We start from the raw sequence: 72,089 nt of genomic DNA on the forward strand, positions 1-72,089 counted from the left end.
TGAATAAATAAATATTTGTTCCAGAAGTTTTTGTAATTTTCTGACATGAAACAAGCCACTTATAGGCCTTAGATAGTTTTTGTTTTTAAAGCCAGCACATTTTTCAGTCTGTTTTAAATTAAATATTCAGAGACTTCTCAGTCTTGCCCCACCACCCATATCAAAGCCCTATGGCAAGCAGATCCCTATATACGGGGGTAACCACAAAAAGGAATTCACAGCCTACCTAGCAAAAGCTGTGCTGGATGGTCTGGTCTGCTGCAGGGAGGGTCTGCTGCAGGGACCTCTGGAGCCTCCTTCCTGGCTTGCTGAGGCCTGCCGAGTTCAGGCTTCAGGGAGGCCTACTGGGAGGCCTCTCTGGAAGCCCCGCCCACCTGCCGATCAGCTGAGAGGCGGGGAGAGAAGAGCTCTGCATTTTGCAGGCTGCTCCGATCCTAGGCCTTGCTGAACCTAGGCCGGAGCTGGAGGCAAGTGGCTGAGGGGCCCTGGGGCTGGGCAGGTGGGAAATGGGGTGGGGGTGGGGGCGGGGGCGGGGGTGGCAGGAACTGGCGTGGCGCCCCCACCTCAGTGGCGCCTAGGGCACGTGCCCTGCCTGCCCCCCCAGTTCCGCCTATGCTTGGGACTATTGGAATAGTGCCATTTTAGCCACATTGCCTGAAGCTGTTTAGAGAGTTAAACAATGAACAAAAATGAAATGCTTTGGTAACCACTGGTTTAAATGGAGGATTCTCTTACAATAAAAATGCATGTAACCTAGTTTCTCTGGGTAGATGTAAATGCCTTTCATGCCTCTGTCACATGGTAATATGCTTATCATAGAACAACATTCATCTCATGATTACAAAACCAGCATCTCTTCCAAATAGTTTTATGTGGGAAAAGTGAGAAATGGTAGAAATTTCAGATTGTTAGGCCATGATAATCACAATGTGCACATAAAAACCATTATCTGTGGTATTTTATTTGTGTAACTTTAGATAGTATCTTTTCAGCTTATGTATGTTTAAAAGTATTTTGAGCTTTCATGCTTTATTTTGAAAGCTAGATATCATGATAGGCATGTACAGTCAAGCTTCTACTCCAAAAGTTTCAGAGTTGATTAAAGACACATTATTCCAACACTTTGCTATTATGATAAAACCACAGAAAAGAATGTGGGCAGAATGATTGCTAGGAAGTATTTATGGAGTTTGGAATCCAAAACAAAACCAACAGTGGCTGAACTCTTAAACAGAACATTGACTCAGTTGTTAGGATTTGCTACTATTCAGTCAAAATTGCTTCTGGGTCATAACAAAATAAATTATCTTTTTAACAATTGCAATGATACTTCAGGGCAAATTCTTTTCAAATAATACTCGCCTTTCAAGGCAAAATTTAGATTCCTTTGCTTTACGGTAAAGGATCTCTGAAATAAACAAAACCGATGTTACAAAAGCAGATTTGCAATCCAAGAATTGTATGGAGTTCAGCAAGACTATAAAATATTACATTTGACAAAATTAATGCTGCTGAAAATACATGCTGCCGGAGGCTCAGATAATTACAAGGGAAGGCAGTTAGTAATGAATTATTTTACACAGAATTCAAATCTCGGACTGAATGTTGCCCATTATTGCAGTTCAAAGGCAACTATCTCTGGAATTGCTCTTTTAATGTTTGTTCAATGGTTTCAGTTGTTCTTTTCTTGTCAGCACACAATTGTTGTCTTGATCATTGCGATAAAAAGAGCTACGCTGCAGCTTTGTAGTGAATCCAGTTGGCTTGGTAATGTATTCTTTGAAGAATTCCAATGTAGGGAAACAAAGACTAAGGAAATGGAGGGCCCAGAGCTGTTTGTTCAGTGCTGTGGGAATCTAACAGACCTAATGAAACCAAGATACATCCACATTCATACGTGATTCCATGCCCTTTTGTGTTTTCCAAACCAGAATTTTATGTGTGCTTAAAAGACAATATTGCTTATTCTGTAAATTTGTCTTCGGTAATTCCAAGGACCTCCATCATTTTTTTCCACTTTAAGTCTCTTGAGAAACAAATTCAAAGTTACAATTAGTCCCTTAGCTATGCATGTGTGAGAGTGGTTTTTCCTAATGGAAAAAACCATTATATATGGTTATTCAATGAAAGCTTAATAATAAAATTTTGTCTTAGATTAATTGGAAGAGCTGATAACAAGCAACTGGGATCTTTGATCCTTAGAGGATCTATCATCTCCTTGCAATAAATTTGATTTTAAAAAGAAGCTTTGTTATGACTTTTTCTTCCAGTTTTAGTTCAAAATTAGGGTGGAACTACTGTGGTCTTACTTAAAACCATATTGGTTGGGAATAGTTTTTGTCGGGCTATTGGCACAAATTTGCCAGTTCAAGTTTATTGTGGTTTTCAACACTGTACATTCCTTTGGAAATGCAGGACCTACATCATTCAAACAACTCAATAGGCACCATTCGTCTATGTGAGAAACTTCAGGGAGACTATTACTAGCACCCTGGAAATTAGCAAATACAAAACCTGAAGAAAGAAGACAACTCTAGAGCTCAAATGTTCTTTCCATCTCATCAGGGGTGTAAGTTACCATGGAACATGCTGGGACATTTGTCCTGTAACCAAACAAGAGAGGCTGGCTCCTGCCCCTTCCCCTGCTCCACTGCCAAAGCTATGGTGGATGCTTGGCCTCTAAGCATTGCCCACTCTGGCAGCTTTGGTGACTGTCTTTCAAGTGCCCTCTCTTCATCTGGCTGTGCTCTGCCTCTGCAAATGTGTATGCAGCAATCTGCCCTGACATCTTGAACAGAATGAGAAAAGAGAGAGCTACTGCAGGGACATACTTCCATGCCCCTCTATGACACAAGATGAGCTGGGCCACCCACTGTCCTGCGGTGCTGGGGGGAAACACTGGTGGGGCTGAGAGGGAGCTGCCACTGCCACAGAGAGTAAGGTACCCTCCTCCCGCTCAGGCCTCAATCCCGTTTTAGTAAGGGAGTCCCCCCGCCCTTTGCTTGTAAAGGGGAATCCTTACTGGATCCTCCCTTTAAAAGTAAAGCATTCAAACTGGTTGAACTGGGCCGAACCGGTTTGATCTGAACCAGTCCCAGCTTGATTCAAACTTGGACTGGCCCCTCTTTTTGGAGTCCAGTCCAGTCCAGTTTGAGTTCAAACCACTCGAACTGTTTCCACACACCCTGAATTGTAGGAATCTTTGCAGAACTGAAAACGTGGAGGAGGCCATTCCATGAAACTTTGCTGTGCCATAGTTGGAGTAGGTGCAGTTTAAAGTTAATTTCAATGGATATTTTGTGTTTATCTATGTCCTTAAAGTTCTTCTATAGTAAATACAAGGGAGTGGGGGGGGGAGGGAGGAAAGGAAGGTGGGAGCCTATCTTCACTTACTGTCCTATGGCTCTCTCCACCATTTTTATGCCTTTGCGGACCATCTAGTTAGCGGATTTTGCTAATACCTATTTATTGCTGAGCTATTGGGAGCATTGGAGCCATCCTTTTTTAAAAAAATCCCCTTTAAATTTATGTTATTGGACCTCCAATATACATCGAAATTCTTTAAAATGTATGAAAAATGTGTTGTTGGCCAAGACATTTGAAGAGATGTGAAATATTTTAAGGTCTGAAATAGCTCTTATTTTGATGATGCCATCTCTAACACACTGATCATTCACAAACCAAACAGAGGGGAAAGGGGCAGTGGGGGGATAGGTAGGAAGCTCCTTAATTTTCCACAGACAATGGGAGGCTTATTTTGCCTCTGCCAGTTGCACGCTCAGATGACTGGAGCAGTGGCAATCGTCAAATCTGTGATCAGGAGGAAGAAGTCCTCCATTATCCCAGAATGCAGTGCACAGGAAGCAGAGAGACAGCCCATGCTAATGCATGAGGGCTCCTTCTTCTGGCCTCACAAGCCACAGCACTCTATGGTCGCTGGCCCCAGGAGCTGCAGAAGCCATTGTAGGCACCCACACAACTGAAAACAAAGGTAGGACAGTGGATGTTTCTGTCCTATCTAGGTTAAGGGCAGGGTAGAAAAACTGGGTAACCCAACTTGACAGGCAGTGTGGAGAAGAGGGTTCTGAGGCTCCACACCAGCCTCTGTACCCTGATTAACCCACTCCTATCCAGAAAAGACTGGTTGTGTGAATGACCTCATTGCATCTTAAAATAAACCTAGGAAGCATATATTTTGCTATGTAAATATTACAGTTAGTTTTTATAGTTACACCTTGTGAACTTGAACAGCAAAAATATTAATATATCTCATTATCACAAGTTAACAGGAAGCAGATTTTGCTCATACAATTATTGTTCATAAGTATTTATTCAAAATAGGAACAAAATATAAGAGCTAGTAAGTCATGTTTGCTGTGGTAGCTTCTCCTGTCTACAGGTGCTAATAAACAAAATGCTCATTACCCTGGGGTATGAACTCTTCTTCCAAGCCACTGAACAACCCATCCTCACTGCTTGCAAATGTGGGGCTGTTCAGTGCCTCATAAGGAATATGACATTGCTGCTGTGTCAGTGCCTCTTAAACCCTGATAAACAAGCAAAGAGGCACATTTAAAATGCTGATACTCTTTTATTTAGCATGGGGAGAGCAATGGTTCCTATCCAGCCGCAGCACAACATTCCTCCAAAATCCATCTTTTTAGATTACGAGCCTTTGGGGAACAGGGAAGCTTCTTTATTTATCATTTATTTTTCAATATAAACTGCTTTAAGAACTTTTGTTAAAAAGCAGTATGCAAATACTGGTCATTGTAGTGTTGCTACTTCCTTTAGCAATAATGAAAGTAGCAATGCAGCAGTGATCGCGAACTGCTAAGGAGGCATTGACATTTGGAAGAAATGAGGATGGGCTGTTCATTGGCTCACAATTAGCGTGTGCGACCTGCTCTTGGATCTGTGCTGGAAGTCATGGACATTCAACATTATGGATGTTACGCTGTGGCTAAATCCTGACAACATCCATGAATCATACAGAGAGCCAATTCTCATGATTAAGTGAGAAGGCTTGAGGGTGGGCAGCAGGGAAGGCAGCAGATGTTTGCCTTCCCACCAGATGATCCCTGGAGAGTTACTGGGTGTGCAAATAGTGTGTCAAGATGGTCCATGGCTGCCACAGGCAGTATGGCGATGAGGGGGTCGAGACACATTTTCCTGGCCCCTGGAAATCCCACAATGCACCACATGAGTGCATGGTGCATTGTGGGAATCCCCCGAGTGACGGCCGGGAGCCTGCACCTGTGCCAGTGATGGCTGCAAAGAGCTGGTGCTTGCACATGAACACTTAGCCCGAATTAAGGGCATGCTTGTGCCTTTAACCTGAGCTAACTGGCGGGCTTCTTTGGTGGGTTTGCTGCCAAGGTGTCGCCAGGATCTGCTCAGATCCTGATGGTTCTCATGGGCAGCCAAGTCAGGCTTTGGCTGTCTTAGCCTGGACTTGGTTGCTCATGAGAGCAGCCTCAGAGTTTGCTTCCTGAATGCAGAAGTAGGAATGATGATCAAATGTGCAAAAATCAGCTCCAGCATAACCACATTATAATTAAAGTTTAGGTTGAAGTTAAGTCAATGTCCTTGCAATGAAAATTTCTAATTTTGTTTCTGCAGTTGTAATTGGGATCATGATATCATAAGCTGTTTGCTGAGGGAAAACATAATAATATTAATTATTTGGAAAGATATTTGTATTAGATTAGCCTCTGAAAATGCCTTGAAGCTATCCTTTCTAAATATAAAATGAGAATTAGCTATTCAAATAAGATAAATGTCAGTCTTTGGCTGATTCAGAGGTGTGTGAACCACTTGATACCATTTGATGATTCACAGGCAAGCATATGATTTGCTTCCCCTGAAAAATTATAGGCTCAATCCAAACTTTAACATTTAGAGTCACATTGATTTTGAAAGGAGAGAGTTAAGCTCCTGCTTAATATCTCCAGTGACATCAATTGGAAATAAATGGTCTTAATTTTGCCTGGAATATATCCATTTTACCCAACATGATGTGATTTCTGTTTCTTACATATGAGTCACCACAGGGGGAAGTCTTTTAATGAGGCAAGTTGAGGCAGTTGACTCAGGTGGCAGATTATGGGTTAACAGCAGGGCAGCAAGATTCTCAGCACAATCTCAGCAAAATTCCTCCATGAATTTGCCTAAGTCTTTAAATGGGACTTAGACAAATTCATAGAGGACAGATCTATCAATGGCTACTAGTTTGGTGGCTATAGGCCACCTCCAGCCTCAGAGGCCTCTAAATACCAGCTGCAGAGAGCCACAGCAGGAGAGAGGGCATGCCCTCACCTCTTGCCTGTGGGCTTCACAGATGCATCTGGTGGGCCACTGTGTGAAACAAAATGCTGGATTAGATAGGCTTTGGCCTGAGTCTGACCCAGCAGGTGGTTCTTATGTTCTTATGCATCCCACTGCCACTATTGGAGCAGGTCTTTGGGACTGATCGAACCCTTGCAGAGGCTGCAAGGGATGTGCAGAACAGAGAAAAGGCTGCCTCTCTCTCCTCAAACTACTTGCAAAGCTTTTCTTCTGAGAAGAAAAGAGGAGACTGCTGGCAACCTTCTCTCCTCTCTGCTACGTCACTGCTTGCATGGATCAGTTTTGAAAGAGTGCTGGCACCTGCCGGAAACATAAAGCAAGGTGCCTTTCCTCAGGTACCACAATACCTTGGACTGCCCCTGAGTTGATACCCCAATTACTGAGCTTCTGTTCATATGACCTGGAGCCTTTCTGTGATGGAAGAGCAGCACACCCCTTCACCACACAGATGACATCACACATAAGCAGGAGCTTCCATGTGAATCTTGACTCTGTAATGTTCACATACATGAGGGAGGAGATCTGGTCTTTTGGTAGCAAGAATGAATTGCTCCCTTGACTAAGCAGGGTTTGCCCTGATTTGCATTTGAATGGGAGATTCCATGTGTGAGCACTGTAAGATATTCTCTTCAGGGGATGGGGCTGCTCTGGGAAGAGCTCCTGCATGCTTGCATGCAGAAGGTTCCAAGTTCCCTCCTTGGCATCTCCAAGATAGGGCTGAGAGACACTCCTGCCTGCAACCTTGGAGAAGCCACTGCCAGTCTGTATAGATGACTGTATAGATGAGAGATGGACCAATGGTCTTGCTCAGTAGGAGGCAGGTTCCTAGGCTCCTATGAGGACTGCACTTAATTGCTAGTTATGAGTCCAAATGAGATGAGTCAGTTTTTCTTCTTGGATACAGAATAGCTCTTTATAATACTTGGGTTGGCCTGAGCTGAGCAGCATGATTCTCTTTCATTGATTCTCTGTTGGCTGCAGACTTTAGGGTCAACCTTGCAAATCAATGGTCACCATCGAACATAATGCAAAACCAGAGGCAAGAGATGCAGAGGTTCAATTTCGTGGTCATCCAAATGCGTGAAACCACAGTTTTGTCACAAAAGCAACCCCAGGTTTCACTCCCCAAACCATGAATTGATCCTTCTGTTTATAGTGAGTTTCACTGCTTGTACCTCAGTTTTGGAGTCACCATGGGGTTGTCCAAATTCTGCTGCCACCGCAACCTGGATTTTGTGTTGTGGCTGATCCTAAAACCATAGAGAGGGTAGCTCAGACCAGCCCAGAAATGTGTCCACTCCATGCCTGCCATTTTTCTTGCTGGCTGCCTCTCGGAGCCTGTGCCCCACTCCCTGCCTTCTCCTTTCTCCTCCCACTGCTGCCTGGCAACAGGGACACTGTGTCCCTCCAGACACCACATTAAAGGGACATAAGCACATTAGCGATGCCCGCTGTAAGCTGCATGCTTCCTCAATGTGGCATGAAAGGAATGCCATAGAGGATGATTACATGATGATAGGTTCTCCTGAGACCCATTAAACATGGTGTCTCATGGAGAACAGACATGGGGGCCTTGCTGCAGAAGTCATGGAACATGCCCTATGTCAATAAAGTCTCTTTTGCCCCCCACCCCACTAAGTCTCCACCTTTATTGCGGGGCCATGTCAGATGATTTTCTCAATTGTGCTCCCCCACCAACACCGACATCCCTCATGCCATAAACTGTCCTCCTGCTATGCACCCCATGACTATGGCACACCAGACCTGTCAAGTGTGCAGCTGACACTTGGCCTCAATATATGATGCTTCATTGACACGGGGGACCGGAATTATGTGCCCCTGCACCTGGGTGCAACACACTTCCCACAGGCTGCTCCATGGCACATTTTTCAGGGAGCACATTGGAGTGGGCAACTCGGGGATGCTTTCTGCAGTTCCCAGTGAGTGAGCAAATTGGAATTTGGGAAAGGGCAACAGACTGCCTGCTCTTTTAATACTGCCACTAATGCTGCAGATGCTCTGAGAATGGGTGTCCACATACGAGGGCAGATTTTGGAGGACGGGATGTTCAGGCTGTGGTGGGGGTGAGGGATCCGTTTGCCCTGAGGCATCCTGCAAGTAACCCTTCCTTATCATCACCCTCACAATGGCTAAAAGGTTAGTTATTAACACCTATAACTGCTGATAGTATTGGATGAGGCGGTTAGTGCGGGCCAACAACCAGGCTCTGGTTCAGATACAACAGGACATCTATGTACCGCCCATGTGCCTCTTTGTGTTCTCCTAGGATGCTTGCCTAGCCAGAATAGTCATCTTCACAAAGACCCTCCATGGATCTGTCATCACTGTCCATATTGGGTGTCCTTGGTGCTATCTCCTGCCCTGCAGCTGCCTATATGAACAAAGTTTTCAAGAAGGCTTTCCCAGGTTTCCAGTTGATATTTCTAGAAAGGCCATGAGGACCAAAATGATCTGCTTCCATTCTGCTTTTATCCCTACAGACCCTATTGCTATCTGGAAGTACCCCTTGCCATTATTGAGTTTAAATGATTGTGCTTCTGCATGATAGTGTGGCCTTGAAGTGACTGCAAGGGCATTGCTGCCTGTGCAGTGAGGAAGAGGTTAAAATGTCTTTGTCCTACTGAAGGTGGCCATCAAGGCTGAAAAGGCACATTCGTGCTGGGGACACCCCCTTGGAGATTGGGGCCAGTGACAGCCACCCTAATGACATCCTGATGCCCTGCCAGCAGTTTGGCAACACGAGCGGCCTGCAGCTTGTTGAGATTCGGCCTTGATGGACCAGGAAGAGGGATGGGCTCCTCTGCCCAGAAGCCAGAGGTTCCTGATTGTCCCAGCTGGATGATCATCTGCAGTGCAATTCTCAGTTCCGGTAGTTAACTTCGGATTCATCAACCCATGGTTTCACACTATGTCTGAAGGCAGCCACCGTTTACAAAAGCTGCATCCCCACCCCCTCCCTACACAGCACTGGGCGTTCAGTGTTGTTATGCTATGGAAACAAAAAATGTGATTGAAGCATAGCAAAACTGCAGGTGCTGCTTTAATTTTGGCACATCATTAAAAACTCTATCCTTATTCCTCTCCCTGCAGAAAGTGCTGACAATGTTAGGAAGACAGTTTGTGATGAAAAGCATGATACGCTTTGGAGCAACAAGACACCTCTGCCTAGTCTGCAGTTTACACTGCATGTCTTGCTGCTTGCAAGCAACTCAATGCTAATCAAAGTAGAAAATCAAATTGTAGTTTGCAAATCAAATTGCAAGCAAATACTTCTTTAAAGCAGTATTTAAACTGTAAGGTTGTTCTCATGACCAAAGATGGGAAGGGGAAAACTCACACTGGATCCTCCAGGATCCCACAATGCAATGTGAGAGCAGTAGGATTGCTGCCCTCATTGTTGCAGCAGGTCTGCTCTGCTTGGCCTCTCTTTCCCCAGCTCTCTGAACACCATGGCCGCCAGTAGCCCAGGAGCAGTACTGGAAGCACAGACAACCAGAAAGTGAGGTAGGAAGGGATTTCTCTAAATACCAATTGCAGGGGAGCAACAGTAGGAGAGAGGGCATGCTCTTAGCTCTTGCCTGTGGGTTTTCCGGAGGTAACTAGTGAGCCACTGTGTGAAACACGATGCTGGACTAGATAGGCCTTGAGCCAGATCCAGTAAGGCTGTTCTTATGTTCTCCTCCTACCTCATTTTTAATCTGGGTAGCCGATCATGGTCAGGAGGACTCCTGCTGTCACATAGCTACCTGGGTGGAAGAGGGTTAACCCAGGTAGCTCTGCTGATGAGAATGACCTTTGTGCATGATGGTGCTGTTCAAGAGAGCCACATACCACCTTATGCAATTAAACAAAGATGTGGGGCATGTGTGCTCATGGTGAACTCACATCCCTAATCGTGTGGAAGTTGGGTTGGTTAGATGGACTTGTCTATCTGGGACCTATATTGGCAAACACATGTTTCCTAAAGGCATGTATGTTGCTTAAGAGAAAAGAAAACTGCCTTGAGCCATTTTTGGAAGAGTGGTATAGAAATCAAATAAATAAATAAATAATAGATGGGTGTATCTGAAGGGAAGACTTGCCTGTTCACTGTGTATGCCGTGTGTTTGTGTGTATATGCTTAATATTCTCATGTCTGATGATTAATATCCCCCTATGAATGATTTTCAGTTCATTTCACCCACAGCCAAGATTCTTTTGGTCTTGATGATAAACAACAAGGCAGCAGCCAGGCTTGGTGGTAGTGTGGAATACGTAAGGGAGACTCAGTGAGTATGGAGCCAGCTAAGCACTTCATCGCACCCATTGCTTCTGTTTCGCAAAACCCTTCCGCCTACACAACACACATGCATTGTAAGGAAATGTTTCTCTCATAACATGAGGTCCTAGCTCACTGTCACCTTGAATGACTTAGTCAATGTACTTACAAAAAAAATGTAATTGTGACTCAGTCTTGGATTGGAATTATCTGCATTCTAGAATGGCTCCCCTGCTGAAATAGTTCTGAAATCAATTAACAAAACAAAACAAATGCAAGCAAAGCAACAGTGGGGTGGAAATGTTATTCTGGGAAGGATTCAGACAAACAAAATGTGCCACAGTCAACACTCCCAAAAGGCTATTCCCCTTTTCAGGGCTGCCAATTTTTGTTTTCCTTCCAAATGCTCATATCAAAGTAAAGCTTTTTGTCCGTTGCTTACAGTCTATTTGAATTTAAGATGCCCGTCAGTAATTCCTTAGTTTGAATCAGGGCTGCTTGACTTTGGCCTTCCTGCAGATGTTGGCCCACAACTCCCATAATCCCTGACTTTGGGCCACTGTGGCTGGGATTGGGAATTATGGGAATTGCAGTCCAAAAAGAGCTACAGGGCCAAAGTTGGGCAGCCCTGGTTTAAATGAAAGCTTTGTAACCTTCTAAGTGGATGGTCAGATAATTCAGTTATAGGTACTGTAGTTGCAATTATAGTCACACATTTTTAAAGCTTAGGATGTAACATTTAAGAGCCCCATTTTGGTATTATTTTCTCCCACTTTATCATATTATATCTATCTATCTATCTATCTATCTAGAACACATTCCAGAGTCCTGAGCAATCTTGGAGAAGGCTTCAAGTTTTGGGTCTCCACCAAACAAGCCAGTGATAACCACAACTGGACGTCCCCTGATTATATTAAAAGCTGGTGGGGTGAAGAAGAAGAATACTAACAACATTCTGTGTTTGCTGCCAGTGCTGATACAAATCTGGATACATACTGTAGCTGATCAACACCGGATGCTCATACAGATCCTTTTGAACTGACTAAAAAAAATCTTTTGATATAAATAGAGATGTGGCTCTGGAACCACCAGTAGCATGGGGCTAGTTATCCATGCCTGCAGCTGGGGCCATTGTTTCCAGCAAGTGGCCCATACTGTGGAGAAGGTTAGTTACATTGCTGATTAAAAATCAATAATATTTGTCCTGATAAAAGTGCTTTATTTGTTGTATTTCTATATTTCAAGTATGAAAATAAGTGCACACCTACCTTTCTTACATCTCTAAAGGTAAAGTGTGCCACCAAGTCGATTTTGACTCCTGGAGCCCACAGAGCCCTGTGGTTTTCTTTGGTAGAATACTGGAGGGGTTTACCATCACCTCCTCCCACACAGTATGAGATGATGCCTTTCAGCATCTTCCTATATCACTGCTGCACCAGCGGGGATTCAAACTGGCAACCTTCTGCTTGTTAGTCAAGCATTTCCCCACTGTGCCACTTAAGGCGACTTCTTACATTGCTACAGAATTGCAATTCATGCTTGGTTTTTCTGCTTAAATGCATTTTCCCCCTGCAGAATACTAAACAAATACCTCTTTTAATGACATCTGTCTTTCCCCAAAATCTCTGAACTAATCCATGCCACTTGACACTAATCACATAAACAGATCAACAAAGACTTGCTTCCATGTTAAAAACTCATTTAGAACATATTTCTAAATTAGTGCTTGTTATTTCAAGTCAATTTAATTATCTAGTTAATTGTAATATCAGTTTGTAATTGAAGCAGTAAAAAAATTCCAGGTTCAGTAATTAGACCATATATTCCTTAATAATTCCAGAAAATTTTATGGCAAAGAAAGAGTGGAGCTTTTAGTTAATTTGCTTGGTATATATTTCTGTGTTTAGTGTCAGAAGTTCCTTGCCATTGAAACAATATGGTTAGAATTTTCTACCCTCTTTGTAATACGTTTCCATTTTCATTATTGTTTTAGAGAGGAGCATATTTGGTTTCAACATTTGAATCTGACCTTTTTATAGCATACTATGGCGAATAATTGTCAATAAAAATAATAAAGTAAAGCAATAATCCACATTAAAATTAATCTGAAAACAAAAAATAAAAGAGGCTACATTTGCACAGCAAACCACGGGTAAATGAACCTGAGGTTAATTTTTGTAATACTGAATCACAACACAGACGTGGGTAGGGGAGAAACTCTCTCTTCCCGGTCCTCCGACGATGCATCCCAGAAAGCTCCACAGTGATCGCATTGCCAGACTGTGGGCAAAGCATCAGAACATCTGCAGGCTGGCAGCCTTTGGCTGTGGTCTTCAAGGGGGCATGCCGAGTGCAATTGTGCCTTTTCGGAATGGACTGCCTGCCCTTGGCAGGGAAAAGGTGGCAATTAAAGGGAAAATCTCTTTAAATGGCATTGAAGCCCTTCCATGGACAGCAATTGCACTGCCACCTTTGTAAGAGCCCCACACTTAAACAGTCTTGCACAAGCACAATTACTAGCAACTGGAGAGGGGCACAATTTTTCTGGGAAGGAATATGTATATGAGGGACGGCAGAGGATCCTGGGGTCTGGTCCACTGTGACCAAGGATGTTCTTGCGATGGCAGACCTAGGCAAAGCAGCCCAGGAACACACAAGCACACTCTTGTCCCTGTGATTAGCCCTCTCATGAGAGGGCCAGTCAACTATGGAGGACCAGAGGCTCAGTGAGCTTTGGGCGTTCTTCAGACTGCACTCTCATGAGGTAGGCCATCCAAATCAAGGAGGCCTCACTTGTGTGGGCCCCCCATATTCTCTGGTGAATAATAGAACTTGCACACCGTGACTCCCTCCTCTCCAGGCAACCCTTTCAGAGACTGCATGCTTTTACACAAGCTAAAAAACCCAATAATCCCCCCCCACAACTTGATTGTAAACAAAATAGAGCAGAGGTATTCAAGAATTTCTGGTCATGACCTGGCCATGCAAATGGCCAGGGTGCATGCGAGGCGGCCTCCAAAATGACCACTGCCATGTCAGAAAGGGCCCCCAAACAGGCTGAAACAGCCCTTCAGAGAGTGGGGGGAGGCCAGCTGTGGGGAGTGGGGACCATTAGAGACTTTCCATGGTTGTGGTAGCACCCCCCGGAGGTGGTGAATTTTTTGTTTTTTGTTTAAATTTAACTGTAGAACCCCCGGACCAGCTCGAATTTGAGCTGAGCCAGTGGGGGTATGTTTGGTGGGGGGGGGGGAACCAAACATGGCCTGTTTGGTTCGAGTCTGGTTCAGATTCGAACCAAACTGGGCAAACTGTTTTTGTGCACACCCCTATCAAACTGAGAGGTTCTCCCTCTCTCTGCATAAGAGACTGTTCACCTGTTTGTTGTTTCCTTAGCCTATGCTTTCTGTTAGTAATAAATACCAAACTCTTGTTTCTCAGTTAAAATTGGCTTCCTGCTCAATTACTTTGATAAGTAGTTTCTCTGTAACAGACATGGAGTTGGTCTCAGGGATCCTTCTGAGGGCCTGGACCCTTGATAGATGTCCAATAATGCTGACTCCTGATTCCGGCCCTGTACCCCCCTGCTGCATGCTGATGGCAAGAGATAGATTTGGAGTGTGTCATCAACAGTGTATTGCAGTGCTTAGATAGTATTTGAGTTAGAGTGAATTGCAGCCCTTAAGCAGTACTTATTCACATAATAGCAGTAGAATTTGCAATGATAAAGTGATAGCGTGCATCCAACTAACATATACATTAGCACAAATCTTAATAAAGTCGTGCTCTTCTGTGATCATATCCTGAGAGCAGACAAGATTGGTATTAATAATGGTCTGCTCTTCAGGTTAAGACATAAGAATTAGAATAAGACCTAGAACCTTGCAAAGGCACATGTACATTTTTACAAATGTAACAATTGGATTGGAAGTGTGAGTAACTTGACAATATGAGTTTTGTATTGGCATTAAGTAATGCAAGCATTGTAGTTTACAATCCTAAGTTTGGGTTCATACATTATCCAAGGATGTACTACTCTTGGCTTTTTGAAGGAGCCAGCATGTTCCCTTCTTTCCCAGATTAGGACAAACTGAACATTCCCCACTGATGCCTAATCATACAATTGGACTCTATCCAAGGTCTCATCCTGTATTTTTTGAGTAGGCATCTCATTAGTGGATATTAAGAGTAGCAGCTCATATTTTACATCTTCTGCATGATGGTCTGACTTGGCATAAGGCAGCTTCCTTTGTTCCTAATTAAAACAAATAATGCTGAAATCGAAAGCAACACATGCAAAGGCTAGAACTGATTAAAACTGAAAAAACAGGTTAAAACCAGATATGAAACTTCCCAGAAGAGGTGGTTTTCAAGCTCTTTTTGAAATGCCCTAGGGAGAGAGATGGGCCTCCTTCTGGGGTGGCATTCCAAAGAAAGGCCACTACAGAATAGACCCTGACCCTGACAACCAGATCTGTGTTACTGGTGGAGCCAAGTGTAGGGCCTGTGAGGAAGAGCAAAGGACTCTGGCAGATGTACATGAGCAAATGCAGTCTGACAGATTTCCCATCCCCAAACTAAGTAGGGCTTTAAAGTTCAAAACCAGCACTTTGAATCTGCTAGTCCAGCTAATCAATGAAGTTGCTGCTGCAGGATCGTTGTCATGCTTGTGTAGTGAGTAGTGACCATGGTAACACCAAGTGGTGTACCAGATGAAGTTGATGAAAGGCTTTCCTAGACACTGCTCAGCCTGCAGGGCCAGTGTCAGGTCCAGGAGAACCCCCAAGAAGCTATACACTTGGTCTTTCAGGGGGAGTGTGATCACATCCAAGATCAGATTTACCTTGTTATTTGCGTTACTGGTTTTACTGACCCAGAGCACCTGCATCTTACCTGGATCAACTGATATGCAGGAGATCTGATATGAGGACACTCTGCACACAGAATTAAATTGTGCATATAACATATATTACTGGTTGAACCAATGTGTGCAAATCCAGCAATCTCTTCTGAGTAGAAGAACCACAAGGAATGTTCTTTCTCAATTCATTTCATTGGAGAGAGCCAGTCTATATGCCAGGATGGAGCATATGGGACACACACACACACACACACACACACACACACACACACACACACACCCCTGGATAAGGATGATATTCTTCATACCACCGCTCATGTATGACATTTATATGTATTCTTATATTTATCCTCTAGGATAAAATACCCTTCAAAATAAGAATCATAATCTGATAATTATAATAGCTGTATCATTACAGCATACCAAAGGAAACAATAAGTGACCTTATTAGCAACATTGATCTTGTAAATAATGTGAGAAGCAAAGCATATTTTATTGTCTGAAATCTGTGTGTTTCTTTAAAAAAGCAAACTAAACAAAGATAGTGTCACAAATCCAAACTGACACTTATCGTAACCCATGGCTATGAGAAAGGCTTTTCAAAAAAGCATTAGAATAAGCTAATTTCATCTCTCCCAGCTGCCTCTCTTTCACTTCTTTATCCTTGCTATCAGGTTAGAATAAATTTCATCTCTCACACTAGAAGTAATGAGCAGGCAATGACTTATGAAGCAAAGAGACCAAGCTGAGGCAGAATTAGAATACAATTTTAATGAGACGGAACTGAGAAAGTGGAAGTGTTACTCATTTGACAGACTTGGCAAAATACCCAACATTATTTCAAATGCTCTTTCCTCTCTCTAGAGGAACTGTCAAATACTTTTTTTTTTAAAGGCAATGCTCTAGAGGATCTTAGAAGTATATTGTGTTAATGTGATGTAACTCAGGAACAAGTTATTTAAGCAGTTGCTTTATGGTAAGGCCAAATATTATGTTGATTAAATTGTGCTCTGTGTAGCACCGGATGGTTTTTTAATGAAGGTGTGCATTCTTTTGTTACCCACAATCCCTCTCTGAGATTTGCATGTTCTTTCTTGGGAGATTGCATTAGGATCATAGCCAAAAGCTCCACAACACCATGATGTTAGTATGCAACTGTGTGTTTGCAGGAGCTGCCCTGTTCTTTCAGTCACTTTCTACGTGCATATTTTAAAATTGTATTTAGTGTTACATTTCTATACCTCTTTTCATTAAAATAATATAATATAATATAATAATATAATTTTTAAATGCACAATTAAAATACAAATTAAAAGCAAAGTATTAAAAGTACAATTAAATTAAATTAAAAGTACAGGAAAGCTAGTCTACTAAGTGGGATCGGTGGGTAGACCAACCCTCTGGTCCCCGCCATTCCCAGCAAAACGACCTTCAAATGGTGTCCAAATTGATTCAGGTAGAATTGGGTGTGATTATTCTACCCTGAATCTGCCCCCTTTTTTTCCAGAGTAGAATAATCTAATCACCCCCAATTCGACCTGAATTTGTGGTCAAATGAGTTTGCTCAAGTTATGCAAACACTAAAATTTGTGCACATTGCATTTCACAAGAGAAAGTCCATTATTTCCAGCAGGCTTACTCATGTAACACAATTTGCACAAGTTTTGTGTTTGCACAACTTACACAAATTGTGCAGCCACAACATCACTAGGTTGATGTGCTCTTGCACAATATGTCAGCCACTCTTTTGGCCAAGGAATGATAGAAAGTGGGAGTAAGTAAACATGCATGCAAACATTTGGGAATTAATCCTCCTTGATTGAATCCCAAAGCACTGGCCAACTTGTCTGACTTATTGGAACAGACCAACAGTCCAGGATCCTGTTCCCAGAATCAACTGGACATTTGTTGGAAAGCTCTGGAAGCTTACAGCCAGTGCATGAAAGTGTCCACCTTCCCCTGTGATTTGAACAATGTGGACTTTCACAAAAAGCTCTCCTAACTGTCCAGCATCTATTACACTACTAGCATTAAAATATAACGAGGAACTATGTTTATCTCTTTGTTCTCCCCAGCTTTCTCCAGTTCAGCTCTTCCATTGATGATTTATTTCTGTCAGTTGTTTCCATCCTGTAACACATCTGTGATTTGCTAAAGCAGTCTGTATTTATATTGAGATGCTCACAGCAGGTGCCACTTAAAAAAGAAGAAGCATAAATCCTTAAGTGTTATCCCAGACCCTTGAGGGTTATGTTACTTGTTACTGCACAGTGCTGATGGAAAGCAGGACACTTAGGACAGGTCTGAATCTATCCGGCAAGCAGTATTTGACATAATTTTTCTTTTGGTTCTTTATAACATCAACTCTCTTTATTAAGGAAACTGAATTAAAAAATAATAATTTAGACTTAGATATCCTGTGACTATGCGTCTAGTCATTTCAAACTTAATATATGCTTCAAGGGAAACACATTTGCTGCTTAAAGGTGCTTTAAATGGCTGCTTTCCCCAGCAGCCATGGTGCTAAACAAGAAGTGGGGAAGACGTATCTCATGAAAGAAGACCAGCTGGCACAGGAGTTTGGCTACTGTTAATGGTTTTGCATTATCATTGCTGATCTATTTGCATAGATCTGGCTCGTCTGTTTAGAATAGCAAACATCCACACCGTGGGTCTGCACTGTATCTCTGTGGATTACATGTCAGGCATACTGATTCAACAATGCTCCCCATAAAAGCCTCCATTATGTAGCTTTCGTTTACACTAATGAAAGAGGATGGTGTGGTGTTTTTGGTTAATCCATTCCTTGATCCAGGCCAGCTTTTGAATGGGGCTTTAGTTACTTGTATTCCAGTCCTGGAGTAGAGGCGGGGCTAACAAACAGTCAGCAGCAAGAGCATGGAAAAGCAGTCTGCACTTGCCTCTCTGTAAATACTATCTATTTCAATAAACCTTTAATATTCCGGATTCTACTCCCACGCCTTGTCCTTGCATACCACAACCTTTCCTGCTGGATTCTACAGGTGGTGCAGACATAACATGCCGCATCTCTTACCTTGGTTAAATGATTGGAGTGGAGAGTGCGAATAAACTGCTAGCATGGATCTCCAGACCATGAATGGTTGCATTCATGTGCTCTGTTATACATAGTCGGCTCAAACTATGCCCTCAAGCTTGGTTCCAACCTTGGGTTGCCAGATGTTGTTAGACTACAACTTCCATAATCCTTAGGCACAGCAGCCAAAAGCCAACATCTGGGGACCCAAGGCTGGGAAGTACATCTATTTAGATGTGGAAAAGATGCTTTGGATGGAAGCAATCAGATGCTTAGCCCATACCCACCCACTCAGTATTTCCAGCTTTCCTCTCAAGTGGCTTTTCCCTCTATGACATTTTAAATGTAGATCATAGGATCATAGGAAACTGCCATATACCAAATCAGACCATTGGTCTATCTAGCTCAGTATTGTCTACCAGACTGGCAGCAGCTTCTCCAAGGTTGCAGGCAGGAATCTCTCTCAGCCCTATCTTGGAGATGCCAGGGAAGGAACTTGGAGCCTAGATGCCCTTCCCAGAGCAGCTCCATCCCTTCAGGGGAATATTTTACAGTGCTCACACTTCTAGTCTCCCTTTTGTATGCAACCAGGGCGGATCCTGCTTAGCTTAAGGGGACAAGTCATGCCTGCTACATAAAGACCAGCTCTCTTCCCATAGACCAGCTCTCTTCCCATAATGTACATCTTACCAAATTTAACACGGCATAGGAAAGCAGGATTAAGCATCGCTCGTCTGCTGCTCCTCTGCTCCCAATTGCTCCCACCACCACCACCATCACCACTGACTTTTTTCTTCTTCTAGTGACTTTTTCTCTTCTAACATATCAGCTGGACTTAGGTTACCATTGCAAGTAATGTTTAGTTTGAGTCTTTTCTTGTATAAAGATTGAAGTCCTTATTTGGAATTCTGATAAGGAAAAGCATTGTATCTAGTTTATCAGCTTCCTTTTAACTTAATTTTCCCTCTGAGACATATTTATCAGTGTTGTTAAATGAAGTGTCTTAAGAAACTTCTTCTTAATTTTATTTAAAGAGCTGTTTATAAAGCTCTTTCAGGTCTGCCCTTTCACATTCCCTGAGGTAATTTTTACTACATTTCATTGTGCAAACTTGTGCTATGAAGCATGAAAGACTGTGTTCTGAGACAATACCACAGTTTAAGCCACTAGGATGAATCCTAATTGCCCTTCCAACTGGCTAATTTTGGACCACCAAATATAGCCCCCTTAGATAACCTTAAACTCTTATCAAGCTTTTAAAGTCTAAGATGTCCTTTTTAGAACTTGTTGTGGAGAGAAAAACTAGCAATATGTATTACTTCACCATGAATAGGCATATTGTAGATCTGTGTCAGGAAGTGGGGGCATCAGGGATAAACTTAAGCTACCCTTCTCCTTCCTCCCTTTTTCTTTTCTTCCAAAGCACCCAGTTGCATAGAAGACTTCAGTCCTATTCATAAGCCCTATTAATACATTATCTTAAATACACATATAATCTGTGTACAATGTATGCAGGTACATTCAGGTCTGTATGAATGTACAGTTTTCACGCACTATGTTCAATGCATATGAAGTAGGTACTTCCTGTCTGTACCATGCATTGAGGGACCTGAACTAAGGTTCACTGTTAAAGTGAACCCATATTCAGTCATTCACACAAAACCATGTACATGCATGCAGACACTTGTACGCATGCAAAGCATAATGCCTGAAAAGGGCTACACTATGGGCTGGTTTGGAAATACCTTACCAGCCCACATGATGGCTTTAAGAGGGGTTTGGATGACTTCATGGAGGAGAGGTCTATCAATGGCTACTAGTCAGAGGGCTGTGGGCCATCTCCAGCTTCAAGGGTGTGCCTCTGAGTACCAGTTGCAGGGGAGCAATGGCAGGAGAGAGGGCACGCCCTCAACTCCTGCCTGTGGCTTCCAGCGGCATCTGGTGGGCCACTGTGCGAAACAGGATGCTGGACTAGATGGGCCTTGAGCCTGATCCAGCAGGGCTGTTCTTATGTTCTTATGTTAATTGCTTTTACTTTCAGCTAGGTTTGCATAAGGATAGCAATCAAGACCTATTTACATCTTAAATGCATGTAAAATCTATGTACAGTGTACACACATACAAATCTGCACACATGTACAGCCATTTAGATCTTATGTTCAAAACACACAAAGTAGTATACGTCCTTTCTGAACATGCATTTGGGCAAACCTTTAAAATGAATGCATGTGTAGTCATTTACACAGGTGTATATACATGTGTGTACAGGTACCTGTACAAACCTACAATATAATGGGGTTGTTCACATGACCAGCCCTACCCAGATGTGCAGAGCCCTACCCAGGGTGGGGCTGGTTGTGTGGAGCACCAGGATCAGGACCGATCCTAGTGTTCCCCTGCTGGATTTTAAGGATGTGCATGGAACCACAGTTGCGGTCTGGCACTGGGGTGGGGATTCCTTTAAGGGTGGGGGGAGGGTTACTTACCCCTCTCACTGCTTTCCCCCCACCGGCGTGCATTGTTTTGCAAGGATTGGGGGCGGCAGGATACCTCCCTGCGGCCCCTTCCCCCTCTCGGCAGCAAAAGGCTTCAGAAAGCCTTTTGCGCATGTGCGCATGCCATGTCTCCACGCAGGGGCGTAGCTAGAGGAGAGGGGGCCCATGTTCATCCCTCTCTCTGGTGGCCCCCCAGATTGAGGGAGACAATGAAGAAAATAGGGAGGGAGGGAGCTGGAGGGCCCTCAGGAACTGGAGGCCCATGTTCTTTCAACCCTTTCGCTCAATTATAGCTATGCCCCTCTCTCCGCGTCACTTTGCGGAGTCGTGACGCACGCGCGACGTTCACACGCGCAAAAGGCTTTCTGAAGCCACTCAAATCCCACGTGTTATGTGAACATCCCTCATGTCTTAATAGGGCTTTAGTGTAAAATAAATTAGTCATCAATGTATCTAGGCGGAATTATTTTTGCAAGGCTACTATTGATGTGGATAGGATTTGTTTGAGCAGGACTAGGGCTAAAGTTTCAGTTTCATAATAAGCTTTTAAGCATGTAGGCACTCACTCTGCATATGATGACATGTGAATCAGCTCTAAGGCCACAAACCAGAGAACTTCACAACTAGCTCCATATGACAGCTGGTTTTTGGATTTATGTTTCTAAAACAGCAGCCTCTGCCTGCTGCGTGGCAAACCACATATAAAATAAAATGGGCTTTCAAAAGCATGTTGTGAATGTGATATTACATGAGGGAGTCTGCTGCTAAAATGAAAAATGTAAGAATTCCAGTCAATCCAGCTAAAATAGACCTCTGCATTGTTCCCAATCTCAATTACTTTGATGCTATGTTTGCCCTGTATGCTTTAGATATTCCAGAGAAATGAAGATAGTGTAAGGTGATGGGAAGAGTGTGGCATGATGTGGGAAAGAGTGCAGTAGTTACTGAAAAATGTCAGCTGCTTTTCTTCTGCTTTTCTATCACTTGATAGAGATACTTATCTTAAAGTACCAGTCCATAGGCAGCTGAAGAAGGTGTGAGTCATCGGAGGATTGGGAATTGAGACAGGGACTGGGATAGGGTACCACAACAGGTGGCTAGGCAGAGCCTCATAAACAGTTCCACATCCGAGCAACATACAAGGTCAACTTAGGCAGAACTGATTGCAGGCAAGATTTCAAACTAAGAAAGCACAACTGAAGACTGAGGAGCCCAGCAAAGAAGTCACCCTGAAGTAGGCCAGAATGATGTAGTCAGGAGGGTATACAGCACTCACTCCTCATATGACGACATATGAATCACCTCTAAGATCACAAACCTGTTTCACTATGGGCCAGTATGGACGATACCATTCTTGCACACGTGATCCCAAACCTCTCAAATGTAGAGTACAGAGTGGAAGTGTACTAGTGTACTGTACTTGGTTGAACTTAACATGGGAATACCTACGTGTGCACACCGAACCCGTACATGTATTGAACATAACATGTGAAGAGGGCTATGGAGGCTGACAGACTGGTAGGATAATAGGTAGAGAGGCCAATGATAGGAGGGATCTGCCCCCCCCCTGCCCAAAGGTTTCCTTTTAAGCATTATTTTCGTTCTTTTAAAGTCAGGTTTGTTTTTCTTGTGTTTAATCGATTTTTGTTTCATTTCTTTTCCCTTGTCAAATCCTTTTTCATTTTCAGGTGAAAAAACAACAACCAAGAAAGAAACTGTATTCTTTCTTTAACTCAGAACTCCAGACTGGAGGTCCCAGGCACAGCTGACATCTCTTAATGACTATTTATCTCATTATATAACTCATTATATGGCCACTATTTTGTTTAACAACACTGCATCATAACAATGATATGTTGTTACCTTTGATTAAACAAAATGAGCACTGAGAGGAGATGGCTTCCCCTCCAGTTCCAGTTTGGCACCTGTGCAGGCCTCCCACACAGTTGCTTGTCTCTCCTCCAGCCTAGCTTTTGACTCGCACATGACTAGGGATTGCGGGTGCACACAGGCCCTGGAGCTGGGTGCGTCACTTCCAGTCGATTGTGAGCCCTGTTGTGTGTTCTTTTAATGGTGTATGCTTACTTTATATTTAGTCTCGTTCAGCATAAGTTCATTTATAGATTAAGTTCAAGCAATGTGAGCTGTCACTGTTTTCCTGCTACAGGGGGCTAGCCTGGAAGTACTGCAGGCTTCTGTACTGCGGGCCCACTTCTCTCTCACATGTGAGAGCATGTGAGAGCTTCTGCTTTGGGTTGGAGGCAGGCTGCAGCTCTGTGCTACGAATGAATCACAGCTGTGGTTTAGTTCAAAGCACAGGTTAATCAAGCCATGGCTCCATATCTGGGTTGTTACCTAACTGAGGTTTGAATATAAACCACAGTTCCTCAGATTTTTAGGTAGCAGAGAGTTGTGGTCTATTTTGAACCAAAATCAAAAGGGCTCTCATGCTTGAAAGAGGAGGGGGGTGAGTGGGAGGAGCGCACGGGCCTGAGGCCTGGGGTTCATTCTTGTAATGGGATACCACAGACATTTGATACATATGAACCCAGCCATAGTGTCCAGCTGGCCCAAGTGAAATGCCAAGGGGGAAAAAAGGTTGTTCTTCCAGTTAAGGTGTTTTGTGAATTTGTTGTATTGCATTGTATTGTAATGACATAGTTGGTTTAATAAACACTGTTTCTTAATTTTGGGGTGGGGGGGGATCACCCCTGCTAACTGAGCAAAGAGGCACCTCTTAAAGTGGTGGTTCTCTTATATTTAGCAGGGGGAGAGAAACGGACCCTATCCAACCCCAGCACAGCATCCCTCCTGTGGCTGTTGCTGGTGTCTACTGTCTATTTCTTTTTAGACTGTGAGCCCTTTGGGGACAGGGAACGATCTGATTTATTTATTATTTATTATTTCTACGTAAACTGCTTTTGAAACCTTTGTTGAAAAGCGGTATATCAATACTACTACTAATAGAAGTAGTAGCAGCAGCATTTGTCATAAGACTAAGCAGTATCCAGACTAGGTTGGTCATGACTATGTCCATTGGAAATGAATGGGAATTAAGTAAGTTATGCCCCCATGGTGATTGCCATTTATTAACTACAGTGCTCAAGAACTATGATATGTCACAGATCGTCTGCTGCTGGGGGCTCGTTCCCTTCCAGAACTGACCCTCGCAAGCTTTGACAGTGGTGCAGCGGGTAGGGGCAATGGAACGTTGCCAGCAGCCTCTTTTTCTCTCTTTGTGCTTCTTGCAAGTTTTGCAAGGAGTATGAAGAGAGGCACGCCTTGCCAAGTTGCAAGGGTCAGATCAGGCTTGAAGAGTTGCTCCGGTGGCAGCATGGGCATCGGGCTGCTCTGCTGGCATCCCAATAGCCTGTCATCTGAGGTGGCTGCCTTACTTTGCCTCAGGAAAGGGCTGCCCCTGGATAATGCTTAACAAGGACGCTTCATCAAGTAGAACAGAAAGAGCAAGGCATCTGCATAAAAAGGGCAAGGCTCTGTTCTTATTTGTGCTCTTGTTTATCAGGTTTTATAACGTTTAGTATCAACATTGTACTCTCAGCATTCCCTAGCTTTAAAATGCCCTCAGATACGAGACCACATGAGATCTTAAAAGCAAATCACAGGGGGGAGAAAAGCTCTATTTCTGGATTTCGTAAAGTCATATAAGTCTGACAAGCTAAGGTCATTGAAGTTCAGTTCTGAAATGTTCTCATCCCTTAGGAGAATGGGACATTATTAATATTTTTGTAGAGAAGAGCTCATGAGTGAAGCAGTCTCTCTCAATGATGAAATGAAAAGGGTATTCCACTGTGTACTGTGAAATATATAATATATCTTCCACATAGTTGGTTGGGGATCAACTGCCAGTTTCTTCACGGTTTGAGCTCCTGATTGAAGTGCCAGCTGTGTTCCAGGGACTGAAAGAGACCTTGAAAATGGCAAAGCAAGGCCCAGCATATCGAGCTGACAAAACAAAACTGACAAGAGCAGCAATAGCTATTCTTTCCAAGTACTCATCATAGGAAATGTCACTGAAAAAGAAATAATGAAAGAGAAGAAAGGTGGAAAAAATGGGATTTAAAAAACAAAACAAAACAAAACCCAAATAGTTTTTTTATTTGGAATTGGAAATGGTTTGTTTACCTTTTACATGTACTTAACGAAGAACAATACCTAAAACAGTGACTTGAAATTAAGATGAAATTTTTAAAAACCTCTTTCTCCTTCAGAGATACTGCAAGGAATTTTCCTCTCTTTGGTGGAAATAATTATTATCTCCATTGAGCTAAACAGAGGGAGTATCATGTAATATTTATACACATCTATTCATATCTATTTCTATATATAATGTGTGATCATATTCACACATTATATTCATATAATGATCATATTCATATCTATGCATTCATATCTATTTATACATATTGTGTAGACGTATAAAATATTACCTTTTTCAGTACCCCCCCTCTCTTTATGGCCACAATCCTCTACAGAATCAGAGTTCTACAGAACCCTTAAACCCTTGATTTTAATCTGGGACTCCCTTTGATTTAATCTGGGACTCCTTGATTTTAATCTGGGAGGTTTATATTGGTAGGTCTCTAAAGACATTTAGGAAGGATTTTGGACCGTGTTATGGCTGTTGATGAGATTTATGGAAATTTCTGGGTTTGCTCAACTCCTTTTGTTTTTCCGATCAATGTTTGAAGATACTTATGATAATATGTGTGTTTATATGTATGGATGTTAGTTATCATGAGAATCTATGCTTAGCTAATAGGATTTTGCAAATCTTTGGAGGTCTATTTGGGCTTGGTCCATTTTGGTCCATTTCAACCTGGTGAAGTGCCATCTGGGGAGGCAAAATGGAGTTAAAGTGAAGCAATCTGGGCTGAACCTTTTGCCCCCTCAAAGCGAGCGGTTACCCACCCACAAAACCTGCATCTGATGTCAGATGCAGGGGGCGTGTCTGGGGCATGAGGCACAGCCCCTGAGGGGTGGCAACCCAGGTTCTTTGAACCCATTTGCTCAATAATGGCTCTGCCCCTGGTTACTCACTCTCTTGCAGGAGATAGCAAAGAGCAAGACTAGTGCCCCTGCCAGTCCTGGTAAGTAGTTCCCTAGCATTCGAGGGGTGGAGAGTAAGGGGGTGGGTTGAGTTGTGGGGGCTGAAGCCTTGAGAGGCTGAAGCCTTGACCTTGAGCCATTGAAGGGTTTTACTTGAAGCGAAGCAGGCCTCCTTGAAGCAGGACTGAAGGAGGCTAAGACAAATTGGAGACCCTTTGTAAGCTCTGGTGAAGTGAAGCAGCCCCATTTTGCACAGACCTTATTTATTTACTTACTTACTTACTTACTTACTTACTTACTTACTTACAGCATTTATGTACTGCTCTATATAAAATCTCAGGGCACTTTGCAATTTAAACAAATTGTTTACATTTGTTTAAACCTATTGGCTGGTCTAGTGAAATATATGTTTCATAGTGAAATGATTAAATTTAAACTTGCTTATCAACCAATTGCATGTACCCCAATATGAACACATTAAGGTCATTCACACAACCAGTCCTTTCTGGGTAGGAGAGGATTAACTTGGGTACAGAGGCTCATCCAGAGCCATGGAAACCTCTCCTATCCAGCTCCTTCCCAAGTGGGTTGCCCAGCTTTTGAGCCAAGGTTAAAAGTAAGGTAGGAGAGAAATACCTCCTCTCCTACCTTTGCATTTGGCTGTATGTGCCACCACCACTGTTTTTAGTGTTCCCAGGGCTGGTGACCATAGAGTCCTATGGAAAACATGGCCAGGGAGAGGAGCCCTGTTGCATTGGCGAGGGCTGCCTTTTCGCTGCCCACACAGTACATTGTGGGATGCAGGAAGACCTCCTCCTCCCAATCCCACTTCAAGAGTCTGCCGCTGTGTTGGTTGTGTGGGCGTGTGAGCGGTGGAGCCCCGAAGAGGCTCCAATTGTCTGGAGGAAGGTAGGGAGGATTCTGCCTTCCCACCCGCCCACCCCACTTTGGTTGTGTGAAGGACATTTTTGTCAGCTTGATTGCTTTAGTATTGGGTCACAAGTATCAGGCAGAACATTCTGCTCACATAGTATGAAAACATAGTATGGTTGCAACTGCACAAATACCATCATATGCTTCATCAAATACCATGTTTCTAATTAATTTCCTGCCAGCAAACTAGCATTGGAATTACAGAAATGTCCCTTAGTTTCAGCTTAACCAGAGGACCAGCTCTGATTACACTTTTCTGGCCCACATAATTAATATGCTGGGAGTGTGACAGTCATGGCCTCTTTCGTAGATGTACTAATCAGTGCTCCCTGTAAGAGAGATTCCCAGATGTTGTTGACTACAACTCCCATAATCCCCAGCCAAAGGCCATTGCAGCTGCTAACTGGGCAAAGAGGCACCTTTTACCATGGTGATTCTCTTTATTTAGCAGGGGGAGAGTAACTGGCCCTATCCACCTGCAGCTCAGTACCTCCAGTGACTGTTGCTGGTTAGGAGTGTGCACGGAACCGCAGAGCTGCGGTCCGGCACTGTTGGGTGGGTTCCTTTAAGAGCAGGAGAGGGTTTACTTACCCCTCCCACCGCTTTGCCCCCTCCAGCGCTCGTATTTATTGTAAAAATTGGGGCGGGAGGATACCTCCCTGCCGCCCCTTCTTGCTCTTCAATGCAAAAGGCTCCGATAAGCCTTTTGCGCACGCGCATGCCGCGTGGAGCTTCACGTCTCCCCGACGTGCGTTTTTTACAATAAATACGAGCGCTGGAGGGGGCAAAGCAGCGGGAGGGGTAAGTAAATCCTCCCCTGCTCTTAAATGAACCCCCTCGACCCGAACCGAACTGGCCAGGTCCGGACTGGTCTGGACGATCCAGAGGCCTTTACAATGGCCTCCGGACCGGTCCGGACCCATCCCTATTGCTGGTGTGTATCTTGTGTTTTTTAGAATGTGAACCCTTTGGGGACAGGGAGCCATCTTATTTATTTATTATTTCTCTGTGTAAACCGCCCTGAGACATTTTTGGAAGGGTGGTATAGAAATCAAATTAACAACAACAACAACAACAACAACAACAACAACAATAACAACAACATCTGGGAATCCCTCTTATGGGGAGTACTGGTCCTGATGTCCTCCTGGCACTTTCCTTTGATTGGTATTTGGATTGCATGTGTTAGCAAGCATTAATTGTCCCCTTTGCAAAGCAGAGTCTGTTTTGGTTTATATTAGAATGAGAGATTACATGTGTAAGCACTGTAAGATATACTCCTTAGGAGATGGGGTAGTTAGGGTTAGGGTTAGTTAGGGTATCTCCCTGCCTCCCCATTGCCGTCCTCAGCCAGAAGTGGCTGGAAGTACCGGACGTGTGTGCACCCATCGCTTCTCACTCTTTTTTATTTGGTAGAAAAAGTACTGAATTGTCTATCTCCTGGAGACTCCTCATCATCATCATCATCTATATACTACTTTAAAGTTCCCAGATGGCTAACAAAGCTCAAGGAGTTGGCCCCATGTCCCAAATGGGCCAATGCCTTTCAAATATTAGTGATAAAATGTGGGATTTGAAGACAGGCCTTCATCAGGACCAGAACACCTGGGAAAGGGAAAGGTGGAGTCCTGAGCCTGATGCCTTTAGACCAGGCCTGCTCAACTTAGGCCCTCCAGCTATTTTTGGACTACAATTCCCACAATCCCCAGCCACAGTGGCCAATAGCCAGGGATTATGGGAGTTGTAGGCCAACATCTGCAGGAGGGCCGAAGTTGAGCAGCCCTGCTCTAGACCATCATCCAGCCACTGATAACACGTTCCAAATTCTATTGGCTTCAGATTGACTAGACTTTGGGAACAACCTGACCTATGGGACTTATGGAGAGGCTGGTGTCATTTCTTGCCAGAGTAGCTTCTTTCTTTTCCCTACTTTCTTTGCTTGAAAAACTTCTACCATCATTCAGCAGACGGAATCAAGCTTCCAGCTTTGTGTCAGGTTTCTCTTAGATTATGAACAAAAGCATCCCAGGGTAGAGGGGTAGAATGGAAATGGAGCTGGGCTGGCTTCTTCAGGCAAGTTTTAAGTCAACCACCCCTTGAGGCAATCTTAATAATTCTCCCTCATCCTTAGCAAAGGTGATTTCTTCAAAATGGCTCTCCTAATAAATCCCAGCTGGTTTTAATGGCAGTATTTATAGGATACTTCCAGGCAAATGTGGATTGTATATCCATTGTGCCTCAGCAGAAATTGTATCCTGCATCATGAGGTTGTTTTCACCAAAGGGCACAAGTTAGCCACTGTTATATGATCCATGGCTATTTCCCCCCTGCCCCAAACATCAAAAGTATCCTTAAAACCTACCATTCTTTTCATTCCCCAGCACTCTCCTTGTCTTATAAGGCCACTTCATAAATTACAGGGCACAGAAGTTGCCTTTCATTAACTAGAAAGGGCTTTCCCCCTTTTATTACTCAAAATGTAGGAGGTTTTGAATTTATTTATTGAGAGGAGAGGACTGACACCCCTGTTTTAAACACATATACTTGGCAGCATACTTCATTGCTTCCAACAGAAGTGATTTCCAAGCACACTTACTTTGGGTTGCTTAAATATGAAATGCTTGTCTGCTTAGGTCATCATGCAGACCTTTCCCTGCACATGGAAGTACAGTATACAGAGCAAGCTCTGCATTCATGCAGACAGGAGAATTGGATAGTGGGGAAGAAGGGACCAATGGGGGACGGAGCACACAATCGAAAAAGAAGAATAAAAATAAAATGATTCTTTCTCAAAGTGCCACTTTTTATTGTATTCAATACTTTTTGTTTTTAGGCCTTCATCAGGGGCATCCTAAATAGCTCATGCATTCTACAGGGATCTTATATATGGCTCCATTTGCACATAACACAAAGCAGTTAAATGGGGCAGAGACTGGAATTTATGAATGTCCAAATGCATGAAACTGCGGTTTTGCAGAGAAAACGACCTGCGGTTTTCCTCGCCAAAACTCCATAAGAACAGCCCTGCTGGATCAGACCCAGGGCCTATCTAGTCCAGCATCCTGTTTCACACAGTGGCCCACCAGATGCCTCTAGGGAGCCCTCAGGCAAGAGGTGAGGTCATGCCACCTTTCCGGTTGTTGCACCCTAGCAACTGGTATCAAGAGGCATAGTGCCTCTGAGGCTGGAGGTGGCCCACAGCCACCAGACTAGTAGCCATTGATAGACCTGTCCTCCATGAATTTCTCTAAGCCCCTTTTAATGCTATCCAAGCTGGTGGCCATCACCACATCCCATGGCACGGAATTCCATAGATTAATTATGCACTGTGTGAAAAACTACTTCTTCTTGTCTGTCCTACATTTCCCAACATTCAGTTTCATTGGATAACCCCTGGATCTAGTATTGTGAGAGAGGGAGAAAATTTTCTCTCTGTCCACCCTCTCCACTCCATGCATAATTTTATACACCTCGGACATGTCTCCCCTTAGTTGCCCCTTTTTCAAAATAAAGAGCCCCAGCTGCTATAGTCTAGCTTCATAAGGAAAGTGCTCAGGCCCCTGATCATTTTGGTTGCCCTCTTCTGTACCTTTTCCAGTTCTACAATATCCTTCTTGAGATGTGGTGACCAAAACTCTATGCAGTACTCCAGATGTGGCTGCACCATACATTATAATATTAGCATATTATTTTTAATCCCCTTCCTAATGATCCCAGCATGGAATTGGCCCCTTTCGCAGCTGCCTCACACTGAGTTGGCACTTTCAATGAGCTATCTACCACAGCCCCAAGATCTCTCTCGTGGTCAGTTGCCCACAGCTCAGATCCCAGCAGCATATATGTAAAGTTGGGGTTATTTGTCCCAATATGCATCATTTTTACACTTGCTTACACTGAACCTCATTTTCTATTTTGTCGCCCACTCACCCAGTTTGGAGAGATCTTTTTGGAGCTCCTCACAATCCGTTGTGGATTTCACTACCCTAAATAGTTTAGTGTCATCTGCAAATTTAGCTGCTTTGCTGCTCACCCCAGCTTCTAGATGATTTATGAACAAGTTTGTTGTGATCAGTCAGGAACAGCTTTTCCTTTTCCCCTAAAGAGTGAACTGGAAGGGAACCCTGCCCTGTCTGTCAGGAAGTGAACTCTAAGGATCAGCCATTCAGCACACAGTGACCAGGACTTAGAGGGCCTGGCAGCAGGAAGTGAAGGCATTCTTTGTTCTGAGTTGAAGCTAGCCAGGGGAAGCAACAGGTTGGCTGGCCAAGCCATGGCAGCAACCAGGAACTCTGCAGGGGCCTGAAGTCTCTACCTTGGTTTTGGTGAGTTCAGGAAAGAAGCCAGGGCTTGGCTTTGGAGAAGGGTTAACCAGGGAACCGTGGGTTAGCTAGCGTCAGATTTCTTAATTTTAGTACTTTGCAGATCCTTACAACTGGTCTATTGTGTTTTATCTGTAATGTAAGAATGTTGTACCTGTGCCCTGTTTATCCATCCAGGACACTGCAAAAGTCTCTGTAAGCTTTAAAGGTGCTTTTAAAGGTTCCTTACAACTGGGGGTGATTTTTGAATTATCTTTGCAACTGGGTAACCAAGATTTTAAAGTGTACCACTCCAGCTATCAACTGGAGTGCTCTTTTTGAATTATTCTTGAAAGTATTGAGTGTTTCTTTTCTTTTTAATCTGTAACTGAAGCTGCTAGAGCCTCAGACCAAAGCAGTCTGTAGTCTTTTGAATAAAGTTTTCTCTTTTTATGCTTTGTAATTTCATTTGCTTCTGAGTGGATTTTTAACTAAGGAAAAAGGGGTTTTACTCTGATGCAGACATGCCTCAAGGTTAATTGTTCAGCAACCTACCAAGTTTTTCTCCTCACGTGTAGTCTGCACATGGGAGGTTTTTGTATTTTTCCATTTGGTAAAAGAAAGAGGGTTTTCCTGGAATTTCACCCACACCAGAGAGGTATTAAACCCTGTTAAAAAGTGGGTGTGGTGGCAGCGATAACAGAGGGACAGTCTTTGTTTAGTGAACATGGAGGGAATGAATCAGCAATTTTCTTTCCCCCATGTGGACTTGCTCTGAGACAAAGGCTGGGCTTAAATCCGACATTCGCCAGTCCCCATTTGTTAAGAAGTTAAAGAGCACTGGTTCCAGTACCGATTCCTGGGGGATCCCACTTCCACTTCCCTCCATTGTGAAAACTGTCAATTTATTCCTACCTTCTATTTCCTGTCCTTCAACCAGTTACTGATCCACACATGTACCTGTCCCCTTATCCCATGACTGTTAAGTTTACTCAAGAGCCTTTGGTGGGGAACTTTGTCAAAAGCTTTTTGGAAATCCAAGTACTCTGTGTCAACCAGATCACCTTTATCCACATGCCTGTTGACATTCTCAAAGAACTCCAAATGGTTAGAGAGGCAAGACCTACCATTGCAGAGGCCATGCTGGTTCTCCTTCAGCAAGGCTTTTTCTTCCATATGTTTGACAGTTTTATCCTTAAGTATGCTTTCCATCAATTTACCTGGCACCAAAGTTAAGCTGACTGGCCTGTAATTTCACAGATCCCCCCAGATCCCTTTTTGAAAATTAGAGTCACATTGGCTACTTTCCAGTCTTCTGAGACAGAGCCTGATTGCAGTGACCAGTTACATATTTTTGCTAGGAATTTGGCAATTTCACATTTGAGTTCCTTCAGAACTCTTGGGTGGATGCCATTTGGCCCTGGCGATTTGTTAATTTTTAGTTTTTCAAGACAGTTTAGAACATCTTCCCTTGTCACCTCGAATTGGCCCAGTTCTTTAGCCTCCAATTCTGAGAAGCTCAATTCCGGAGAGGGTATATGGTCAGTATCCTCCGCTGAGAAGACAGATGCAAAGAACTCATTCAGCTTCTCTGCAATGTCCTTATAATCCTTAATAATCCCTTTCACGCCCTCATCATCTAAAGGGCCAACCACCTCTCTGGCGGGTTTTCTCTTCTGATATATTTAAAGAAGGTTTTGTTATTCCGTTATTTTGTTATCCGCCTTGATACTTCTAGCTATATGCTCCCCAAACTCTCTTTTTGCATCCTTTATTGTCTCCTTGCATGAACCTTCAGTTTGTAGTAAGTTTAACCACTCCAACCTTAGGTTTTGGGGCAACAGCATTATGTCCAAACATGGACATTGCCATAACCACAGTTTTGTGCAGTTTCTGGAACAGTAATGATAGAGAGGGCGGCCCAGACCCTCCCAGGATCGTGCCTGCCTCATTCTCCTGGCTGCCTCTCTGAGCACTTGCCCACCTCTTGTATCTGATCTAATAAAGCAATTGCTTGGCAGCAGGGACACCACCATATCCCATCCCAAGCTTTTGAGCCTGTCAAATGGGAAAGCCACATTGGAGCCCTCTTCCCATTCTGTCCTTTGTTCCCTCCTCCTGGCTATTAAGAGAGAAAGGGGATGGGATGGCAAGACGGGCGCTATGTGCTTTGATCTCCCAAAATGAAGCGATAAAGATGTTCACAAGCACATGCTGTCATGGTTGCACCATAAACTGGGCAACCTGATTAGATCACTGTGAAGGTAACATATAGCAGGGTGGCAATACCGGGGGCCAGGTTTAAAAGCCAACCCCACCCAGGAATTCTTGAATAGCTTAGGTCTATTTTTTGTACAATGATGTTGGGGAGGGGGGACCCAGCCTCTTTCCCTTGGATGAACGCATGTGGTCCCTAGGCTTACTCATGAGAAGAGCTTATCCAGCAGGAACAGCAGTGCCTCCAGTGAAAGAAGTGATTCTACATGTGTAATGATGATGGATGCTGCTCTGGAGTGGACCACTCTCTTATGAGAGTGGAAGGCCATGGGGATACCCATTCACAACTCATAAGAAGAACCATCCAGGTGGACTGGGGAATCAGGCTGAATCGCTAATAATGTGTGATGGAAGTCCTTCTCCCATGGACCATTCTCTAATGAGTATGCTAGGTCATGGAGACATCCATGTGGGCCAGAGGGCAGATGCTGCCCAGTCTGGCTGCTCCACACAAGCAAGCCTCAGGGATGGGTACCCTGCAACACCACTCCCAGACTTGATGTCTGCTGTGAGGAAGCAGTCCAAGCAGGCCCCCTGCCAGTCTGATCACCCATTGGGACATATACATTATTATTTTTACCCGGATCAGCGACCCCACTCTCCTGGGGTCGCTGGAAACCTGGGCTCCCCTCTCCCACAATTTCCCATGGCAGCTGATCTGCATATGTTGCAATGCTGGTCTGAGACCAGAACATTTGAATGCAAGTTAAGAACTGTCCCCAGTCCCAGTGTTTCTGCAGTCTGCCCATCTGGCAATACCTGGACACATGGAGCATCAAATTCTCCTTTGGGTGCGTCATAGGCTTTCCTGGAGAGGAGGGGGTCACTATGCAAAGTTCTATCATTAGCAAGAGAGAACGGGGGCCCCTACACAAGTGGGGTCCCCCTTTTCTGGATGGCATAACTCATGAATGTGCAGTCTGATGGAAGACCAAAGGTTTTCAAACCTAAGATCCTCCCCAGTGGGCTGGCCCTCTCATGAGAGGGCTAATCCCCAGGCAGCAAGCCGTCACGGGGGCAGGAGTGTGGTTTGGTCACTGCTTTGCCAGGGTGAGTTATCTTAAAGGTGTCCTTGGTCACAGCGGGCCAGCTCCACGATCCTTTGCCCTTCCTCATAAACATATCCTCTCCTAGGAAGGCATCATGTTCCCTTCCTGGAGTTACAGAAAAATAGTGCCCTGCAGCATTCCCCTGCTGCCAGAAATTGTGCTTGTGTGAGACTGTTTTGTTGCAGGGCTTTTACGGAGGCAGTGGTGCAATCGCTGTCAAATGAATGGCTTGCATGGCATTTCAAGGAATTTAAATGCCCTTTCCCTGCCGTGGGCAGGCAGACCATTCTGAACAGACACAATCATACTTGGCATACCCCCTTGAAGATTGTGGCTAATGGCTGCCACCCTGGAGACATTCTGACACATTGCCCCACAGTCTGGTGACATAAGTGCTATGAAAGCTGCTGGGCTGCAGACTCGGTGGACCAGGAAGTGGGAAGGGCTCCTCTGCCCAGAAAATGGAGGTTGCTGGGCTGCAGTTGGACGTATGTCTGTGGTGTGATTCACAGTTAGAAATATTAACCGTGGGTTCGGTAAACTCCAGTTTCGTGTTAAGTGTGAATGCGGCCAATATCTTTAACAGGTGGGGAATGGGTAGGTTTTAAAAGATTTTTTTCTGTCTGTGTATGATTAATTCAGACGACCCCTGATAAAGGATTTTTCTTAAACATGCTGAGCATAAAACAGTGGCATTTTGAGAAAGCATCGTCTAAGTTTTATTTTTCTGTAGTGAAGGAGAGAGGCCCTCACTATATGGGTGTCCCCTTATAGGCGGCTCTGCATATGTAAGGCACAGCTACAGAGAAGAACTAAATTCCATTATTCTTCATTTTAAAAACATTTTATTGATTTTTTGTACACTTTTATGAAAAACAACCAAACACAAAAGAAAGTCAAACAAAGAGGTGGGCATTGGGGATGGTTATCTGAGGTTAGGGAGGTGGATGACTGTGGGAAGGACTCCACAGGTGGCTCCTTGGTCTGGTGTGCCTGCCTATTGCTGTAGTAATGAGTAGTTACCTGACATGTATGGGCATGTCACCCTCCCAGCAAATCATTTCCCTTCTCCCAGTCTTGTTGCCAAACTGTCCACCTCACATGCAACTAGAAGAAGGGGAACTCACACAGGGAGGAATGATGAGAGAGTGAAATAGAATGCTACGAACTAGTATATACCAAGTGGTATTCAGTACAAAAAATGTTCAGTGTCTCCTCAGCACAATGTACTGGGATATCTTCTGTCTGCTGGGACACTCCTTCCTGCGGCCTCTATGATTAATATGGCTTCCAGCAGCCCACTCATCCACATGCCTAGGCAGCGAGGTAGAAGTCCTACTTCACATTTAGCCCAGGTTTCAAACCCGAGCTACCTGGGGTGGAGTGCTGGGGTTGGGAGCGATCCTGATGCTTCTTATGACCAGCCATACCAGGCTACCACTGCCCTAACCAGGTTGGGCTGGTAGTGAGAATGACGTCATTATGTTGTTATGTACATATTGTTGTGTGAATGTATGTGTATTCACTTTAAAAGTGATCCCGAGTATAAACACCCACAAATGCAGGTTGCAGATAGAATATGCATTGAACGTAATGGGGCTATTCTCACGATCAACAAAAATCAGGCTAGAAGAGCTTAGCCTGATTTTTGTTGATCGTGTAAACCACCGGGCTCACAGGCGAGCCTGGTGGTTTATGAGTGGGTAACCCACTCAAGTAGCCATCCCTAAAGCCCGGGTTTGCGGAGCAAGTGCTCCTCAAACCCGGGCTTTCTGATCGTGAGTAGCCATGGCGCGGCTCCGCACCACAGCTACTCACAAGGAGACCCCCAGAGGGGAGGCGAAAAGTCGCCTCCCGGCTCCGGGGGTCTCGCCAGCATGCCCTGCACGCTCGTGCAGGGCATGCTGGAGCTTGCGGGGGCCAATCGGCAATCATGGAGCTGGCAATCGTGTGGGTGGCCGATACAGCTGCCCAGGGCTCCTGCAGCAATCGTTTGCAGGGAGAGCGGGCTCTCCCTGCAGTATCGGCAAAAGCGGGTCTCACTGATTGTGAGACCCGCCTCAATGTGTGAATAACTCTGTGTGCTTTCAGATCTAACGTGCACACATTGTACACAGACTGTATGTGCATTGAGTATAATCTGAATAGGGCTGTTTTGTTTTGTTTTGTTCTTTCTAAATTCACATACTGAGCTGGGTCTTATGATCCATAGACCCAGGTTGGGATGGTGAGTGGAAACGGAGCCCTGGGAGGCCGGATTGGCCACCCATACGATTGCTGGCTCCGTGACGGAGCCGGCATGGGCTGGGGAGCTTGGGGGCCGCATGGCCCCCAGAAGCCCCAGTATGCCCTGCGCGAGCATACTGAAACTTTGAAACTTGCAAACCGCCCTGAGCCATTTTGGAAGGGCGGTATATAAATCAAATAAATAAAAAATATGTAAATTATTCAGTCTCTGAGTAGACAGAGAGTTCATTCACACACAATTAAAAACTGTGTTCCACCCAGGTTTGGGAGCTGTGTGTGCTCCCAATTTTCAGTTGTGTGGAAGCAAGGTCGGAGGAAAACCTGGGTAACCTTTTAACTGTGGGAGCACCTGACCAGAGAAGCTGCTCGCCTGGGTGGCCGATCCAGCAGCCCAGCAACCAGTGACTGCTCGTCTGCAGGGAGAGCGGGCTAAGGAAAAGCTCCCCAGGTTTTCCTCCTACCTTGCCTCCACACAATCACTTCTACCCAGGTTGTCCTCCTACCTTGCTTCCACACAACTGAAAACTGGGAGCACACACAGCTCCGAAACCCAGGTAGAACACTATTTTTGATTGAGGCACTTCACACGATTGATGTGGAGCACCCGGAGGGTCAGTGTGGGGAGAGCGGGCTTAGCCCACTCTCCCTGCACACGGACAGTCGCTCATTGCTGGGCAGCTGGATCGGCCACCCAGATGAGCGGCTGCTCTAGTCGGTCGCTCCTATGCCCAGCCGCAGCTCCATTGGGAGCTCCGGGGTTTGGGGGAAGGGGAGTGTTGCTGTGCTGTGCCTTCCTGGGGTCCCCCTCCCCTCTCCCCCCACCTTGAGTGTGCGAGCTGTGGCTGCGAGTAGCCATGGCTGACACATGATTTTTTTTAAAATGAGGTTAATCGAGTGCCCTCGTTTCAGGGGAGGGGTTGTTAGGTGGGCTAGCCTCCAGTAGCCCAGTTTTGATCAATCATGTGAATAGCTTCGTTGTGTGAATGACCTCAATATCTCCTGAAATTCTCATTTTTAAAATGGAGAAGCACTTTCCCCCCTTTTTCCTCCCCCCACCCTCCTTTTTTGCTTTTTAATACACATGGAACCACAGCCAATTACTCCTGCAGTTCAAAGAAATTTGTAGTGTCTCCTCATGCACAATGGAAAGTAATGTCCGGCAGCTACTGCATTCAAAGAAGCATCTCTCCCATGATTAATTATTCAAGAAAAACTATTAATTATTCAAAATAGTTAACATATGAAACCTGACATTAGGTTTCAAAACACCTCAAGTTAAATAAGCAATATGATCTTTGTTCAGCCACACATTTCTAACCAGGTATTTATAAATTCAAGCTGCACACTAATTATTTTGGTGCACTAGGCATCTGTTTTATTGTGTATATCTGCACCTTTTAAAAATTAATTTGTTTTCCAAATACAGTACATTTCAAATGATAATTTCTTAATATGAACATTTGGTGACATTGTAACTGTGATGGCCTTGGGGTTTTGATCTTTTTGAAATAAACTGCAGAAACATTGTTTTCATTTAGATAGAAATATGAGATCCATTTTTACGCCACTGTTGCCCCAATTCATCTGTTCCAGGCATAATAGTATGAAAACAGTTAAATCTATATCTCTCAGTTAGGCATTGCTGAATTTTTCTTGGGTTTGTGAGTAGGTCTTGAGGCAATCACAGCCTGAGCATACTGAACACAGTGATTACAAGGAAATGGAATGGAGAAGCATCCATTGCTTTTAAAATCAGGATAAATAAAAGTGTTGCCCGGGTCAGCAGGAAAGCAAGTTGCTACTGACTATAAAAAGTCAAGAAAGCATTTAGCTGGCCAGGTGCCACTGAATTAGTTAGCTATGGTAGCTGTTGAGCTCTTAAACAGGATTAGATAGAGTTGCCATGAATATAAAACTATACCCTTCCTTTTTTTGTGGCTGGCTGGACAACTGTGAATAAGTTAGTCACAGACATATGGGAATTAGTGGGGATAGGTTGGGGGTGGGTGGGATGTTGTCACAAGGTTGTTTTACTGTGGTTTTTAAATCTTCTCAGCAGGGCACCCAGAGAAGGCCCACAATCATGTTTCTGGAGATCAGATGCCAATAACCTACTCCAGGGAGCCTCAAAGTATCACCCTCTTTTCTAGTGCCAATATATTTCCTCCCTTCCCAGGGGCGTAGCAAGGTTGGAGTTGGCCCAGAGACAAGATTTTAAAATGTACCCCCCCACACACCACTGAAGCTTAGCTCATGAAGTAAAGAAATCTTAAATGAGGCTGAATAGTGGTAACAAAAACCACACACACACACACACACACACACACACACACACACACACACACACACACACACCAATGTGCCACAATAGAACATCATCCTAAATTAGTTTTTAAAAGGTTTTGTAAATTGTGGACGATGCAAGTGATTTAATGGTACTAGAGAAAGACATGCTGTTCTGGTAGCTCCAGGTCTTAACACTCACTTCAATTTCAGAGGATGAATACAATTGAAGGAAGCCCAGGCGGGTGCATGGCTGGGGGAGTCAGTCATGTGACTTCCCCCCCAAGGCAGTGGGCCCCCAGACAACTGTCTCCCCTTGCCCTATTATAGTTACACCCCTGTCTCTCCCCACTCCTCCCCTTCCTCTTCTCTCTCACATCATATAATCAAACTCAATTTGGAAGCAAAATTGGGCCACCCAAAAATCATATAGTGATGTATATATACTCACAGAACTCCCTAGATTTCCAGAAGTACATGCATTTGTAAATAAGAAATAAAATAAGTAAAGGAGAACAGTTCTGTGAGCTTCCAGTACTGGATGTGCATGGAACCGGGCAAGGGAAGTTCGAAGGTGGGGGGGGGGGCGTTGACTTTAAGGGTGGGGGAAGGTGCACTTACCCCCTCTCCACTTTCCCCCCACCGGTGCGCTGTTTGCAAAGGGACTGTTGGGGTGGCAACATCAGGGTGGCAGGCATGTCGGGTACTTCTGGTGACGTAGGGACCAAGGAGGCAATGGGGAGGCAGGGAGGTATGCTGTTGCCCCGACAGTCCCTTTGCAAATGGAGTGCCAGTGGCAGCGGAGCGGAGAGAGGGGTAAGTGCACCCTCCCCCTCCCTTAAAGTCAACCCCCCGCTTGCAAACTGGCAGACCCGCCGGCTGTTTGAACCAGTTCGGAGGCCCATAAAGGGCCTCCAAATTGGTTCCATGCACGTCCCTATCAGTTAAGTCTGTGGCTCAATCTTGGGATGAAGGCAGGGCAAAATGAGCACCTACTTGGACACCAGACTACAAGGGGCATCACAGGCTGACTTACATCATGAGGGGTGGCTTGGTGGGCTATCCCTTTCCCTCGAGCAGCTCTCCCAGACCCCTACCTGCCTGCCAGCCAGTCCCTGGGTTGAGGAAGAGAGAATGAAGCTGCAGCAGCTGGCCCAACACAGCTGGACCACTGGATGTGCATCTTCCACAAAGGCTGTATTTATCAGGGTCAAATTCAGACCATTGGTCCATCTAGCACAAACGGTACTGTATACACTGACTTGCAATGGTTTCTCCAAGGTAGGAATCTGTTTTCCCAGCCCTACCTGGAAATGCCAGGGATTGAAACTGGGACCTTCTGCATGCAAAGCAGATGCTCTAGAGCTCTGGCTGTTCTAAAGCTTCGGCCCTATCCCATATGTTAAAAGGGACCCTGGGGCAAAAAGCTGCTCTTGGATTCTGGCAGTTCCAAGTGTTCACAGCAAGCTCTGGCTATCACTTTTTTCCTCCTGCTTGGGAAAGAAACTGTCCACAGTTTTCTTGCAAGAGGGGAAGCCCTTCTCACTAGAGCAGGCATCCCCAAACTGCGGCCCTCCAGATGTTGCTGAACTACAACTCCCAGCATCCCTAGACACAATTTTTTGTGGCTGGGTGTGCTGGAAGTTGTAGTTCATCAACAACTGGAGGGCTGAAGTTTGGGGATGCCTGCACTAGAGTATGCCTTCCTCTCTGTTGCACACTTATCAAAGGCATGGGGGAGATGAGAAGGAAGAGGCATGAGAGGCTCACAGTTAGCCAGCCAAGGCAGCCAATGGCCTGGAAGAGGAGGCACTGGGTCATCCCTCAGTTCAGGAGGAGGTTGATGGGTGCCATCAATCCTCTCCGACACTGAGGCACAGTGGAACAAGCCTCCTTGTTTGTGGCCATACCCTTCACTACTAAGGGCAAAGCTGGGAGAAGAAGCCCTCACAGTGTTTTACCAGGCTCCCCCACCCCATCAGAGGACAGTGATGCAGAAGCAGCATGATTGAAAAAAGGGGCAGGCAGCTGAATCAGCATTCTCTACCACTTATCTTCTTTTCCACACATCTATATATTTAATCATCCTGGGTGCACCTGGCACCCACCTGGCATCCTGGCACCCAGCTGATTGGCTGGCTGGCGGAGGCACCTGATAGGCTGAGGCGCACCCAGGAGGATTGGTCGTTGCGGTGGAGAGGCTGCAGTGGGCCCGGCCATGGAGATGAGGCGGCGGCAGGCCTGGCTGCGGCAGTGGCACTTGCAGGCCCAAGGTGGTGGCGGGGTGAGGAGGCGGCTGGGCCACCAGGAGTCCGGCCCGCGCTGAGGCACAGCTGCATCACCCGGCAACTGCAAGTCGGCAGAGAGGCCGCACCGTGCCAAATGGACCTGGCAGTCTGTGGGGGTGAGAGGTGGGCAGCAGAGCCACACCGCAGAGCAGGCCCAGGAAGGGAGAAAGAAAAGGCGGGGGGCAGAAGTGACAGTGGGGAGGAGAGGCGGCTGGGTCCGGCATGAGCCGGCTGTGGTCAGGAAGCAAAGACTGGGGCAGAAGGGGGGAAGAGGTAACTGCTGGCCCCGAAGAGTGCACAGATGCTCTGTGCGGGGTTGGCTAGTTTATTTTAATACACACTAGGCTGCAAGTCTATGTGCACTTACTTGAGAATAACTCTATTCAACTCAGTGGCACTTGCTGAGCAAACATGCATAGGATCACACAAAGAGAACAGAAACTGCAAGTTGTTATTATCATTAATAATAACAACAACTAGCTGACCTGGTGCAGAGCATCTGCGCCCCTAGTTCTCCCTGTCTCTTCTTCCTGGCCTGGCAGCCATCTTTCCTTCCCCATCTTCATTTCATTCTTCCTCCACCTGCAGCCCCTTGGAGGCTGGCCTGGCCGCTGCTTCTCCTCCATGGCCAGCCGACCTGTCTGACCCTTCTCCGCGGCCAGCTAGCTGGCCTGGCCACTCGTCCCTGTCGCTAATTGGTAGCTGCTTGTGAACTTTCACGAGAGCTGCCACAGATGGGATTAGCGACAGGTACGCCTTAGAGAAATATATATAAAGATAATAATAATAAAATACATTGCCTCTTAACTATCCCTTACTTTCTAACTCTGGATCCTTTTTGTCCACCTTCCCTACCCTCACTAAAGGCAGTCAAGCAACTGGGAGTCTATTTAGCAAAGTGATGAAGACACAGCTATTTTAAAAAACATTGTTATTCTTAGCATAGTGCCTAAGAGTTAGTTTAAATGAACCTTTGCCACCTAAGCAGGTTTAAAATAACTTAGCCTGATCATGTATGGGCTGGCTAACTGCAGTTCCTACATATCTGGGTTTGTGGTTTCATGGTTTTTTGGATTTTTTTTTAACCTCACTGTAATTGCATGCATGTGACATTTGCTGAAGTCAGTTGTGTTTCTGAAATTGGGGCTTATGTTTAGAAATGGAGTTGGATTGTTTAAACTTGTTCATTTTAGAAATGGGTTTGCATTGTCTTTTATGTATAGTGGGCTATACGTCCACTTCAAGTATACGTTGATAGGATCTGAGCTGTTGGTGACTGACAAAGATAGGGATCTTGGGGTTGTGGTGGACAGATCCTTGAAAGTGTCAACTGAATGTGTGGCAGCTGTGAAAAAGGCCAATTCCATGCTAGGGATCATTAGGAACGGGATTGAAAATAAAACTGCTAATGTTATAATGCCCTTATACAAAACTATGGTGTGGCCACACCTGGAGTACTGTATACAATTCTGGTCGCCACATCTAAAAAAGGACTTTGTAGAACTGGAAAAGGTGCAGAAGAGGACAACCAAGACGATCAGGGGCTAGAGCACCTTTCTTATGAGGCAAGGCTACAACACCTCAGGCTATTTGGTTTAGAAAAAAGACAACTGTGGGAGACATGATAGAGGTCTATAAAATCATGCATGGAGTGGAGAAAGTGGATAGAGAGAAATTCTTCTCCCTCTCACTTAACGCTAGAACCAGGGGTCATCCCATGAAATTGATTGCCAGGAAATCTAGGATGAAGAAATGGAAGTACTTTTTCGCACAACACATAATCAACTTGTGGAATTCTCTGTCACGAGATGTAGTGACAGCCAACAACCTGGATGGCTTTAAGAGGGATTTGGATAACTTCATGGAGGAGAGGTCTATCATTGGCTTCTAGTCGGAGGGCTATAGGCCACCTCCAGCCTCAAAGGCAGGATGCCTCTGAGTACCAGTTGCAGGGGAGTAACAGCAGGAGAGAAGGCATGCTCTAAACTCCTGCCTGTGGCTTCCAGCGGCATCTGGTGGGCTACTGTGTGAAAAAGGATGCTGGACTAGATGGGTCTTGAGCCTGATCCAGCAGGGCTGTTCTTATGTTCTTATGTTCTTGTTGCTAAGGTGCGCTCAGGTTGGGTTTCTTATTTTTATCCTTGCAACATCCCTTGGAGGTAGTCTAGACTGTGTGTGTGTCTGTGTGTGTGTGGGGGGGGGGGAGAGAAATGAAAGTAGCTAAGGAAATGCAAACTCCAGGACAGGGAGAGAGTGGAGACATATTGAAGGAGATGGAGTTGGGTAAGGTGACAAGAGAAAACTGAAGGGTGAGGGGGAATAAGAAGTGGGTGGGATCGTAAGGAAGAGAGATGGAGAAATAGGGGTGACAGAAAAGGGTGAAAGAAACTGAGAGAAAGCTTGTGTATGACAATGCTCAATTTGGATGGGAGACCTTATTTGGTCCCCGAAGCCAGTGCCAGGGGTCACCCTGAGAACCCATGAAGTTGCACTGAGAGTGCCAAGAGTGCTCCTTGACATCTTCAGATTGCCTTTTCTTTACCCTGGGACCAGAAGGGTAATTCAGACTTAATACAGCACACTGGAGAGGGCAAGTTTCTAAATCTGAAAAGCAGAATATAAATAGTGGTAGATATGTTGCCCAGACTATGGGAAACACCTATATCAGGCAGCAGCTATATAGGAAGATGCTGAAAGGCATCATCTCAAACTGCGTGGGAGGAGGCAATGGTAAACCCCTCCTGTATTCTACCAAAGACAACCACAGAGCAACCAGGAGTCGACATTGACTTGATGGCACATTTTACCTTTAGATGAAGAAGCAGAAGCAGAAGAATACGAATATCTGATCCAGGTGCAGAAACACCTGGCCCTGGCCCTGCTATGGCTGAGAACAGTGGGATGCAGGGGGAGAGAGAAAATTGCCCTTCTCAGATCCTCAACAACTTATGGTAAATATTTAGAGATGAAAATTAGGGTTGAGGGTATATATCATGAGGTTAAGAAAGAGGCCCTCTTGTACTATACAGATATGTTTCAGGAGGAAGCAGTAGTGTAACAAATTCCAAAGGTAGGGGTGTGAATGCACTGAGGTTCGAGCATTGATTCGGTGCCACGGGGAAGGGAGCAGGAGCTTTAAGAAAGAGGAGATCTGGTCTGTACCTGCTCTATGCTGCCCCATGCAGCTTCCTGCTGGGGCTGTGCTTGTCCCAAATATCTGAACATAGTGAACAGCACACACACGGCATCCATGCATGGACCGGGACAATTTGCTTGGTCAGTAGGTGTTGGAGACCATACAAATGGTGCCTGCCCATGCATGGACACCATGTGCATGCTGGCACTGCATGCAGGTACTTGGGATGAGTACCACCACAGCAGGCAGCTGAAACATAGAGCAGGTAAGTACCTGCTTTCCTCTTTCTTAAAGCTCCCACTTCACGCTCCCTTCCCTATGTGTTTGAACCTCAGTTCATGCACACCCTTATCTGAAGAGGTCTGTGTGCAAGAATTGAACATGGGCCCTGTGAAGAAATGAGCATGGAGAGGGAGGGAGGGAGGGAGGGGAGAGAGAGAGAGGCTATTCTGACTATCAGGTGAAATCGGGCTGGGAGAGCCCAATTTCGCCTGACCATGTGAGCCACCGGGCTCGCAGGCAAGCCCGGTGCCTTCCAGGCGGTTAACCCGCCTAACTACCCCTCCCCTTAAACTGGGTTTGCAGAGTGAGTGCTCTGCACACTCGCACAGGGCATACTGGAGCTTCTGGGGGTCACGCAGCCCCCAATCCACCCAGCCCCCACTGGCTCCGTCACGGAGCCAGTAGTCGTGTGGGTGGCCACTGCGGCTGCTCACAGCAGACTGTCTCCTTGCAACCCCCCTAGACTAGAGGCTCTTCTCACCGATCGTGAGAAGAGCCTGAGAGAGAGAGAGAGAGAGAGAGAGAGAGAGAGAGAGAGAGAGAGAGAGAGAGAATTGCTATAACAACTATGCATGGAATGTTGAGAGGAGGATTTGACAGGAGACAGTTGGTGACAGTTTGCTAGTTACAAAGAGAGTACAGAGTAAGACAGATGAACAGAGCTCAGAGCCAGAGTTTCTATGTGGGTGATTGAACAATGGAACTTCCAATTCTGTGTGAATTCTTGTTTAACTGATGTTCAGAGACTGTTGTAAGCCACTGGAACAGTACTCTGGGGTATGGAGTAAAAAGCCTGAGTGGAAATCCTGAGAGAGAAAGTTGCCCAGAGGCAAAACTGCTGTTTAAATAGACAAGAGGTCTGTATTGTTACACCAAGAGTCACAAATACAGTAGAAAGCACCTGTTTTATGTTATTCAATATATTAAAAAAATGTACTTAGAAAGGTCAAAACACTCTGTATGCGTTCTAACAGCAGATTGATTTAGTAACATTGTAAAGAGGTCTATGAGCCTTGCTTCGCAGTGATCCTTATTTCCATCTTAAGTAATAAGCTTGTACTTATTTGTTTTATACCTTATTCTTTGGCTCCCTATACGCACTGAACATATATACCTATGTACATATATACCTTGTGAGGTTACATGACCAAAAAGTTATTTACTGAGAGCAGGATAATAAGCATATTAATATGAATTCATATCCATGTGCATTTTCATAGCAGTATCGGATTACTACATTTTTGTACCATATTGTATGATACTGCCCTCCTTTCTGGTTGGTTTGGTACAGAACTCTCAGGACAGAACTGGTTTCAAACACATACATGTTTGTAGTGCAGATAGATAGGTGCCCACCAGCCACAATTCTCCCCAGGGCTGAAGACACTTTGACCCTACCTCTGCATGTGGCAGTTATGACATCACCTGTGGTTTCTCTGTTATGATGTTCTCATTGTTTCCTTGGTGATGGATCAAACTCAAAGGTCAGACTCAGTGTTGTGGAGGGTGCTGGAGAAACAGCATTTCACAGGAGCAGCTTGGTTCTCCCCCTCCTATCCTGAGAATAGATGGGCTAATAATGGCAAAGCAGTTGTGCTCACTTTAAATATACACATGAGTAGTAAGAAGCTGCCAGATAGGAAGTACCTTTCTGTTCTAGAACAGGAATTTGTAGTGGATGGAGGCGGTTTGAAAACAAGCCATCCATCAGATGAGGAAGATATTTCAACATCTCTAAACGACAAATCCTTTTACTTCCTTTCTTTGTTTGGCTTTGTAAATAACCTTTGCCAAGGCTTCATTCTAGAGATGGTAGGGGAAAAGCTACTACATTGCCTGGAGAATAGACTAATTTGAAAATGGAAACTACATACAAATGGACAACAATAAGACAACTTTCATTTTGGGAATCATCTGGAAAACCATATCTATATCTATATCTATCTATAATAAATTCCAGAAAGTTGAACAAAATACACTCATTTAAAAAATTGTGACGCAAGGTAAGGAATGATGCGAGGAAAGGAACATAGCTTGTTGCACTGTTTCTTTTTTTCTTTTTCTTTTTTTAATTTTCGCATTTTAAAATTTTATTGGCTTTTACAATAACTTTACAATCCAAATACATTCATTTATTTGATTAAGTAAATATTAAGGCGGGTCTCACGATCTGTGAGACCCACTTTTTCCAAAACTGCGGGGAGAGCAGGCTAAGTCCACTCTCCCCACAGATGATCAGGCAGGGAGCCCTGGGCAGCCAGATTGGCTGCCCATACGATTGCCAGCTCCATGACAGCTGGCAGGGGCTTGGGGGAGTGGGGGTCAATCGGCCCCCACAAGCTCCAGCATGCCCTGCGCGAGCGTGCAGGGCATGTTGGCGAGACCCCCGGAGCCAGGAGGTGGCTTTTCGCCTCCCCTCTGGGGGTCTCCTTGTGAGTAGCCATGGCGGGGAGCCGTGCCGCAGCTACTCACGATCCAATAGCCCAGGTTTGCAGAACGCTTGTTCCGCAAACCCAGGCTAAGGGGTGGGCTACTTGAGCGGGTTAGCCACTCAAGAACCACCTGGCTCGCAGCCGAGCCCGGTGGTTCTTATGATTAGCAAAAATCGGGCTAGGCTCTCCTAGCCTGATTTTTGCTAATCGTGTGAATAGCCCTATTGACTTCCCGCTTACTTGTCTGCGCAGTTCACGTTAACTATACATATAAACCATTGCTATAATAATTCAAAGCATACATACTCCACATTGCTATTTGATTTTACCCAACCCAACCTCCTATCATTACTATATTTCAAACCCTGCTGAAAGGTCCATATTAGAAAAATAGCTCTTTAAGTAAAGTAAAAAATGGTTCCCAATCTTCTTTGAAACATTCCAAATTTTCATCCCTTATAAGTGCTGTAAGTTTGCCATCTCAGCATATTCCAAAATTTTTATCAACCAGTCTTCTTTTGAGGGCATTTTATTGTCTTTCCATTTCTGCGCATATACTATCCTAACCACTGTGGTTGCATACATAAAAAATGTTAAATTTCTTCTGGAAAACTCTCCTTGGGTTATTCCCAGCAGGAAGGATTCTGGCCTCTTAGGAAATGTCATTTAAAAAAATTTCTTCAGCTCATTATATATCATATCCCAAAAGGCCTTTGCCTTCCCGCATGACCACCACATATGAAAAAAAAGGTTCCTTCACATTGTCCACATTTCCAACATTTGTTTGAAACATTTGTATACATTAATGCTAATTTTTTTCGGTGTCAAATAGCACCTATATATCATCTTATAATAATTTTCTTTTAAAGTATAACATGCAGTGAACTTTAAATCAGTTTTCCAAAATTTTCCCCAAGCAGCCATATCTATATTATGACCCACATCTTGAGCCCATTTTATCATAGTCATTTTAACCACTTCATCTCTTGTCTCCTCCAAAAGCAACAACATACATCTTAGAGACTAATTTTTCACCATTTTCACACAACTCCACATGACTGCTGGCTCTGTCATGGAGCCAGTGGGAGATGTGGGGATTGGGGGCTGTGTGGCCCCCGGAAGTACCAGGATGCCCCACTTGCAGCCTTCTGGCAGAGGGTCTCCTCATGTGCTGCCATGGCGTGGAGCCACGATCAGGAAACCTGAGTGCTCTGCTAACCTAGGCTAAGGAGAGGGCTACTTTGGCAGGCTAGCCGCCAGAGAACCACCAGGCTCACCTGCGAGCCTGCTGGTTCTCACAATGTGGGGGGGGGGGGGAGGCTGAGCTTCTTTAGCCTGGTTTTCCCCCATCATGAGAATAGCCTCTCTTTCTGATTGTGTGAATGACCTCAGTGAGTTTCATGGTTGAATGGGAATTTGAGCTCAGGTTTCCCTGGTCCTAGTCCAACACTCTAACCACTATACCACACTGTCTCTTTATTTCAAAGGTTGGGAACTCCTGTTATAGGTTTTGGGATATACCGTATATGTGTGTGTAATGTATATATATTACTTACACACACACACACACACACACACACACACACACACACACACACACATTCACTCTCCCAAAACTCCATCTAAAATGGTTAGGAAACCTAGCCATGATTATGCAACTATTTTCAGTAGGCATTTCTTAGTGCCCAAAGTAGATCTTATTTGTTAATGAATGGAAGTAGAGAAAGGATGCTTCCTAGTTCGGAATAAGAGGAACAATTATAGCCTGCTTGAATGAAACCCTTCACATCACTTCAGTTAGAAAGAGAATGTTTCTTCCTCCCATTCTTCCCTACTGTTAAATCCCTAAGAAGTACATCAAGACAAGAATTGCTTTGGCGGATTAGACTCATTTGCTTTAGCATTGTCTCCAACTCTATCCAGCCAGACACCTATAAAAGCTCTCTAGCAGACCCTCAAGGTGATGCTTGTTCCCACAGTTCTGGGGATTAAAAATACATGGCGGTCCATTTAGCAGTAACTAAGAACCATTAGTAGTTCTTATTAGGATATTATAATTAACTTCCCTCAAGGCATATAAGAATAACATCATCAGTGAATTAATTTGCCTATGAAGGATCTCTGGATTGGAGCCATCATATGGCACTTGCACATTGTTCTTGATACTGGGGAGCTTAACTTCATGGTAAATCTTAAGAAAGAAAGCAGGGGGGAAATCCATGATGGTTCTGCTGACTGCAAATAAATGAGCTGGCTGAATTATTTTTTAAAAAGAAAGTTAAAGTTCCCTTTACACATACACATGCACGATCATATCCTCTTGGTTGTAATTTCAGCAGCCCAACATTCTCAGCATCAAACAGAGGTTAAGTACTATGTTATTTAAACAAGATGGAGGTATCTGATAATGACTGAGTAAGGAAAGTGGAGTGGGAGGAATGTAGGAATGGAATGGAACTTCTGTCAGCAGGGCATGGGAGAGAACTTAAAAGTAACAGCCCATAAATCCTCTTGAATAAAAATATTGCTGTCACAACATAGTAATTCATCTCTCTACATTTTTATGTTTCCCACTTTGGAGGACAACTATGTCTACGGGTATTATTTCATCTTTTTTTATTGTGCTATTTGAGAGAGTGTCCAAAACCAGTTAGATTTAATTATCTCCATTATGTTATGTTATATGTCAGCTACATCTAGGATTTCACATGTGCGTCAAAGGTAAGAAACTTGTTACTAGGATACAGGGATTTTCTAGTTGACCATCAAACCTGGAGCACAATGTTTCCTCTTTTTTGCCCTTTATTTTATTGCACCTTTGTGACATTCTTTCACCACTAAGTGGTTTTCTTGATATTTGTCTCTGGTATTTATAACCAACAGAGGATCTTTCAAAGAAAGGACAAAGAGCTTCAAAAGATTAAAATGTGTTCTCCTTTCCATGTCCTTTTGATAGGTTAGTATCAAACTAGACCTTACTTTAAGGCCGAATGTGTTTGTTTTTAGACGTGCACACGAACCGAGGTTCGTGCACTGGTTTGGCGCCAAACCGGTTCAGGTGAGGGCATACTGATCATGCAACACGATGCTGACCACACAAATGGTGTCTGCACATGCACAGAGGCCATGTGTGTGCTGGCAGCATGCACGGGCTGTTGGGAGAGCACCATCACAGCAGGAAGCTGCGTGGGGTGGTGGAGAGCAGGTAAAGACCTGCTGTACTCCCGTTTAAAGGTGCCACTCACTGCTCCTCCCCATCAGTGCCTTGGCCCTCTAACATCCTTAGCTGTTTTTAATGCAATAATGGCAGCTGGATTGGTTCCCTGTGGATTGGGGCCACACTGCAGCAGGGGTGGTGGTAATGCTCATTCCTGGCTGCTGTTTGCCCTGGGAAATTTTAATTTAATTTAATTTAATTTAATTATTTAATTTAATTATTTAATTTAATTTAATTTAATTTAATTTAATTTAATTTAATTTAATTTATTATATCTGTACATTGTCCCAAACTTATGTTTCTGGGCTGTTTTGATTGATGCTAATGTGAGCTTTTTAAAAAATGGCATTTTATGCCAGTGGGAATCGTCCCCCCACCCCGCCCGCGCAGGGTAAATAGCAGCCATGGCAGTCCAATCTAGAGGTCACACTCCCCCCCCCATATGCTGTGCCTCAATCTGTGGGCCCCAATCTGACCACAATTTCTGCATTAAAAACAGAGTTTTACCTCTCTTTCTGCATAAAGACATTTTCTGATATCTATGTAGGAAACCAGACTTCCACTTACCTGGCTGGGGAATATCTTGTGTGCAAATGAGTGCTGCATTGTGATTCCTCATCAGATTCTCAAGTGGTACAGGTGCCTTGTAAAAAAACAACAACCTGGATTTCTTCCCATCAGTGCTTTGGAGACAGGAGAGTGTGTGTGTGTGTGTGTGTGTGTGTGTGTGTGTACTGCTCCTACTGCTTTTCCCTTTCCTTTCCCCTTTCCTGATAAACAACTGATTGGCAGCATTCCAGTCTCTCTCTCTATCAGGATATACACAGGATCTGTAAGAACAAATAATTTTAACACAGTAGAAACATCCAGCTCTGATCCAGAATGGTATCTTCATAACACTAGGCACTTAAAAACCACCTAATGGCACAGCAAGGAAAGGCTTGACTATCAAGCAAGAGGTTGCTGGTTTGATTCCCTGCTGATACACCTATAATCGGGCAGCAACAATATAGGAAGATGCTGAAAGGCATCATCTCATACAGCGCGGGAGATGGCCATGGTAAACCTCTCCTGTATTCTACCAAAGACAACCACAGGGTTCTGTGGTCGCCAGGAGTCAAAACGGACTCGATGGCACACTTTACCATTAGGCACTTAAAGGAAAAGGGGAATCTATATGTGGAGGGGAAGCCTCTTGGCTCCATTTTCCCATTTCCTGAGTCTTAATTTCAGCAATTCCTGGTTCCCAAAACTGCCAGTGGCAAAGAAGTGCTGGAGTGTGTTGCTCAACACCACAGATGTCACAGACAGAAGCCAACTGGAGGACATCACACTTATACAGCTACATCCCACACACATTCCACTTCAAACAGCCACGGAAGCAGCAGTGTCTTTGGAGAGGAGGAATCACATTTACATTCGAGTGTTAGAAAAAGGTGAGTTTTTCCTGAATCCGATGACCTAACAGGGAGGGTGGGGACGGGAAGGTCTTTGGATCCTGCACTACAACTGAATTACAACTGCCTGCACAACAACTGAATAACAACGTACTGCATGATGAAACAATACATCTGGAAAGGCCCTTAGGAAAAACATAGAACATCCATTTCCTCCCCCAGTAAATGACTGAATGCTAGCAATTTGTTCTTTCACTGAATATACGGTGGGTAGAGGAATAATAGTGGTGATATTTTCCAATATATTTGACAGCCATGCTATATGTTTGTCTTGCAATGTCATGGGCTACAGGTAAGATAGATGGATGGCTGTAGGATAGTAAGCACTGGTTCTTGTGTAGAAAATGGCATTTTTTCTAAATACGCGAGAGACCCTTTCCACCCCCATCTGTGCTATCAGCCTGATCCTAAACACCCTTAAAAATAAATCTCCCTTTCTCATGTACTGCACAGAGAACCGTCAATCGAAGAGAGAGGCAGACACACTGCTTTGAGGTACTCTAAAGCCTGCCCACTTTGCTGTGGAGGTGGGGCTGCTTCATCACTGCTCAGCATTGCATTATTGTCATTGCAACGCGACTCCCATCATTCCCACTGGGAGTAGTGTCTCAACTGCAATCATTCAGTGTTTAGTAGGCACAGAGCAGCTGCATCTTCGCAGCAGTGAGGGCAGCAGCAGCACACACACCTTTCTCTTCAATCAATTGTTCTCTGTGCGGTATGTGAACAACATATTTTAAGAGATGTTCCTTCCAAATAGGGGTGATGATGACGATGATGTTGGTGGTGATGATATGCCACTTTTCTTATTTGAGGGCCTGGTTTTTTAGATTGTGAGCCCTTTGTGGGACAGGGATCCATTTTATTTATTTATTATTTCTCTGTGTAAACCATCCTGAGCCATTTTTGCAAGGGCGGTATATAAATTGAATGAATGAATGAATGAATGAATGAAATACATGTTTCTATTTGATTTCTCTAGGGTATTATTATGCTAAATATATCAGTATGACCTCTTTCTATGAGAGCACTTACTTTTACAGTATGTCCACAGGTTTCAAATGTAAGTCATTAATGAACTTTCCACAGGCCTTGTTGACTTGCTTGCATCATATTTTGTACAACTTGAGAAAAATAATAACAAGACTGCTTCCACTACTGGCCTCAGAGACTCATAGAGTTAGGAGGTCTCTTGTAGGCCAGCTAGTCCAACCTTGGGGCGATTCTCACAACCAACAAAAATAGGGCTAGGAGAGCCTAGCCCGATTTTTGTTGGTCGTAAGAACCCCCAGGCTCGCAGCCAAGCATGGTGGTTCTTGAGAAGGTAACCCGCTCGGGAACCCCTGCTAAAAAGCAGATTTGCAGAGCGAGTGCTCCAGCAAACCTGCTTTTTAGGCTCGTGAGTAGCCGCAGCATGGCTTTGCACCACGCCTACTCATGAATAGACCCCTGACCGGGAGGCGAAAAGATGCCTCCCGGCTCGGGGGTCTCCCCAGTATGCCCTGCGCGCTTGCGCAGGGCATACTGGGGCTTCCAGGGCGGCCCCCGAGCTCCCCAGCCCCCACTGGCCCGTCTCGGAGCCGGCCATCGTGTGGGTGGCCGATCCGGCGGCCCAGGGCTCCCTGCCCGCTCGTGAGTGGGGAGAGCGGGCTTAGCCCGCTCTTCTCTTCCCACTCACCAGGAAAAACTGGGTCTCACTGATCGTGAGACCCGGTCCTTTGTCTAATGCAGAGAATCCAGAGCTAGAGTATCCTCAACAGATAGCCTTCCATTGTTAAACTGCTTTTATGGTAGCAACTAGCCCCTAACTTTTACGTAGCAAATTACTTAACTTCTGAAATTTTTAAGAAGTACCTCCATTTCCCAGTGGACTTTATATTTACGGTAATATGTGCCATTTGTCAGAAGAAGGGCTGTGCATGTAGGGCCTTGATATGACAGATTCCAAACTAGTCTGTGTCAGGCTGTCACCTTTTACACCAGCACAACTCAATTATTTACCTGTGCTGGAGGTGATGTTGGCCAAAACTAGAAGGGCTGTAACCAGTGCTAAGCAAAATGCAGCTCAACAAAGAAACAGGAGAGGGAGGGAAAGAGAGAGAGAGAGAGAGAGAGAGAGAGAGAGAGATCACATTTGCACATAACACTTCCCCCTCCTTCATCTGAATTCGGACGTAATGGAGAGCTCCCTCTCTGCAGTCAGTGAGACTGCAGAGAGGAGGAGGGAACTGGCTTCCTGAGCTTCCTTCTTGACTGAAGGACAGCCCCGGCAGCTCATAGCAGCCAGAGCAAGGGAAGAGCTTCCTCAACTCCGGTTGTGAAACATCCAGACTGTGGTGCCGTGTTCGTATGAAATGCTGGCATAGCTAAACTGGAGGTCCAGGTGGCGATACTCACTGCAAACCGAAAGTACAAATTGGAATCTGGGGAAGGAAACTACAGGCCCATTATTTTGGCAGAACTGCAATTGTCTGCATTTGTATATCCACAAAACGTAAGCAGAGGCCCCTTCAACTCCGGTTTCATGTGACTTGCGAATGCGATAAGATGGCGGGGGTGGGGGGCAGGAGAAATTCTAGGCAGTAACTTACAGTGAAGAGCAAGCAGTGAATTCAAGCAGCCAGTCTTTTCCTATCCTCCTTTCTGGCTTCTTTCCCCTCTCCTACTCATCCCATACCCTTTGTCTTATGTACCCTAGGGGTACGAATACTTCATGCTGGAAAACTATGTCTAATGTTCAGCTGAAATCTATTCCTGTAACAATCTTAAACCCATGAGATCTAGTCCTGTCCTCTTCTGGGGCAGTAGAAAACAAATCTTGCCCCCTTCTCTGAGATAGCCCGTCGTCAAGTATTTTATAAGTGCTATTTTATTAGTTGTCTTCTCAGAGTTCCTTTAACCTTTCTTTGTGCTTGTGTTCCAGACCTGAGACCACCTTCATTGCTCTTCTCTGACACCCTTCCATTTTGTCTACATTGGCTGATACACGGCACAGCAAGCCACACATCAAAGAGGGATGTGGACTCTGTGCTTCCACACAAGCAAGAACCCACCATTCCCAATGGGAGTTAGTCACAGCTGCTCTGACCCACTGCTAGTATTCATGGAGCAGCCCCCTGACTTCGGGAGTTGCATGCTTGGGTTCTTGCTGGCACAGAAGCAGTAAGTCTGCATCTCAATATGTCAGCCATCATTCTTAAAGTGTGGTGCCCAGAAGTAATCGCAATACTCCAGATGAAGTCTGACTAGTGCAGAATAAAGTGGAACTGGTCTCATGTCTGGAACACAAGCACAAACCCTATGAAGAAAGATTGACGGTACTGAGAGAAGACTTCTCATGACTGCAAAACTCCGGTTTTCTGAATGCAGCTAAGATATGTTTGTTGGAAGTAAAGGACTTTGCGCTGTCTCTTTGCCTCAGACAGTGGAGGACAGACTAGTAAGTCAGAGGGCTAGAAGGTCAAAGACATTTGGTCATCACTTCCTGCTGCTCTGATGCTATCCCTTTGAAATGTAGATTGCTAATCTTAGGGGATTCAACTTCCTTCCTCCTTCTCTCTCTTCCTACCTGGCTGTTGACCTTGCAACATGGCAAGTCTCTTGCCCTGCACCATATGTGCAGAGAAGATGGTGAATCCATCTGCATCCATTTAGATAGATAGATTAGAGATCCTAAATCCTCACTTTCCTATCTAGAATGGAGTTCCTTAATAAATACCTTTTATATTGATTTGAAACAAGCAATTGGCTCCAAGTTACTTTACTCTTAGCACACATGCATGCATAACTAAATCCGCTGTGTTTGTGCCTCTGTGCACTCTGCTATATTGAAAAAGGGATTCTCTCACCACAGAGAATTTCCAACAGGTTATGGGCCCAGCAAGTTATGGGAGCAGTATTTTGAGCTGCGTGTGCTGCAACTAGATAGTTAGGTTTGTTCCAGGAGATCCATTGAGATCTAGCGTGGACACTTTGAATTGCTAATCTACAGCAACTGCCTTTTGGAGCCGGTGAGCATGGCTGCATACCTGGAGGGAAAACTCAGGCTTACCATCCTGGAAGCGGATAATTACTTGGAATGGAAGACTCGACTGAGGATTGCACTGAAAGCAGAGGGACTCCACCAAGTTACTGAGGAAGACCCCGCCGCCAGATGGAACCTCGGATGCTGAAAAAAAGGAGAAGGAACTCTGGCTAATTAAGGACCGAAAATCACAAGCGATGATTACAGCTTCCGTGAGTAAAACTTTCCTTTATGCTATTTGTGATCTTGGAACCTCAAAGGAGATGCTAAACAAGCTAGATTCTATGCATATGAGGAAAGGATGGGCATACACGTTTAATTTACGCCGAAAATTGCAAGATCTCCAATATAAAGATGGGGACTGTTTCTCTACTTTTATTGGGACTTTGGAAGATTTCTTTTTTCAATTTAGACAAGCAGGAGAGGAATTTACAGAGAGTCAAAAGCTGGAGACTCTGTTCTTGAGCTTGCCTGCTTCCTATAGCACTATAATTGGGCAATTGGAAACCCACACCAATCTAAACTTTGAAAAGGCTGTAGAAACATTGTCTTCGGAGGCTAACCGAAGAAACCTTTTAAACTCACGCTATGAAAGTGAACTGGCTAGCAACTTTGCTCTTAAAGCAACAATTGATCATTCCAGACGTAACCCGAGATGGGGAGGGAATGCTGGAGGAAATGCTGCAAGAGGGAACCGCATGGGCACCTCACATTTGCATACAAAGAGAGCCGATTACACCAGAGAAACTCAGCCCAGAGAGAGAGGTCACATGACCGCCAGTGCTGAAATGAGGTCAGCTGGAAACAAAGCCTTCAGGTGTTTCCTGTGTAACGAATTTGGCCACCGGGTGGCGCATTGTCCCAAGAATCAGACCAGGAGGTCTGGGAATATCAGTCAAACAAAGGAGAATGAAAATAGAGATTCCAAGTATACAGACAGACATTTCAACAAGAACTATAGTGTTAATTTAATGAAAAATAATGAAAAGCTGATTTTAGATTCTGGGTCATCTGTCCATATTTCTAAAAATCTAAGTTTCTATACTGAACTGTTTGATATTCCTGAAGAGACTGTTTATTTGGGCAATAATACTACAATTAAAGCAAAGAAAAAGGGCGAAGGAATTTTATATTGCAAATTGCTGGATGGATCTGTTAAACCATTTTTTCTGAGAGATGTTTTGTATATCCCTGAATTCTCAAGCTCCTTGATTTCAATATCCAAGCTAGAGCAACAAGGCTGTGAATTGTATATTAAAAATGGACAATGTGTTGTTACCCAGAATGGAAAAGTTTGCCTTGTGGGCTCGGAATTTCAAGGTCTTTATCATGTGGAAGAGCAATTTACAGACAGAGAAAGACCAGCCCAGTCCAGACCTGAGGCATACCAGCCTAATGTAATGAACCTAGCCAAGTTGTGTCAGCATGGAAACTGCTTACAATTATGGCACAGAAGACTAGGACACAGAAGTTTTGAATCAATTCAAAACATGAAGGAACAGGGATTAGCTAATGGCATTGATTTTGTACCATGTGACACTGTAACTAACTGTGTTTCTTGTCTCGAGTTCAAAGCAGTAAACAAGCCATTCCCAAAGCAGAGTGAAAGGAAGACGAAAGGACCCTTGGATCTGATCCACAGTGACATATCTGGACCACTACCAGCAACCATAGGTAATCATAAATATTTTCTAACTATAACAGATGATTTCTCAAGATACACGTGTGTTTATTTACTGAAGGAAAAATCAGAGATGCTGGAGAAATTAAAACAATATGTGGCGATGGCAAGCAACAAATTTGGCTCGAAGCCAAAGATCCTGCGCACAGACAATGGAGGAGAATACATGTCCAATGCTACACAGCAGTTCTTAAGAGAACATGGAATTGTGCATCAAACTACGGTGCCTTACTGCCCGCCCCAAAATGGAATCGCAGAAAGAATGAACAGAACTCTACTGGACATGGTAAGATGCATGCTTGCTGACGCACACCTCCCACAGAAATTCTGGGGAGAAGGCATCATGACTGCTACATACATACACAACAGAATGAACACAAAACCTATTGAAACAACACCTTATGAACTTTGGCATGGTCATAAGCCGTCCATGACGCATCTGCGTGTCTTTGGAAGCACGGCTTACTCATACATCCCAAAGGAAAAAAGGACTAAGTTAGGGCCTAGGGCCACAAAAGGGATTTTTGTAGGCTACGCAGCACAATCCAAAGCCTACAGAATTCTGGATCCTGACACCAACAGGATAACCATAAGCAGAGCAGTGTGTTTTGAAGAGGATGAAAGAGCTACACCTTCAGAGGGGGCCTACACTGAAGCAAGCAACCAGACCAAGCACCCTGATGACTGGATTATGCTTCCTGATCTCAGAGGAACTGAGGAGGAGGAGGAGACAGCAGATCCAGATCCAACCACACTTGACACAGAGACCCCCAGCGATCCACCAGACGCACCTGAGGTGATAGAAGGGACCACAGAGGGTGAGGTGAGGCGATCAACGCGCTCAAACAGAGGTGTTCCAGCTCCGAGGCTGTCCTACCTCGCAAGAACAGCGGAACAACCAGAACCTTCATCATGGGAGGAAATATCCCAGCTACCACAACCAGAAGCCCAGAAGTGGAAACAGGCTGCAATTGAAGAGCTTGAGGCTCTACAGAAAAACAAAACCTGGACTCTTACTAAGTTACCACAAGGAAGAAAAGTTATTGGCTGCAAATGGGTTTTCAAACTCAAACATGATGCTGATGGTGAGATTCAGCGCTACAAAGCCAGATTAGTAGCAAAAGGATATTCACAAAAATATGGAGAAGATTATGATGAAACCTTTGCACCAGTGGTTAAACATACCACAGTAAGGACTCTGTTAAGTATTGCTGCTAGCAAAGGAATGCATGTTGAGCACCTAGACGTGAAAACTGCATTCTTGCATGGTGAACTGGAAGAGGACATTTACATGCAACAACCACCAGGTTTCTTACAGGAAGGCAAAGAGGACTATGTATGCAAACTGCAAAAGAGCATTTATGGTTTAAAACAAGCTGCCAGAGCATGGAATATAAAACTGAATGATATGCTGCTTCAAGCAAACTTCAAAAGAAGTGAAGCTGATCCCTGCCTGTACACGAGATGCAGAGATGGGAAATGGACTTACATTTTGGCGTATGTTGATGATTTGATTTTTGCCTATGAAAATCCAGATGACAGCAAGGAAATAATGGATCATCTGAACAAAGAAGTGGAAGTCAAGCAACTTGGCAACATTGCACACTACTTGGGCATTCAAGTACAAAGAGAGAAAGATGGAAGTTTCCTGATCAACCAAGAACAGAAAATTAAAGACTTGATAAACTTGCTCAGACTGGAAAATGCAAATCCTACACCAACTCCAATGGAAGTGAACTACATAAAGCAAGAGGATCAAACTGAGCCACTATCTGACAACCATAGATATCGTGAAGCATTGGGTAAGCTTTTATACATTAGTACACTCACTAGGCCAGATATTAGTACAGCAGTTGGTTTACTTTGTAGAAAGACTGCATCACCAACAGTCAAGGACTGGAATGCAATGAAAAGACTTGTTAGGTACCTAAAGGGTACTGCACACTTTAAGCTCAAGCTGCCAGCTAATAGTGAACCAAAACTAGAAGCATACGTAGATGCAGACTGGGGTGGAGATATAACAGACAGGAAATCCACCAGTGGTCACATAATTTTCTATGGAGATGGAGCGATAAGCTGGTCAAGCAGAAAACAAGACATAGTAGCATCATCAACCACTGAAGCGGAATATGTATCAGCTGCACAGGGCTGTCACGAGATACAATGGCTGTGTCAACTACTGAAGGACCTAGGTACAGATGTACCACAGCCCATACCAGTGTATGAAGACAACCAAAGCTGCATTCAACTCTCCAAACAAGAAGATGTAAAGAGGAGTACCAGACATATTGATGTGAAGTACCATGTAGTGAGAAGTCTGCAGAAAGATGGACTAATCAAGTTGCTCTACTGCCCGACAAATGAAATGCTTGCAGACATACTCACTAAGCCACTACCAAGACCCTGCTTTGAAAAGCTGAGAGAGAAAATGAATATTGTGAACTGAGTCACGAGACAACGAGAGGGGGTGTTGGAAGTAAAGGACTTTGCGCTGTCTCTTTGCCTCAGACAGTGGAGGACAGACTAGTAAGTCAGAGGGCTAGAAGGTCAAAGACATTTGGTCATCACTTCCTGCTGCTCTGATGCTATCCCTTTGAAATGTAGATTGCTAATCTTAGGGGATTCAACTTCCTTCCTCCTTCTCTCTCTTCCTACCTGGCTGTTGACCTTGCAACATGGCAAGTCTCTTGCCCTGCACCATATGTGCAGAGAAGATGGTGAATCCATCTGCATCCATTTAGATAGATAGATTAGAGATCCTAAATCCTCACTTTCCTATCTAGAATGGAGTTCCTTAATAAATACCTTTTATATTGATTTGAAACAAGCAATTGGCTCCAAGTTACTTTACTCTTAGCACACATGCATGCATAACTAAATCCGCTGTGTTTGTGCCTCTGTGCACTCTGCTATATTGAAAAAGGGATTCTCTCACCACAGAGAATTTCCAACAATGTTAGCCTGACTCATGTTCCATTTCTAATCAACTGCAATCCTGGGAAACTTCTCATAATGTTCTTCTGCCAAGGCAGACATCCCATTTGTCTCCATTGCTAGTTGCAGGCCAATTTTTCTATTCTATAAGGTCATTTTGAATGTTATGCTTGTATTCTGAGGTGCTATATCTACCTTCCCTGCAGTTTTGTGTTTTCTTTGAATGTGACGAGGATCTCCTCACAGCTGAACTATACTTGATAGCAAAGCAGCTTTTTAAATAAAGGACCAAAACATCTGTCAAATGAAATCGATACCAATCCCTTCTCACAAAGTAGCACTTCCTTCCTTCTCTTATACATCCTCACTTTACCACCTCCACTGCCCTCCTAGGAATCATGCATATAACTCTCTCCAGTGTGCTGGCATGTTCTCTCAGTTTACAAGGGATGGGGAAGAATTCTTTTGGGAAGCTCAGAAATATGGACCTATTAGTCTGACAAATGCTCAACAAGTTACAGCTATGTAAGATGCCTTTAAAAATGGAGCAAGAGAAGGCGGTTTATGCAGACCTAATCTTTGGGAAGTGAGGAGCTCTAAGTCACCATCTAGGAGGATTCTAAAGCCTGGGATTCCCTTTATGCTGAAGAGTTGTCACTTGTCCTTATTTTTCCATGGTGCTGAAAATGGAATAGGGTGGAATGTATTCTGATTTTCTCATAGGAAAACAGTACAGGAGGCATGAACTGACACACACAGAGGTAGCTACAACTGATCAAGTGGGGGGGGGGGACAAATGTCCCTGGGCCCCTGAGGAAGAGGGGGTTGGTGCTAGCCCACTGACAGCTTGTTCTTTGCTCTCCATCTCATACCTCTCTGAAGATGACTGAGCGGGACAAGGGCCCATCTTCCCTTTTTGTCCCAGGGTCCACTCCAACCTTGCTATACTCCTGCACACACAAGATGCTTTGGGAGAGAGTTTCATTCTCTGGTACTGGATTTGTTCTGGTCCTGGCCAGATATGGTTGAGTATATTTACATGATCTGTTTTCATATTTCACTTTATTTAAAAATGGACAGCACTAAAATGGCATTGGTCACTCTGTTGGATGACCTGTATCGTAACCTTGATGTGGGAAGCACAACTCTCTTGGTTCTTCTTGATCTCTCAATGTCCTTCGATACCATTGACCATGCTATCCTTCTGGAGCGCTTATATGGGCTGGGCCTTGGGGGCACTGTTCTTCAGTGGTTCCAGTCCTATCTTACTGGGCAATTCCAGTCGATGTTGATTGGGGGTGAGTGTTCCGCGCCCTGGCTCCTTTCTTGTGGAGTTCCACAGGTTTTGGTCCTTGCTCCTCTGGGAAGCCTCTGGGCCTGGTCATGTGTCTGTTTGGGGTAAGTTTTCATTAATATGCGGATGATACTCACCTTTATATTTCTACCCCTGGCCAAATAGGTGATGCCATCCATGTGCTGGCTCAGTGCCTAGAGGCTTTCAGGACCTGGATGGCCAAAACAAGTTCAGGCTCAATCCCTCCAAGACCGAGTTGCTCTTGTTCAGTCTGCGATCTGGCCAATTGCCATGTGTGAGTTTATCTCTTGATAGGATTGCACTTCCCTTGAGAGAGACAGTTTGTGATCTGGGGGTCCTTCTGGACTCACGACTACTGCTTGAACAGCAGGTGGAGGCCATGGCCAGGGAGGTGCCTTTGCCCAGCTTCGGCTGATTCACAGTTACAGCCTTTTCTCCACCAGCAGGCCCTGGCAACGGTAACTCACACCTTTGCTACTTCTCTTTTGGATTACTGTAATGTGCTCTACCTAGGGTTGCCTTTGAAAATGATTTGGAAGCTTCAGCTAGTCCAGAATGCAGTGCCTACCTCCTTATGGTAGGTGGCTGTAGATTTGATAGTGTCAAACCTCTTTTACGGTCGCTGCACTGGTTGCCTGTTCACTTCTGGGTCCAATTCAAAGTGCTGGTTCTCACCTACAAAACCCTTATGGGCTTAGCACCTGTATATCTCTGGGATCGCCTCTCTCGGTCAGTTGTATCCTGGCCTGTGAGGTCTTCTCAGCTGGCCCTCCTCAGTGTCCCAGGCCCTGGTGTAGTGCATGGTGCCTGGCCCCATAGGAGGGCCTTCTCCGTGGCCACCCCTCTTCTTTGGAATACTCTTCCCCCCTAGATTCATTCAGCCCCCTCCCTGGCTGCTTTTAAGGCACTTCTTAAGACCCACCTGTTTCACCAGGCATATTGTTGTTGTTCACTGCCTAGAGTCTTTGGAGGAGGCAGTATATAAGAACATTTAAACAAACAAACAAATAAATAAGCAAATAAATAAACAAATAAATGCATCTCACTTAGCCCTTTGATTGTGTAAATCAGTGAACTGTGTGCATTTCAAGTTCTGCTATGATAATATTTTGGATGACCAACTTTCTTTCTTATGTTCAAGTGTTCCAAGGATGACAGCCTTGTATTTTGTGAATATTTCTCATATAATGCACAAGACATAGAAGGGAGTCAGGGAGGTAAATATGGCAATCCATAGTTGTTGTGTTTTCAATATCTGTTTTATTCAAAACCTATGGGGAGAGAGAGAGAGAGAGAGAGAGAGAGGTGGCAAGATAGAAGATGGGGGAGGGCTGGCAAGACCATATGCTCCCTTGCTGTTCTGAGTTTTACATACAGGATTTCCAGCCTGCCAGATGGAAGAAAGTGGGCTTTTTGCAAAGCACACATGGGTTCCACTAACAAAGCTCTGCAATTATAAGTTGTCTGTGTAAAAATCCATCTGACTCTGATCAAATCTGTTAAGGGCGAGCTTAACAAAATGCTGGGAAATTACAGAGCATTACTAACAAAATCACTTGAACATCAACCTATTGACAGTATTTTCTTTAAGGACAAGACTGAAGCTGGAAAATTGGTATTCACTAATTCAATAGAGCGGGGTGGTGTGGGAGGGTAAAAAGATTTCTTGCCTGAGTTTTAAGAATGTTCTCTGCTAGCAGTTTCTATAAAAACTTTCCAGATAATAGAAGACCTCTTAGTGTTGTTTGCATGAACGTGCACACTTGATAGGATTCGATCAAGAGGGCATGCTTTCTTTCTCCATAAATCGTCGTGCCAGCAGGTTGATGGAAGCATTTTCATAGATAATGTAAACTGAAGCTTTTTGATAGATAAACTCATCAGTCAAAACCCTCTGATGCTTAATGCTATAAGAAGAATGTTAAAAGGGTCCACATTTAGTATGAATATGAGACTTTCTTTCTAGGAAGCTTAAGAAAACACTAGCAGAGATACCTTTTATCAGGAGCCGGAGAAGGACACGTGAAGGTTAAATTTAGTCGAAGACCAAACAAAAGCTATATTCACAGTGCTATCATTAATTCTCCATTCCTTTTCCCAGAGAAGGCTGGCAGCCTTCCAGTTTATAAAAACTACAATCAAAGGCGGATCTTCCCTCTGTACACAAAATGAGTCAAGGATGGATCGTTTACTCAAATAGCCTTGCTCACTGAGGTATAAAAAACATAAAGGCCAAAAATGTGTTTGGGAAGAAATGGTTATTTCATGAATATTGCTACAGTCAGGCCAATTTTGCCAGGGGACTATTACCTCTGCCTTATATCTCTAAAGTCTGCTGGGTGGAGCCTGCTGATTAATGGAGTAATTCAAGTTAATTAAATGGACATCTCATGGAGGTAAGAAACTTTCCCATATTGGTTTTCCTCGTGAGCCACACATAATGAGTAGAGGCTCAGGCCCCCTGGTGTTAGAGTATATGTGCTTCATCTGTGGACCTACACTGCAGATGAGGGATCTGAGACAGCCAACAAGTTAAGCAAGCACTGAACTTTATCACTGAGATCAGTGAGTTCATAGTTGGGAGCTAACTATTGGGAATAAGAAGCAGAGCCTTGGCAGAAGCAGGTTGCTTCTGCCAACTTAGCTTATTGGATTCCAGGGACTTACACTGAACCTGACCTGTTAGGTGCTTTCCAATCATTTCTACTATACCTGCCTATTGTAAACAAGCAAAAAGCATGATCCAGCCCAGTATTTGCATATACAAAGGCGGGGCGGGGCAGGATATGCAAGCCTCTTCACGTACAAACAGGAGCTGGGAAGAAACCGAGCATTATTGGGTACAGCCAGCACATCAAGCTACCGCATGAGCAGTTATGCACAGTGTTTGTAAGATACAGTAAAAGGCTTAAAAAGCAGCCATAATGTCTAAGTACAGTACATATGGCCCATTTTTAGATGACGTGAGATGCCTGTTTGTCAGCCATATTAGGACTCAGTTGGATCAGGCAAGTTTTTTCAGGACCACAGAGGAAAATTGTGATCTAGAAAAGATTGTGCACCACATTTATGGTGCATTTTATGAATTGTAAATATCATGTTCTTTCTCCAGGCACTACTGAGGGCAGTGGATCAGATTGCAGTGGTTCAGATGGAAGAGCTGTGATTTTTCATGAGATGCACCAGAGCTACAAATGAGTTCTAGACTAACTCAGCATCGGTCCTCATGAGGGAGCAAATTTCAACAACCTCTCCTTCCCCTGGAAGTCCTCTGTGTCACCCGAAAATATGTTCCTGAGGGCTGTGCAACCCTCAGGAAATGCTTTCATATGGCACAGAATGAAGGGAAGGACGTCAAAATCCACTCCCCCCACAGGAGTGCCAGCACTAACATAGCCAATCCCAGCCACAGAAACGGCATATCTCATGAAGGTAGGATGTCAGCCTGTATTTTCTTTTTAAACTTGTATGTTGCTTTGAGTGCCTTACGGCAGAAAAGCAGCCAAAGATAAATATTGCAAATAAATAAACCATACTGATATGGTCTTACAAACTCAGATGCTTATGCATATATTGCCACTGGGCAACAGTGAATCAAAACCACAGCTTATAACATTCTGCAGCTCTCTTTTTAGAAACTACGGTAGTCTTATAGTCCTCCTATGCACATGTACCTGGAAATAAATCAGTGCAGTTTCCATTGGAGGAAACGTGCAGAGGGGTCAGAGATACAGAATATACTTGGGAGAACTCTGGATCCCAGCAGTAGTAAACAGTTTACAGATAATGGTTTTACTAGCTTCCTTCGAATAACAAGGTTCCCAAGACCGCAGAATTCTATGTGTGTCATCTGCCTCTAATTAAAAGCCCTCTGCATTGGCTTTAACACCTACAATTATTTGTCTCAGGCAGTAATTTTAGAGGTTAAACAGTACCCGAAAGGCAGGCAGAGATGTAAGACAAACAGACTTCACACTGGAAGAATGCCTCTCAGTCAGCAGAGTCTGCCTCAGGGAGAACTGTGTCTAAAATCTGCTTTGTTTGCAAGACAGCATTTTGTAAACAAGGCTTTGATAATGACACAGTCATATTGAATTGGGGCTGTGTGACTGAATGGCTGTTGAACTTCTAAGTTATGATTCAGCACACCACTATGAGAACAGAGCACAAAAAACATTAAACACCACCAGATGGTAGTTCAAAGCCCATCAGATACACAGATTCCCTTTTCTTCTCTACAAAAGATTGGCAAGGCTTCATATCTAAGGGGAGGGGGGAGCCCATTAAGATAAATGGAGCTGATTTGGCTTTTGTCTTGCTAGGCTATTCTAGGAAAGTCATCTGAATGGGTCAAATTACAAACAGGCCCGGATCAAAGGATTACTACAGCGGTAGCAGGTCAAAGTGATTCAAACTATGTCAACTGGATCAGCGTGAGACCCTAAACTGCAATGCAACAACTCTTAGAAAGAGATTTGACCAAACTAATTAGATGAAGCAATGTTTCTTTTTTTGCTGAAGGTTTTTTTTTTAAAATTTAAACCCTTTAACCAGTTAGTTTATCCGAATGCATTGGGTCGAGCAAAAGATGCAATTTGCAGGCATAGGCTCAAGATTCCACCTCTGGAATGCAGGGTAGCGGGAAGCCCAGCACACACAGTGTTTTGCTACCGACGAGGGTGAGATTTTCAGTATCATTTTCAGTACGTAAAACGGCAATGCTGCCAACCAGCCAGAATTGTATCGCTTCATCCAGAATTTTACTATTTTGTGTGGCCAAGAGATTTAGAGGATCAAAAAGCAAAAAACATTTTCAGCTGTTCCAGTATTGCTGCTAACACACATGCATGTGTTTTCATAGGATATACATGTGTACTGAGATGTCCCATGAGTGGGTGCATACATTTTTACTGCTGTGCACATGTTAGCTTGTTCTCAAATAAACAGTAAACTCCAATGAAATAAACAGTAAACTCCAATATTGCTAGCTTGGCCATCTGTCCTTTCTGCTCACCTCACTTGGAAGGGATGAGGCTGTAGCTTCATGGCAGAGCATCTGCTTTGTGTGCAGAAGGTCCCAGGCTCAATTCCTGCCATCTCTAGAAAGCTTTTGGCCTAAAATCTTACACCACCAGGCAGTGTAGACAATACTGAGCTAGCTCGTTTCCAATGGAAAAGACACACTGTGCTGCTAGCCAGAAGTGCTCTGAAGTCTTGGTGCAGCCGTCCTGGTGCCACACCATCAGGGCTGCCTTTGAAGTTGCGTAGTAGCCCCTGTGCATCCTTAGCACTGATGGAGGTCTGTGCTAGGGATGTGCAAACTGGTTCAGAACGAAACTGGTTTGACACTGAACCGGCTTGCTTTGACAGCTCAATGTTGAGCTGAACCTCCCTGGTTTGGGGAGGGAGGTTATAAGTGTGTGTGTGTGTACACACACACACACACACACACACACACACACACTCTTACTTATCTCCTCCAGGGGGTGCTGCCGTGGGGGAGTGGTCTGGAGGTTCCCCCTTCCCCCACCAGCTTTCATTATTGCCAGAAATTGCCCAGTTCAGTTGGTCTTTGGCCCATTCCAGGCATGCCCTCCACTGCGGCGGCTATTTTGGAGGCCGCCATGCACATTTGATTCAACTGGAACCAAACCAGGCCAACTGGTTTTGTGCACACCCCTAGTCTGCATTTCATGTTGCCCATTGCATTTACTTTAAAGTTGCCATGGTATGTTCACTAACTTCCCACAGAACATTTACATGATGTCCTCAAAATCATTATCACCCTTCATTTTCACCATGCTTTATCCATCTCTTCTCAAAAAGCAGAAGATTTGACTTTTTTCAAAAGGACAAAATAGCAGTTCAGTCTCAAGTGTAGATGCCTTATGTTACAATTCCACTTTTTACAGAGGTGTGGTTTTGAGACATGTTGCTGATGTTCTGGGTATTTGAGCCCAGTCACTGCACTTCTTCACTTTCATACCTGAGCACCATTACGTTTCTAGTTACCACCGGAAGCCATTTTACCGGTGTGCTTATTTTTTAATTAATGATTTAATCAGTGCTATCAGGGGTGTAGCTATAATTGAGCAGCTGAGTTTAAAGAACCCAGGCCCCCCAGCTGAGGGCCCCCAGCTCCACCCTCCTATTTTCTTCATTATCTCCCTCACTCTGAGGGGCTGCCGGGGAGAGGGGCGAACACAGGCCTCCTCTCCCCTAGCTACACCGCTGAGTACTATAATATGTGCTTGTATCTCTGCCTCTAAATCTGCTTGGGCCTCACTCCTCTCCTTAGGAGAGGAGAGCTGGTCTTGTGGTAGCAAGCATGACTTATCCCCTTAGCTAAGAAGGGTCCACCCTGGTTGCATATGAAAGGGAGACTAGAGGTGTGAGCACTGTAAGATATTCCCCTTGCGGGATGGAGCTGCTCTGGGAAGAGCATCTAGGTTCCACATTGCCCCCTTGGCATCTCATAAGAACCTCTCCAAGATAGGGCTGAGAGAGATTCCTACCTGCAACTTTGGAGAAGCTGCTGCCTGTCTATGAAGATAATACTGAGCTAGATAGACCAATGGTCTGACTCAGTATATGGCAGCTTCCTATATATGTTCCCTCACTCACTGACATGAAACTTCAACAGAAGATACAAACATGCTATTTAGCAGGTCAGTTCCAGACCTTTCCCATAGTACCAGAAAAATGGAAAATCCCAGAAAAATTAATCAGTTGGTGAGAAAATATGGACACCCCCCACCCCCGCCATTGGACAAATATAGGGAATGAGATACCTTCTGACAAACTTGGAAATTTCCTTGGATGCGTTTTGAGACAGAAAGTCCAGATATTCACTGAATTATGAAGCTATATTTTTTAGTTCACTGCATTTCAATTCATATTGGATTTGCATGAAAATCGCTTATGAAATTAAAAAAACACAAGAAAACTGAAGTGCTGGAGATATAAATATATATTTTTAAACACAAACTCTTCTGCACATCAAGTACCAATGAGTAAAGTGAGAGTGCATGGTCATTTTGTGGGGCAAGAGGAATGTTTGCAAACTGCAAACCCATTGTGTGTGTGTATGTGTGTGTAAAAAGACTGACATTTGCAGTTCTACAAAGGGAAGAGAAGGTCTCCACCCTCATAGAGCAGCCGGAACCTAGCTGTGTTAAAGTCTTGCTCCGCAGCCTAGTGTGGATAAAGTGGGGAGGGAAAGCAGTTCATATTCCAGAGAGTGAAAAGGGACCTTGAAGGGAGGAGAGAGACGTGAAAATTGTTTCCCCTCCCCCTCTGCCCACACTGGACTGTGGAGTAAGACTTAAACGCAGCTAGATTCCTGTCAGTCTGCAAAGGCAGAGCTATTTTCATTGTACTGCAAAAGATGTGGGCCAAAGTTTTTGAGCAATAACATAGCATTACAGTGTAATTGCACTAACAAAATGTGTAATTTAAAAAGTATGAGGAAATGGGAGGGAATTAAGCAAATGAGCATCTTAAGGGTAGATAGGGTGGGACGGGCATAATAACAATTTGTTTCAAGAGTTGTTTCAGCAGAGAAGCAGGCAACACCTTACACTGATGGAAAGCAGCAATTCTGAAATTCTAGGCACACTTTCCATGCATGCCTGGAAACCAAAACTACTTTGCAGAAAGGGGAGGGTGGGTGCACACACAGGAAAAGTGCAATGTTTGCAGAAGTGTGCAAAGTCAGTTGCAAAAAAGCAAACAAGCAGAAAAGCAACTATTGGCTAGCACTATGAGTTCTTCATCTGGAAGCACCTTGCATGTCATGATTGGGGGTGGACAAAAATATGTGACATTATTTCACAGAAGAAGACATGGTTTGACTACAGGTGTGTGTGTTTGTGTGTGTGTTGTAACAAACTGTTGTATTCTATCCTGTAAGCTTTTATGTTTTGTTAATTAGATGTTTGTCCCTGTGGGGATCCTATGGAGTGGGGTGGAGTCAAAAAGGAAAAGGGGAGGGAAAGGAGAAGGAGAAAATGGAGTTGTTCCTGAATAAATCATAGCTAAACGCAGTGGGGAAATGACTTGATTAGCAAGCCAGAGGTTGCTGGTTTGAATCCCCACTGGTATGTTTCCCAGACTATGGGAAACAGCTATATTGGGCAGCAGCGATATAGGAAGATGCTGAAAAGCATCATCTCATACTGTGCGGGAGGAGGCAATGGTAAACCCCTCCTATATTCTACCAAATACAACCACAGGGTTCTGTGGCTGTCAGAAGTCGACACCAACTCGACGGCACACTTTACCTTTAAACAAACATAAGATTGCTCTGTATTTTAGAGGGTAGCTGCTATAAAACCATTCTGGTGTGTGTTGTAACCATCCAGGAGCCTTACTCCATGATCTGGAAGATCTATTTCTGGCCCACAGAGGCTGTATTTATTGAGCAAGCAGCATAATAAACCCCATGTCCAAACTAGGTCTACATAAGAACAAGTAATACACTGGATCAGGGATTCTCAACGTTAGGTCCCCATATGTTATTGGACTTCAACTCCCATAATCCCCAACCAAAGGCCACTGGGGCTGAGGATTATGGGAGTTGAAGTCCAATAACATATGGGGACCTAACGTTGAGAATCCCTGCACTGGATGATTCCCAATCCCCTATCTTAAGCCAAGATGCTTTATAATGAATGCATCCCCAACAGATATTTATTATTTCTTTCTTTAACTAAATACTAAGATAGGAACAGAAGATGCGGTCTTATACGGAGTCAGACCAATAGCCCATCTAGCTCAGTATTGTCTACGCTGCCTGACAGTGGCTTTCCAAACCTTCAGGCAGGAGTCTCCCCCAGCCCTACACAGAGATGCCAGGGAGTGAATCTGGGACCTTCTGCATGCAAGCAGAAACACTATGGAGCTGTGGCCCCATCAGAATATCTTACAGCAGACAGTGCTCACATGTAGTCACCCATCCAAACACAAACCAAGATGGACCCTGCTTAGCAAAGGGGACAATTCATGCTTGCTGCCACAAGACCAGCTCTCCTCTCTGCTCAACATCTGAGAAATGAGATTTTAAAACATTCTTGGGAGAGGTTTCTGGTGAATGAACTGCTTCTATAGCTGAGCCATCACCCCTTCCCCTGGTTAAAATTGACCGCCCTATATTTTATTGTCCCAGTACAAGGATACACATACACAAGAATCGGCTGTGCACCTGTTGCTGTATGTGAGGATCCTGCCTACTGAATGGAGAATTGGCTTTATCTGTCCGGACAGCTGTTAGCAGAGGAGGGGCATGCCTTGAGAGTGCTAGCCCATCTATTTTGGCAATATACATAAGGTGCAGAAACAGTACAAGTATACCTTGGATGCTCTTATCTGCTTTCCCCACCACATGTGGGATTTTCCTTCCTGAAGTTCTCTCTTGCACACAGGAGACTGCACCATGTGCAAAACCTGTTTCCATGTGTGTATTGAACCATGGTACCCAGCCTAAAAAGTATGCACAGAATACCCACTGAATTCTAAACCAAAATATCAAGTGTTATAATCCAAATTTGAAAATTTACACTTCAGTATTTTGATTCTGAGGTGAATGTTGAACATTCCGATGGTAATTAGCACTCCTTGCTAAATTGGGTTGCTAACTTTCTTTCTATATGTTCACTAGATATGAACAATTGTTCTAATTTAGATAATAGACTATTTGAGTCATTACGTGTTGAAGGGGATAAAGTTAACAATTCCACCTACAATAATGCCCACAATACCAAATCTCAAAATCTCTTTAGTTTTATTTCAAGGTCCATATCTCTTACTAAGAATGTACAAAAATGGCTAAATGAAGGCCTTTAAAATGCATCTTAGGACTCTGTCATTATTAGTAGGAAAACAAAACATTTTGTAGCAAATGCTGGCTGATTTAGATACAACTTAATAGCTAGATATGAGAGTTGAATGTTTAAACTGTTCACAGTCACCCCTTGCAAACAGTGAGAGTTCTGTTGCTCACCGCAAAACCTCGTTGTTGGCAAATTTGCGGTTGTCGAGGCATTAAAATTTATGGGAAACAAGGGGTTAGGGGAACCACAGTCACTAAAAAACCAAAAATAAAGACAAAAATGCTAAAAATAAAAAATAAAAAAT

At 44.3% G+C, this 72,089-nt stretch overlaps 1 long non-coding RNA gene across 1 annotated transcript; it reads left to right on the forward strand.

Annotated features, from left to right (window-relative positions):
• Positions 1-3,931: 3,931 nt before the first annotated feature.
• On the forward strand, positions 3,932-11,812 carry LOC128344080 (uncharacterized). The gene is made up of 4 exons (XR_008315663.1): positions 3,932-3,991; positions 8,996-9,238; positions 10,540-10,637; positions 11,440-11,812. It is a non-coding gene; the product is annotated as an uncharacterized LOC128344080 (long non-coding RNA).
• The last annotated feature ends 60,277 nt before the right edge of the window (positions 11,813-72,089 follow it).

Source organism: Hemicordylus capensis, chromosome 2, assembly GCF_027244095.1.
Source record: "Hemicordylus capensis ecotype Gifberg chromosome 2, rHemCap1.1.pri, whole genome shotgun sequence".
Lineage (NCBI taxonomy): Eukaryota > Metazoa > Chordata > Lepidosauria > Squamata > Cordylidae > Hemicordylus > Hemicordylus capensis.